We start from the raw sequence: 72089 nt of genomic DNA on the forward strand, positions 1-72089 counted from the left end.
TTACTATCCTACCACTAAACGTTATGGCTATACAAACTAACCTCTATCCGTATCGCGAGGACGATGTTCTCTCGATGTGGGAGCAGTTATATAACTATCCTACCACTAAGGCTAATGGGTATACAAAACTAAACTCTATCTGTGTCACGACGACGATATTCTCTTGATGAGGGAGCAGTTATATAACTATCCTACCACTAAGGCTAACGGCTATACAAACTATAATCTATCAGTATGACGAGGACAATGTACTCTTGATGTGGGAGCAGTTATATAACTCTCCTACCAATAAAGCAAATGCCATTACCTAGTAAACTCTATCAATATCAAGAGGACGATGATCTCTTCATGTGGGAGCAGTTATATAACCATTCCACCACTAAGGCTAATGGCTATACAAACTAAACTCTATCAGTATCACGAGGACGATGTTCTGTTGATTTGGGAGCAGTTATATAACTATCCTACCACTAAGGCCAATGGCTACAAAAAATAAAATCTATCAGTATCACGAGGAGGACGTTCTCTTGATGTGGGAGCAGTTATATAACTATCCTACCACTAAAGCTAATGGCTATACAAAATAAAATCTCTAGTATCACGAGGACGATGTTCTCTTGATGTGGGAGCAACCATCCTACCACGAAGGCTAATTGCTATACAAACTAAATTCTATCAGTATCACGAGGACGATGATCTCTTGATGTGGGAGCAGTTATATATTTATCCTACCACTGAAGCTAATGGCTATAGAAACTAAACTCTACCAGTATCACGAGGTCGAGGTTCTGTTGATGTGGGAGCATTTATATTACTATCCTACCACTAAACGTTATGGCTATACAAACTAACCTCTATCCGTATCGCGAGGACGATGTTCTCTCGATGTGGGAGCAGTTATATAACTATCCTACCACTAAGGCTAATGGGTATACAAAACTAAACTCTATCTGTGTCACGACGACGATATTCTCTTGATGAGGGAGCAGTTATATAACTATCCTACCACTAAGGCTAACGGCTATACAAACTATAATCTATCAGTATGACGAGGACAATGTACTCTTGATGTGGGAGCAGTTATATAACTCTCCTACCAATAAAGCAAATGCCATTACCTAGTAAACTCTATCAGTATCAAGAGGACGATGATCTCTTCATGTGGGAGCAGTTATATAACCATTCCACCACTAAGGCTAATGGCTATACAAACTAAACTCTATCAGTATCACGAGGACGATGTTCTGTTGATTTGGGAGCAGTTATATAACTATCCTACCACTAAGGCCAATGGCTACAAAAAATAAAATCTATCAGTATCACGAGGAGGACGTTCTCTTGATGTGGGAGCAGTTATATAACTATCCTACCACTAAAGCTAATGGCTATACAAAATAAAATCTCTAGTATCACGAGGACGATGTTCTCTTGATGTGGGAGCAACCATCCTACCACGAAGGCTAATTGCTATACAAACTAAATTCTATCAGTATCACGAGGACGATGATCTCTTGATGTGGGAGCAGTTATATATTTATCCTACCACTGAAGCTAATGGCTATAGAAACTAAACTCTACCAGTATCACGAGGTCGAGGTTCTGTTGATGTGGGAGCATTTATATTACTATCCTACCACTAAACGTTATGTCTATACAAACTAACCTCTATCCGTATCGCGAGGACGATATTCTCTTGATGAGGGAGCAGTTATATAACTATCCTACCACTAAGGCTAACGGCTATACAAACTATAATCTATCAGTATGACGAGGACAATGTACTCTTGATGTGGGAGCAGTTATATAACTCTCCTACCAATAAAGCAAATGCCATTACCAAGTAAACTCTATCAGTATCAAGAGGACGATGTTCTCTTCATGTGGGAGCAGCCATATAACTATCCTACCACTAAGGCTAATGCCTATACAAACTAAACACTACCAGTATCACGAGGACGATGTTCGCTTGATGTGGGAGCTGTTATATAACTATCCTACCACTAAAGCTATTGGCTATACAAACTAAATTCTGTCAGTATCACGAGGACGATGTTCGCTTCATGTGGGAGCAGCCATATAACCATCCTACCACGAAGGCTAATTGCTATACTAACTAAACTCTACCAGTATCACGAGGACGAAGTTCGCTTGATGTGGGAGCTGTTATATAACTATCCTACCACTAAGGCTATTGGCTGTACAAACTTAAATACATCAGTATCATGAGCACGATGTTGCCTTGATGTGGGAGTAGTTATATTACTATCCTACCACTAAAACTAATGGCCATACAAACTAAAATGTATCAGTATCACGAGGACGATGTTCTCTTGATGTGGGGGCAGTCATATAACTATCCTACCACTAAAGCTATTGGCTATACAAACTAAATTCTGTCAGTATCACAGAGGACGATGTTCTCTTGATGTGGGAGCAGTTCTATAACTATCCTACCACTAAGCCTAATGGGTATAAAAATTAAACTCTATCTGTATCACGACGACGATGTTCTCTTGATGTGGGAGCAGTTATATAACTATCCTACCACTAAGGCTAACAGCTATACAAACTAAGACCTATCAGTATCACTAGGATGATGTTCTCTTGATGTGGGAGCAGTTATGTAACTATTCTACTACTAAAGCTAATGGCTATACAAACTAAAGTGTACCAGTATCAGGAGGACGATGTACTCTTGATGTGGGAGCAGTAATATAACTATCCTACCACTAAAGCTAATGGCTGTATAAACTAAAATCTATCACTATCATGAGGACGATGTTATCTTGATGTGGGAAGCAGTTATATAACTATCCTACCAATAAAGCTAATGCCTATACAAAATAATCCCTCTCAATATCACGAGGACGATGTTGTCTTGTTGTGGGTGCAACTATCCTACCACTAAGGCTAATGGATATACAAACTAAACTCTATCACTATAACGAGAACAATGTTCTCTTGATGTGGGAGCAGTTATATAACTATCCTACCACTAAGGCTAATGGCTGTACAAACTAAACTCTATCAGTATCACGAGGACAATGTTCTCTTGATGTGGGAGCAGTTATATAACTATCCTACCACTAAGGCTAATGGCTGTACAAACTAAACTCTATCAGTGTCACGACGACGATGTTCTCTTGATGTGCGAGCAGTTATAAAACTATCATACCAATAAAGCTAATGTTTATATAAAATGAACTCTATCAGTATCACGAAGACGATGTTCTCTTGATGTGAGAGCAATTAATTAACTATCCTGCCACTAAAGCTAATGGCTATACAATCTAAAACCTATCAGTATCACGAGGACGATGTTCTCTTGATTTGGGAGCAGTTATATACCTATCCTACCACTAAGGCCAATGGCTGTACAAACTAAACCCTATCAGTATCACGAAGACGATATTCTCTTGATGTGGGAGCAGTTATATAAATATCCTATCACTAAAGCTAATGGCTATACAAACTAAACTCTATCAGTATCACGAAGACGATGTTGTCTTGATGTGGGAGCAGTTATATAACTATCCTGCCAATAAAGCTAATGCCTATACAAAATAAAATCTCAGTAGCACGAGGACGATGTTCTCTTGATGTCGGACCAACTATCCTACCACTCAGGCTAATATCTATACAAACTAAACTCTATCAGCATCACGAGGACGATGTTCTCTTGATGTGGGAGCAGTTATATAACTATCCTACCACCAAGGCTATTGACTGTACATACTAAAATATATCAGTATCATGAGCACGATGTTGTATTTATGTGGGAGTAGTTATATTACTATCCTACAACTAGAACTAATGGCCTTACAAACTAAACTCTATCGGTATCACGAGGACGATGGTCTCTTGGTGTGGGGGCAGTTATATAACTATCCTACCAATGAAGCCAATCCCTATACAAAATAAACTGTCAGTATCACGAGGACGATGTTCTCTTGATGTGGGACCAACTATCCTACCACTCAGACTAATATCTATACCAACTAAACTCTATCAGGATCACGAGGACGATGTTCTTTGGTGTGGGAGCAGTTATATAACTATCCTACCACTAACGCTAATGGCTATACAAACTAAACTCTACCAGTATCACGAAGGCGATGTTCTCTTGATGTGGGAGCAGTTAATTAACTATCCTGCCACTAAGGCTAATGGCTCTAAAAACTAAACTCTATCAGTGTCACGAGGACGATGTCCTCTTGATGTGGGAGCAGTAATATAACTATCCTACCACTAAAGCTAATGGCTATATAAACTAAAATCTATCAGTATCACGAGGACGACGTTCTCTTGACGTGGGAGCAGTTATATAACTATCCTATCAATAAAGCTAATGCCTATGCAAAATAAACTCTCTCAGTATCACGAGGACGATGTTCTCATGATGTGGGAGCAACTATCCTACCACTCAGGCTAATGGATATACAAAGTAAACTCTATCAGTATCACGAGGACGATGTTCTCTTGATGTGGGTGCATTTATGAAAATATTTTACTAATAATGCTAATGCCTATACGAACTAAACTCTATCAGTATCACGACGACGATGTTCTCTTGATGTGGGAGCAGTTATATAACTATCCTAATATTAAGGCTAATGGCTATACAAACTAAACTCTATCAGTATCATCAGGACGATGTTCTCTTGATGTGGGAGCAGCTTAATAACTATCTTACCACTAACGTTAATGGCTATACAATCTAAACTCTATCAGTATCACGAGGACGATGTTCTCTTGATGTGGGGACAGTTATATAAAGATCTACCACTAAAGCTATTGGCTACACAAACTCAAATCTATCAGTATCACGAGGACGATGTTCTCCTGATGTGGGAGCAGTTATATAACTATGCTACCACTAAAGCTAATGGCTATACAAACTAAACTCTACCAGTATCACGAGGACGATGTTCTCTTGATATGGGAGCATTTATATAACTATCCTACCACAAAACATTATGGCTATACAGGCTAATCTCTATCCGTATCACGAAGACGATGTTCTCTTAACTTGGGGGCAGTTATATAACTGTTCTACTACTAACGCTTATGGCTATCCACTCTAAAGTGTGCCAGTATCACGAGGACGATGTTCTCTTGATGTGGGAGCAGATACTTAACTATCCTACCATTAAGGCTAATGGCTCTACAAACTAAACTCTATCAGTATCACGAGGCCGATGTCCTCTTAATGTGGGAGCAGTAATATAACTATCCTACCACTAAAGCTAATGGCTATATAAACTAAAATCTATCAGTATCACGAGGACGATGTTCTCTTGATGTGGGAGCAGTTATATAACTATCCTACCACTAAACATTATGGCTATACAAACTAATCTCCATCCGTATCACGAGCACGATGTTCTCTTGATTTGGGAGCAGTTATATAACTATCCCACCACTAAGGCTAATGGGTATACAAATAAAACTCTATCTGTATCACGACGACGATGTTCTCCTGATGTGGGAGCAGATATATAACTATCCTACCACTAAGGCTAATGGCTGTACAAACTAAACTGTATCAGTGTCACGAGGACCATGTTCTCTTGATGTGGGAGCAGTTATAAATCAATCCTACCAATAAAGCTAATGTTTATATAAAATGAACTCTATCAGTACCACGAAGACGATGTTCTCTTGATGTGGGAGCACTTAATTAAATATCCTACGACTAAGGCTGATGTCCAAACAAACTAAACTATATCAGTATCACGAGGACGATGTTCTCTTGATGTGGAAGCAGTTATTAAACTATCCTATAAATAAAGCTAATGGCTATATAAACTAAACCCTATCAGTATAACGAGGACGATGTTCTCCTGATATGGGAGCAGTTCTATAACAACCCTACCACTAAAGCTAATGCCTATACAAACTAAACTTTATCAGTATCACGAGGACGATGTTCTCTTGATCTGGGAGCAGTTATATAACTATCCTACGACTAAGGCTGATGTCCATACAAACTAAACTCTATCAGTGTCACGAGGACCATGTTCGCTTGATGTGGGAGCAGGTATATAACTATCCTACCACTAAAGCTAATGGCTATACAATCTAAACCCTATCAGTATCACGAGGACGATGTTCTCTTGATGTGGGAGCAAATATATAACTATGCAACCACTATGGCTAATGATTATACAAACTAAACTCTATCTGTATCACGACGACGATGTTGTCTTGATGTCGGAGCAGTTATATAACTATTCTACCACTAAAGCAAATGCCTATACAAAGTAAATTCTATCAGTATCAAGAGGACGATGTTCTGTTCATGTGGGAGCAGTTATATAACTATCGTACCACTAAGGCCATTGGCTATACAAACTAAAACTCTCAGTATCACTAGAACGATGTTCTTTTGATGCCTGAGGAGTCATATAACTATCCTACCACCAAGGCTATTGGCTGTACAAACTAAAATATATCAGTATCATGAGCACGATGTTGTCTTGATGTGGGAGTAGTTATATAACTATCCTACCAATAAAGCTATTGCCTTTACAAAATAAACTCTCAGTATCACGAGGACGATGTTCTCTTGATGTGGGACCAACAATCCTACCACTCAGGCTAATACCTATACAAACTAAACTCTATCAGGATCAGGAGGACGATGTTCTCTTGATGTGGGAGCAGTTATATAACTATCCTACCACTAAGGCTATTGGCTGTATAAACTAAAATATATCAGTATCATGAGCACGATGTTGTCTTGATGTGGGAGTAGTTATATTCTTATCCTACCACTAGAACTAATGGCCTTACAAACTAAAATCTATCAGTATCACGAGGACGATGTTCTCTTGATGTGGGACCAACAATCCTACCACTCAGGCTAATATCTATACAAACTAAACTCTATCAGGATCAGGAGGACGATGTTCTCTTGATGTGGGAGCAGTTATATAACTATCCTACCACTAAGGCTATTGGCTGTACAAACTAAAATATATCAGTATCATGAGCACGATGCTGTCTTGATGTGGGAGTAGTTATATTCTTATCCTACCACTAGAACTAATGGCCTTACAAACTAAAATCTATCAGTATCACGAGGACGATGTTCTCTTGATGTGGGGGCAGTTATATTACTATCCTACCAAAAAAGATAATCCCTATACAAAATAAACTCTCAGTATCACGAGGATGATGTTCTCTTGATGTGGGACAAACTATCCGACCACTCAGGCTAATATCTATACAAACTAAACTCTATCAGGATCACGAGGACTATTTCTCTTGACGTGGGAGCAGTTATATAACTATCCTACCACTAAGTCTAATGGCTGTACAAAATAAACTCTATCGGTGTCACGAGGACGATGTTCTCTTGATGTGGGTGCAGTTATAAAAATATTTTACTAATAATGCTAATGCCTATACGAACTAAACTCTATCAGTATCACGAGGACAATGTTCTCTTGATGTGGGAGCAGTAATATAACTATCCTACCACTAAAGCTAATGGCTATATAAACTAAAATCTATCAGCATCACGAGGACGATGTTCTCTTGATGTGGGAGCAGTTATATAACTATCCTACCACTAAACATTATGGCTATACAAACTAATCTCCATCCGTATCACGCGGACGATGTTCTCTTGATGTGGGAACAGTTATATAACTATCCTACCACTAAGGCTACTGGCTGTACAAACTAAAATATATCAGTATCATGAGCACGATGTTTTCTTGATGTGGGAGTAGTTATATTACTATCCTACCACTAGAACTAATGGCCTTACAAACTAAACTCTATCAGTATCACGAGGACGATGTTCTCTTGATGTGGGGGCAGTTATATAACAATCCTACCACAAACCATTACGGCTATACAAGCTAATCTCTGTCCGTATCACGAGGCCGAAGTCCTCTTGATGTGGGAGCAGTAATATAACTATCCTACCACTAAAGCTAATGGCTATATAAACTAAAGTCTATCAGTATCACGAGGACGATGTTCTCTTCATGTGGGAGCAGTTATATAACTATCCTACCACTAAATCTATTACCCATACAAACTGAACTCTCTCCGTATCACGAGGACGATGTTCTCTTGATGTGGGAGCAGTTATATCAGTATCCTACCACTAACGCTATTGGCTGTACATACCAAAAGATATCAGTATCACGAGGATGATGTTGTCCTGACGTGGGAGTAGATATATTACTTTCCTACCAGTAAAGCTAATGGCCACACAAACAAAACTCCATCAGTATCACGAGGACGAAGTTCTCTTGATGTGGGGGCAGTTATATAACTATCCTACCGCCCAGGCTAATATCTATACAAACTAAACTCGATCGGGATCACGAGGACGAAGTCCTCTTGATGTGGGAGCAGTTATATAACTATCCTACCACTAAGTCTAATGGCTATACAAAATAAACTCTATCAGGATGACGAGAACGATGTTCTCTTGATGTGGGAGAAGTCATGTAACTATCCTACCACTAAGGCTAATGGCTGTACAATCTAAAATCTGTCGGTATCACGAAGACGATGTTCTCTTGATGTGGGTGCAGTTAGAAAACCATTTTACCAATAAAGCTAATGCCCATACAAACTAAACCATATCAGTATCACGAGGACGATGTTCTCTTGATGTGGTAGCAGTTATATAACTATCCTACCATTAAGGGTAATGGCTATACAATTAAACTCCATCAGTATCGTGAGGACGACGTTCCCTTGATGCGGGAGCATTTATATAACTATCCTACCACTAAGCATTATGGCTATACAAACTAATCTCTATATGTATCGCGAGGACGATGTTCTCTTGATGTGGGAGCAGTTATATAACTATCCTACCACTAAGGCCAATGGCTACGAAAAATAAAATCTATCAGCATCACGAGGACGATGTTCTCTTGGTGTGGGAGCAGTAATATAACTATCCTACCACTAAAACTAATGGCCATACAAACTAAACTCTATCAGTCTCACGAGGACGATGTTCTCTTGATGTATGAGCAGTTAAATAACTACCCTACCACTAAAGCTAATGGCTAAACAAACTAAACTCTATCAGTATCACGAGGACGATGTTCTTTTGATGTCTGAGCAGTTAGATAACTATCCTACCACCAAGGCCAATGGCTACAAAAAATAAAATATATCAGTATCACGAGGACGATGTTCTCTTGATGTGGGAGCAGTCATATAACTATCCTACCGCTAAAGCTAATGCCTATACAACCTTAACTCTATTAGTATCACGAAGACGATGTTCTCTTGATGTGGGAGCAGTTATATAAGTATCCTACCACTACGGCTAATGGCTATACGAACTAAACTTTACCAGTATCACGAGGAAGAAGTTCTCTTGATTTGGGAGCATTTTTATAACTATCCTACCACTAAACATTATGGTTATACAAACTAATCTGCATCCCTATCCCGAGGACGATGTTCTCATGATGTGGGGGCAGTTATATAACTATCCTACCACTAAGGCTATTGGCTGTATAAACTAAAATATATCAGTATCATGAGCACGATGTTGTCTTGATGTGGGAGTAGTTATATTACTATCCTACCACTAAAACTAATTGCCATACAAACTAAACTCTATAAGCATCACGAGGACGATGTTCTCTTGATGTGGGGGCAGTTATATAACTATACTACCACTAAAGCTATTGGCTATACAATCTTAACTCTATCAGTATCAAGCTTACGAAGTTCTCCTGATGTGGGAGCAGTTATATAACTATCCTACCACTAAGGCTAACGGGTATACAAATTAAACTCTATCAGCATCACGAGGACGATGTTCTCTTGATGTGGGAGCAGTTATATAACTATTCTACCACTAAAGCTAATGGCTATACAAACTAAACTGTACCAGTCACACGAGGACGATGTTCTCTTGATGTGGGAGCAGTTATATAACTATCCTACCAATAAAGCTAATGCCTATACAAAATAAACTCTATCAGCATCACGAGGACGATGTTCACTTGATCTGGGAGCAGTTATATAACTCTCCAGCACTAAGGCTATTGTCTATAGAAACTAAAATCTATCAGTATCACGAGGACGAAGTTCTCTTGATGTGGGAGCAGTTATATAACTATCCTACCACTCAGGCTAATATCTATACCAACTAAACTCTATCAGGATCACGAGGACGATGTTCTTTGGTGTGGGAGCAGTTATATAACTATCCTACCACTAACGCTAATGGCTATACAAACTAAACTCTACCAGTATCACGAAGGCGATGTTCTCTTGATGTGGGAGCAGTTAATTAACTATCCTGCCACTAAGGCTAATGGCTCTAAAAACTAAACTCTATCAGTGTCACGAGGACGATGTCCTCTTGATGTGGGAGCAGTAATATAACTATCCTACCACTAAAGCTAATGGCTATATAAACTAAAATCTATCAGTATCACGAGGACGACGTTCTCTTGACGTGGGAGCAGTTATATAACTATCCTATCAATAAAGCTAATGCCTATGCAAAATAAACTCTCTCAGTATCACGAGGACGATGTTCTCATGATGTGGGAGCAACTATCCTACCACTCAGGCTAATGGATATACAAAGTAAACTCTATCAGTATCACGAGGACGATGTTCTCTTGATGTGGGTGCATTTATGAAAATATTTTACTAATAATGCTAATGCCTATACGAACTAAACTCTATCAGTATCACGACGACGATGTTCTCTTGATGTGGGAGCAGTTATATAACTATCCTAATATTAAGGCTAATGGCTATACAAACTAAACTCTATCAGTATCATCAGGACGATGTTCTCTTGATGTGGGAGCAGCTTAATAACTATCTTACCACTAACGTTAATGGCTATACAATCTAAACTCTATCAGTATCACGAGGACGATGTTCTCTTGATGTGGGGACAGTTATATAAAGATCTACCACTAAAGCTATTGGCTACACAAACTCAAATCTATCAGTATCACGAGGACGATGTTCTCCTGATGTGGGAGCAGTTATATAACTATGCTACCACTAAAGCTAATGGCTATACAAACTAAACTCTACCAGTATCACGAGGACGATGTTCTCTTGATATGGGAGCATTTATATAACTATCCTACCACAAAACATTATGGCTATACAGGCTAATCTCTATCCGTATCACGAAGACGATGTTCTCTTAACTTGGGGGCAGTTATATAACTGTTCTACTACTAACGCTTATGGCTATCCACTCTAAAGTGTGCCAGTATCACGAGGACGATGTTCTCTTGATGTGGGAGCAGATACTTAACTATCCTACCATTAAGGCTAATGGCTCTACAAACTAAACTCTATCAGTATCACGAGGCCGATGTCCTCTTAATGTGGGAGCAGTAATATAACTATCCTACCACTAAAGCTAATGGCTATATAAACTAAAATCTATCAGTATCACGAGGACGATGTTCTCTTGATGTGGGAGCAGTTATATAACTATCCTACCACTAAACATTATGGCTATACAAACTAATCTCCATCCGTATCACGAGCACGATGTTCTCTTGATTTGGGAGCAGTTATATAACTATCCCACCACTAAGGCTAATGGGTATACAAATAAAACTCTATCTGTATCACGACGACGATGTTCTCCTGATGTGGGAGCAGATATATAACTATCCTACCACTAAGGCTAATGGCTGTACAAACTAAACTGTATCAGTGTCACGAGGACCATGTTCTCTTGATGTGGGAGCAGTTATAAATCAATCCTACCAATAAAGCTAATGTTTATATAAAATGAACTCTATCAGTACCACGAAGACGATGTTCTCTTGATGTGGGAGCACTTAATTAAATATCCTACGACTAAGGCAGATGTCCAAACAAACTAAACTATATCAGTATCACGAGGACGATGTTCTCTTGATGTGGAAGCAGTTATTAAACTATCCTATAAATAAAGCTAATGGCTATATAAACTAAACCCTATCAGTATAACGAGGACGATGTTCTCCTGATATGGGAGCAGTTCTATAACAACCCTACCACTAAAGCTAATGCCTATACAAACTAAACTTTATCAGTATCACGAGGACGATGTTCTCTTGATCTGGGAGCAGTTATATAACTATCCTACGACTAAGGCTGATGTCCATACAAACTAAACTCTATCAGTGTCACGAGGACCATGTTCGCTTGATGTGGGAGCAGGTATATAACTATCCTACCACTAAAGCTAATGGCTATACAATCTAAACCCTATCAGTATCACGAGGACGATGTTCTCTTGATGTGGGAGCAAATATATAACTATGCAACCACTATGGCTAATGATTATACAAACTAAACTCTATCTGTATCACGACGACGATGTTGTCTTGATGTCGGAGCAGTTATATAACTATTCTACCACTAAAGCAAATGCCTATACAAAGTAAATTCTATCAGTATCAAGAGGACGATGTTCTGTTCATGTGGGAGCAGTTATATAACTATCGTACCACTAAGGCCATTGGCTATACAAACTAAAACTCTCAGTATCACTAGAACGATGTTCTTTTGATGCCTGAGGAGTCATATAACTATCCTACCACCAAGGCTATTGGCTGTACAAACTAAAATATATCAGTATCATGAGCACGATGTTGTCTTGATGTGGGAGTAGTTATATAACTATCCTACCAATAAAGCTATTGCCTTTACAAAATAAACTCTCAGTATCACGAGGACGATGTTCTCTTGATGTGGGACCAACAATCCTACCACTCAGGCTAATACCTATACAAACTAAACTCTATCAGGATCAGGAGGACGATGTTCTCTTGATGTGGGAGCAGTTATATAACTATCCTACCACTAAGGCTATTGGCTGTATAAACTAAAATATATCAGTATCATGAGCACGATGTTGTCTTGATGTGGGAGTAGTTATATTCTTATCCTACCACTAGAACTAATGGCCTTACAAACTAAAATCTATCAGTATCACGAGGACGATGTTCTCTTGATGTGGGACCAACAATCCTACCACTCAGGCTAATATCTATACAAACTAAACTCTATCAGGATCAGGAGGACGATGTTCTCTTGATGTGGGAGCAGTTATATAACTATCCTACCACTAAGGCTATTGGCTGTACAAACTAAAATATATCAGTATCATGAGCACGATGCTGTCTTGATGTGGGAGTAGTTATATTCTTATCCTACCACTAGAACTAATGGCCTTACAAACTAAAATCTATCAGTATCACGAGGACGATGTTCTCTTGATGTGGGGGCAGTTATATTACTATCCTACCAAAAAAGATAATCCCTATACAAAATAAACTCTCAGTATCACGAGGATGATGTTCTCTTGATGTGGGACAAACTATCCGACCACTCAGGCTAATATCTATACAAACTAAACTCTATCAGGATCACGAGGACTATTTCTCTTGACGTGGGAGCAGTTATATAACTATCCTACCACTAAGTCTAATGGCTGTACAAAATAAACTCTATCGGTGTCACGAGGACGATGTTCTCTTGATGTGGGTGCAGTTATAAAAATATTTTACTAATAATGCTAATGCCTATACGAACTAAACTCTATCAGTATCACGAGGACAATGTTCTCTTGATGTGGGAGCAGTAATATAACTATCCTACCACTAAAGCTAATGGCTATATAAACTAAAATCTATCAGCATCACGAGGACGATGTTCTCTTGATGTGGGAGCAGTTATATAACTATCCTACCACTAAACATTATGGCTATACAAACTAATCTCCATCCGTATCACGCGGACGATGTTCTCTTGATGTGGGAACAGTTATATAACTATCCTACCACTAAGGCTACTGGCTGTACAAACTAAAATATATCAGTATCATGAGCACGATGTTTTCTTGATGTGGGAGTAGTTATATTACTATCCTACCACTAGAACTAATGGCCTTACAAACTAAACTCTATCAGTATCACGAGGACGATGTTCTCTTGATGTGGGGGCAGTTATATAACAATCCTACCACAAACCATTACGGCTATACAAGCTAATCTCTGTCCGTATCACGAGGCCGAAGTCCTCTTGATGTGGGAGCAGTAATATAACTATCCTACCACTAAAGCTAATGGCTATATAAACTAAAGTCTATCAGTATCACGAGGACGATGTTCTCTTCATGTGGGAGCAGTTATATAACTATCCTACCACTAAATCTATTACCCATACAAACTGAACTCTCTCCGTATCACGAGGACGATGTTCTCTTGATGTGGGAGCAGTTATATCAGTATCCTACCACTAACGCTATTGGCTGTACATACCAAAAGATATCAGTATCACGAGGATGATGTTGTCCTGACGTGGGAGTAGATATATTACTTTCCTACCAGTAAAGCTAATGGCCACACAAACAAAACTCCATCAGTATCACGAGGACGAAGTTCTCTTGATGTGGGGGCAGTTATATAACTATCCTACCGCCCAGGCTAATATCTATACAAACTAAACTCGATCGGGATCACGAGGACGAAGTCCTCTTGATGTGGGAGCAGTTATATAACTATCCTACCACTAAGTCTAATGGCTATACAAAATAAACTCTATCAGGATGACGAGAACGATGTTCTCTTGATGTGGGAGAAGTCATGTAACTATCCTACCACTAAGGCTAATGGCTGTACAATCTAAAATCTGTCGGTATCACGAAGACGATGTTCTCTTCATGTGGGTGCAGTTAGAAAACCATTTTACCAATAAAGCTAATGCCCATACAAACTAAACCATATCAGTATCACGAGGACGATGTTCTCTTGATGTGGTAGCAGTTATATAACTATCCTACCATTAAGGGTAATGGCTATACAATTAAACTCCATCAGTATCGTGAGGACGACGTTCCCTTGATGCGGGAGCATTTATATAACTATCCTACCACTAAGCATTATGGCTATACAAACTAATCTCTATATGTATCGCGAGGACGATGTTCTCTTGATGTGGGAGCAGTTATATAACTATCCTACCACTAAGGCCAATGGCTACGAAAAATAAAATCTATCAGCATCACGAGGACGATGTTCTCTTGGTGTGGGAGCAGTAATATAACTATCCTACCACTAAAACTAATGGCCATACAAACTAAACTCTATCAGTCTCACGAGGACGATGTTCTCTTGATGTATGAGCAGTTAAATAACTACCCTACCACTAAAGCTAATGGCTAAACAAACTAAACTCTATCAGTATCACGAGGACGATGTTCTTTTGATGTCTGAGCAGTTAGATAACTATCCTACCACCAAGGCCAATGGCTACAAAAAATAAAATATATCAGTATCACGAGGACGATGTTCTCTTGATGTGGGAGCAGTCATATAACTATCCTACCGCTAAAGCTAATGCCTATACAACCTTAACTCTATTAGTATCACGAAGACGATGTTCTCTTGATGTGGGAGCAGTTATATAAGTATCCTACCACTACGGCTAATGGCTATACGAACTAAACTTTACCAGTATCACGAGGAAGAAGTTCTCTTGATTTGGGAGCATTTTTATAACTATCCTACCACTAAACATTATGGTTATACAAACTAATCTGCATCCCTATCCCGAGGACGATGTTCTCATGATGTGGGGGCAGTTATATAACTATCCTACCACTAAGGCTATTGGCTGTATAAACTAAAATATATCAGTATCATGAGCACGATGTTGTCTTGATGTGGGAGTAGTTATATTACTATCCTACCACTAAAACTAATTGCCATACAAACTAAACTCTATAAGCATCACGAGGACGATGTTCTCTTGATGTGGGGGCAGTTATATAACTATACTACCACTAAAGCTATTGGCTATACAATCTTAACTCTATCAGTATCAAGCTTACGAAGTTCTCCTGATGTGGGAGCAGTTATATAACTATCCTACCACTAAGGCTAACGGGTATACAAATTAAACTCTATCAGCATCACGAGGACGACGTTCTCTTGATGTGGGAGCAGTTATATAACTATTCTACCACTAAAGCTAATGGCTATACAAACTAAACTGTACCAGTCACACGAGGACGATGTTCTCTTGATGTGGGAGCAGTTATATAACTATCCTACCAATAAAGCTAATGCCTATACAAAATAAACTCTATCAGCATCACGAGGACGATGTTCACTTGATCTGGGAGCAGTTATATAACTCTCCAGCACTAAGGCTATTGTCTATAGAAACTAAAATCTATCAGTATCACGAGGACGAAGTTCTCTTGATGTGGGAGCAGTTATATAAATATCCTGCCACTCAGGCTATTGGCTAAACAAACTAAAATCTCTCAGTATCACGAGGACGATATTATCTTGATGTGGGAGCAGTTATATAACTAAACTACCACTAAAGCTAATGGCTATACAAACTAAACTGTACCAGTATCACGAGGACTATGTTCTCTTGATGTGGGAGCAGTTAATTAACTATCCTACCACTAAGGCTAATGGCTCTACAAACTAAACTCTATCAGTATCACGACGACGATGTCCTCTTGATGTGGGAGCAGTAATATAACTATCCTACCACCAAGGCTAATGGGTATACAAACTAAACTCTATCTGTATCACGACGAAGATGTTCTCTTGACGTGGGAGCAGGTATATAACTATCCTACCATTAAGCCAACGGCTATACAAAATAAACTCAGTATCACGAGGACGATTTTCTCTTGATGTGGGAGCAACCATCCCATCCACGAAGGCTAATTGCTATACAAACTAAAATCTATCAGTATCACGAGGACGATGATCTCTTGATCTGGGAGCAGTTATATAACTATCCTACCACTAAGGCTAATGTCTATACAAATAAACTCTCAGTATCACGAGGACGATGTTCTCTTGATGTGGGAGCAGTTATATAACTATCCTACCACTAAGGCTAATGGCTATACAAACTAAACTCTATCTGTATCACGACGAAGATGTTCTCTTGACGTGGGAGCAGTTATATAACTATCCTACCATTAAGCCAACGGCTATACAAAATAAACTCTCAGTATCACGAGGACGATGTTCTCTTGATGTGGGAGCAACCATCCCATCCACGAAGGCTAATTGCTATACAAACCAAAATCTATCAGTATCACGAGGACGATGATCTCTTGATCTGGGAGCAGTTATATAACTATCCTATCACTAAGGCTAATGTCTATACAAATAAACTCTCAGTATCACGAGGACGATGTTCTCTTGATGTGGGAGCAGTTATATAACTATCCTACCACTAAGGCTAATGGCTATACAAACTAAACTCTATCAGTATCACGACGACGATGTTCTCCTGATGTGGGAGCAGTTATACAACTATAGTACCACTAAACCTAACGGCTATACAAACTAAAATCTATCAGTATCACGAGGACAATGCACTCTTCATGTGGGAGCAGTTATATAACTATGCTACCAATAAAGCAAATGCCATTACAAAGTAAACTCTATCAGTATCAAGAGGATGATGTTCTCTTCATGTGGGAGCAGTTATATAACTATTCTACCACGAAGGCTAATGGCTATACAAACTAAACTCTATCAATATCACGAGGACGACGTTCTCTTGATTTGGGAGCAGTTATATAACTATCCTACCACTAAGGCCAATGGCTACAAAAAATATAATCTATCAGTATCACGAGGAGGACGTTCTCTTGATGTGGGGGCAGTTATATATATATCCTACCACTAAAGCTAATGGCTATATAAACTACAATCTATCAGTATTCCGAGGATGATGTTCTCTTCATGTGGGAGCAGCCATTTAACTATCCTACCACTAAAGCTAATGCCTATACAAACTAAACTCTACCAGTATCACGAGGATGATGTTCGCTTGATGTGGGAGCAGTCATATAACTATCCTACCACTAAGGCTATTGGCTGTACAAACTAAAATATATCAGTATCATGAGCACGATGTTGTCTTGATGTGGGAGTAGTTACATTACTATCCTACCACTAAAACTAATGGCCATACAAACTAAACTCTATCAGTATCACGAGGACGATGTTCTCTTGATGTGGGGGCAGTTATATAACTATCCTACCACTAAAGCTATTGGCTATACAAAATAAACTCTGTCGGTATCACGAGGATGATGTTCTCTTGATGTGGGAGCAGTTATATAACTATCCTCCCACTAAGGCTAATGGGTATACAAATTAAACTCTACCTGTATCACGACGACGATGTTCTCTTGATGTGGGAGCAGTTATATAACTATCCTACCACTAAGGCTAACAGCTATACAAACTAAGACCTATCAGTATCACGAGGACGATGTACTCTTGATGTGGGAGCAGTTAATTAACTATCCTACGACCAAGGCTAATGGCTCTATAAACTAAACTCTATCAGTATCACGAGGCCGATGTCCCTTGATGTGGGAGCAGTAATGTAACTATCCTACCACTAAAGCTAATGGCTGTATAAACTAAAATCTATCACTATCATTAGGCCGATGTTCTCTCGATGTGGGCGCAGTTATATAACTATCCTCCCTATAAAGCTAATGCCTATACAAAATAAACTCTCTCACGAGGACGATGTTCTCTTGTTGTGGGTGCAACTATCCTACCACTAAGGCTAATGGCTCTACAAACTAAACTCTATCAGTGTCACGAGGACGATGTTCGCTTGATGTGCGAGCAACTATCCTACCACTCAGGCTAATGCCTATAAAAAGTAAACTCTATCAGTATCACGAGAACGATGTTCTCTTGATGTGGGAGGAATTATATAACTATCCTACCACTAAGGCCGATGGCTGTACAAACTAAACTCTATCAGTATCACGAGGACAATGATCTCCTGATGTGGAAGCAGTTATAAAACTATCCTATAAATAAAGCTAATGGCTATATAAACTAAACTATCAGTATAACGAGGACGATGTTCTCCTGATATGGGAGCAGTTCTATAACTATGCTTCCACTAAAGCTAATGCCTATACAAACTAAACTTTATCAGTATCACGGTGACGATGTTCTCTTGATCTGGGAGCAGTTATATATCTATCCTACCACTAAGGCTAATGTCTATACAAATAAACTCTCAGTATCACGAGGACGATGTTCTCTTGGTGTGGGAGCAGTAATATAACTATCCTACCACTAAAACTAATGGCCATACAAACTAAACTCTATCAGTCTCACGAGGACGATGTTCTCTTGATGTATGAGCAGTTAAATAACTACCTTACCACTAAAGCTAATGGCTAAACAAACTAAACTTTATCAGTATCACGAGGACGATGTTCTTTTGATGTCTGAGCAGTTAGATAACTATCCTACCACCAAGGCCGATGGCTACAGAAAATAAAATATATCAGTATCACGAGGACGATGTTCTCTTGATGTGGGAGCAGTTATATAAGTATAATACCACAACGGCTAATGGCTATACGAACTAAAATTTACCAGTATCACGAGGACGAAGTTCTCTTGATTTGGGAGCATTTATATAACTATCCTACCACTAAACATTATGGTTATACAAACTAATCTGCATCCCTATCCCGAGGACGATGTTCTCATGATGTGGGGGCAGTTATATAACTATCCTACCACTAAGGCTATTGGCTGTATAAACTAAAATATATCAGTATCATGAGCACGATGTTGTCTTGATGTGGGGGCAGTTATATAACTATCCTACCAATGAAGCCAATCAATATACAAAATAAACTGTCAGTATCACGAGGACGATGTTCTCTTGATGTGGGACCAACTATCCTACCACTCAGGCTAATATCTATACCAACTAAACTCTATCAGGATCACGAGGACGATGTTCTTTGATGTGGGAGCAGTTATATAACTATCCTACCACTAACGCTAATGGCTATACAAACTAAACTCTACCAGTATCACGAGAACGATGTTCTCTTGATGTGGTAGCAGTTATATAACTATCCTACCATTAAGGGTAATGGCTATACAAACTAAAATCGATCAGTATCGTGAGGACGACGTTCTCTTGATGTGGGAGCAGTTAAATAACTATCTTACCACTAACGTTAATGGCTATGCAAACTAGACTCTATCAGGATCACGAGGCCGATGTCCTCTTGATGTGGGAGCAGTAATATAACTATCCTACCACTAAAGTTAATGGCTATATAAACTAAAGTCTATCAGTATCACGAGGACGACGTTCTCTTGATGTGGGAGCAGTTATAAATCTATCCTACCAATAAAGCTAATGTTTATATAAACTGAACTCTATCAGTATCACGAAGGCGATGTTCTCTTGATGTGGGAGCAGTTAATTAACTATCCTGCCACTACGGCTAATGGCTCTAAAAACTAAACTCTATCAGTGTCACGAGGACGATGTCCTCTTGATGTGGGAGCAGTAATATAACTATCCTACCACTAAAGCTAATGGCTATATAAACTAAAATCTATCAGTATCACGAGGACGACGTTCTCTTGACGTGGGAGCAGTTATATAACTATCCTATCAATAAAGCTAATGCCTATGCAAAATAAACTCTCTCAGTATCACGAGGACGATGTTCTCATGATGTGGGAGCAACTATCCTACCACTCAGGCTAATGGATATACAAAGTAAACTCTATCAGTATCACGAGGACGATGTTCTCTTGATGTGGGTGCATTTATGAAAATATTTTACTAATAATGCTAATGCCTATACGAACTAAACTCTATCAGTATCACGACGACGATGTTCTCTTGATGTGGGAGCAGTTATATAACTATCCTAATATTAAGGCTAATGGCTATACAAACTAAACTCTATCAGTATCATCAGGACGATGTTATCTTGATGTGGGAGCAGCTTAATAACTGTCTTACCACTAACGTTAATGGCTATACAATCTAAACTCTATCAGTATCACGAGGACGATGTTCTCTTGATGTGGGGACAGTTATATAAAGATCTACCACTAAAGCTATTGGCTACACAAACTCAAATCTATCAGTATCACGAGGACGATGTTCTCCTGATGTGGGAGCAGTTATATAACTATGCTACCACTAAAGCTAATGGCTATACAAACTAAACTCTACCAGTATCACGAGGACGATGTTCTCTTGATATGGGAGCATTTATATAACTATCCTACCACAAAACATTATGGCTATACAGGCTAATCTCTATCCGTATCACGAAGACGATGTTCTCTTAACTTGGGGGCAGTTATATAACTGTTCTACTACTAACGCTTATGGCTATCCACTCTAAACTGTGCCAGTATCACGAGGACGATGTTCTCTTGATGTGGGAGCAGATAATTAACTATCCTACCATTAAGGCTAATGGCTCTACAAACTAAACTCTATCAGTATCACGAGGCCGATGTCCTCTTAATGTGGGAGCAGTAATATAACTATCCTACCACTAAAGCTAATGGCTATATAAACTAAAATCTATCAGTATCACGAGGACGATGTTCTCTTGATGTGGGAGCAGTTATATAACTATCCTACCACTAAACATTATGGCTATACAAACTAATCTCCATCCGTATCACGAGCACGATGTTCTCTTGATGTGGGAGCAGTTATATAACTATCCCACCACTAAGGCTAATGGGTATACAAATAAAAATTCTATCTGTATCACGACGACGATGTTCTCTTGATGTGGGAGCAGATATATAACTATCCTACCACTAAGGCTAATGGCTGTACAAACTAAACTGTATCAGTGTCACGAGGACCATGTTCTCTTGATGTGGGAGCAGTTATAAATCTATCCTACCAATAAAGCTAATGTTTATATAAAATGAACTCTATCAGTACCACGAAGACGATGTTCTCTTGATGTGGGAGCACTTAATTAAATATCCTACGACTAAGGCTGATGTCCAAACAAACTAAACTATATCAGTATCACGAGGACGATGTTCTCTTGATGTGGAAGCAGTTATTAAACTATCCTATAAATAAAGCTAATGGCTATATAAACTAAACTCTATCAGTATAACGAGGACGATGTTCTCCTGATATGGGAGCAGTTCTATAACAACCCTACCACTAAAGCTAATGCCTATACAAACTAAACTTTATCAGTATCACGAGGACGATGTTCTCTTGATCTGGGAGCAGTTATATAACTATCCTACGACTAAGGCTGATGTCCATACAAACTAAACTCTATCAGTGTCACGAGGACCATGTTCGCTTGATGTGGGAGCAGGTATATAACTATCCTACCACTAAAGCTAATGGCTATACAATCTAAACCCTATCAGTATCACGAGGACGATGTTCTCTTGATGTGGGAGCAAATATATAACTATGCAACCACTATGGCTAATGATTATACAAACTAAACTCTATCTGTATCACGACGACGATGTTGTCTTGATGTCGGAGCAGTTATATAACTATTCTACCACTAAAGCAAATGCCTATACAAAGTAAATTCTATCAGTATCAAGAGGACGATGTTCTGTTCATGTGGGAGCAGTTATATAACTATCGTACCACTAAGGCCATTGGCTATACAAACTAAAACTCTCAGTATCACTAGAACGATGTTCATTTGATGCCTGAGGAGTTATATAACTATCCTACCACCAAGGCTATTGGCTGTACAAACTAAAATATATCAGTATCATGAGCACGATGTTGTCTTGATGTGGGAGTAGTTATATTCTTATCCTACCACTAGAACTAATGGCCTTACAAACTAAAATCTATCAGTATCACGAGGACGATGTTCTCTTGATGTGGGACCAACAATCCTACCACTCAGGCTAATATCTATACAAACTAAACTCTATCAGGATCAGGAGGACGATGTTCTCTTGATGTGGGAGCAGTTATATAACTATCCTACAACTAAGGCTATTGGCTGTACAAACTAAAATATATCAGTATCATGAGCACGATGCTGTCTTGATGTGGGAGTAGTTATATTCTTATCCTACCACTAGAACTAATGGCCTTACAAACTAAAATCTATCAGTATCACGAGGACGATGTTCTCTTGATGTGGGGGCAGTTATATTACTATCCTACCAAAAAAGATAATCCCTATACAAAATAAACTCTCAGTATCACGAGGATGATGTTCTCTTGATGTGGGACAAACTATCCGACCACTCAGGCTAATATCTATACAAACTAACCTCTATCAGGATCACGAGGACTATTTCTCTTGACGTGGGAGCAGTTATATAACTATCCTACCACTAAAGCTAATGGCTATACAAACTAAAATCTACCAGTATCACGAGGACGATGTTCTCTTGATGTGGGAGCAACTATCCTACCACTAAGGCTAATGGCTATAACAAACTAAAATCTATCAGAATCACGAGAAAGATGTTCTCCTGATGTGGGAGCAGTTATATAACTATCCTACCACTAAGTCTAATGGCTGTACAAAATAAACTCTATCGGTGTCACGAGGACGAAGTTCTCTTGATGTGGGTGCAGTTATAAAAATATTTTACTAATAATGCTAATGCCTATACGAACTAAACTCTATCAGTATCACGAGGACAATGTTCTCCTGATGTGGGAGCAGTAATATAACTATCCTACCACTAAAGCTAATGGCTATATAAACTAAAATCTATCAGTATCACGAGGACGATGTTCTCTTGATGTGGGAGCAGTTATATAACTATCCTACCACTAAACATTATGGCTATACAAACTAATCTCCATCCGTATCACGCGGACGATGTTCTCTTGATGTGGGAACAGTTATATAACTATCCTACCACTAAGGCTACTGGCTGTACAAACTAAAATATATCAGTATCATGAGCACGATGTTTTCTTGATGTGGGAGTAGTTATATTACTATCCTACCACTAGAACTAATGGCCTTACAAACTAAACTCTATCAGTATCATGAGGACGATGTTCTCTTGATGTGGGGGCAGTTATATAACTATTCTACCACAAACCATTACGGCTATACAAGCTAATCTCTGTCCGTATCACGAGGCCGAAGTCCTCTTGATGTGGGAGCAGTAATATAACTATCCTACCACTAAAGCTAATGGCTATATAAACTAAAGTCTATCAGTATCACGAGGACGATGTTCTCTTCATGTGGGAGCAGTTATATAACTATCCTACCACTAAATCTATTACCCATACAAACTGAACTCTCTCCGTATCACGAGGACGATGTTCTCTTGATGTGGGAGCAGTTATATCAGTATCCTACCACTAACGCTATTGGCTGTACATACCAAAAGATATCAGTATCACGAGGATGATGTTGTCCTGACGTGGGAATAGATATATTACTTTCCTACCAGTAAAGCTAATGGCCACACAAACAAAACTCCATCAGTATCACGAGGACGAAGTTCTCTTGATGTGGGAGCAGTTATATAACTATCCTACCACTAAGGCTAATGGCTATACAAACTAAACTCTATCAGGATGACGAGAACGATGTTCTCTTGATGTGGGAGAAGTCATGTAACTATCCTACCACTAAGGCTAATGGCTGTACAATCTAAAATCTGTCGGTATCACGAGGACTATGTTCTCTTGATGTGGGTGCAGTTAGAAAACCATTTTACCAATAAAGCTAATGCCCATACAAACTAAACCCCATCAGTATCACGAGGACGATGTTCTCTTGATGTGGTAGCAGATATATAACTATCCTGCCATTAAGGGTAATGGCTATACAATTAAACTCCATCAGTATCGTGAGGACGACGTTCTCTTGATGCGGGAGCATTTATATAACTATCCTACCACTAAGCATTATGGCTATACAAACTAATCTCTATATGTATCGCGAGGACGATGTTCTCTTGATGTGGGAGCAGTTATATAACTATCCTACCACTAAGGCCAATGGCTACGAAAAATAAAATCTATCAGCATCACGAGGACGAAGTTCTCTTGGTGTGGGAGCAGTAATATAACTATCCTACCACTAAAACTAATGGCCATACAAACTAAACTCTATCAGTCTCACGAGGACGATGTTCTCTTGATGTATGAGCAGTTAAATAACTACCCTACCACTAAAGCTAATGGCTAAACAAACTAAACTCTATCAGTATCACGAGGACGATGTTCTTTTGATGTCTGAGCAGTTAGATAACTATCCTACCACCAAGGCCAATGGCTACAAAAAATAAAATATATCAGTATCACGAGGACGATGTTCTCTTGATGTGGGAGCAGTCATATAACTATCCTACCGCTAAAGCTAATGCCTATACAACCTCAACTCTATTAGTATCACGAAGACGATGTTCTCTTGATGTGGGAGCAGTTATATAAGTATCCTACCACTACGGCTAATGGCTATACGAACTAAAATTTACCAGTATCACGAGGACGAAGTTCTCTTGATTTGGGAGCATTTATATAACTATCCTACCACTAAACATTATGGTTATACAAACTAATCTGCATCCCTATCCCGAGGACGATGTTCTCATGATGTGCGGGGCAGTTATATAACTATCCTACCACTAAGGCTATTGGCTGTATAAACTAAAATATATCAGTATCATGAGCACGATGTTGTCTTGATGTGGGAGTAGTTATATTACTATCCTACCACTAAAACTAATTGCCATACAAACTAAACTCTATAAGCATCACGAGGACGATGTTCTCTTGATGTGGGGGCAGTTATATAACTATACTACCACTAAAGATATTGGCTATACAATCTTAACTCTATCAGTATCAAGCTTACGAAGTTCTCCTGATGTGGGAGCAGTTATATAACTATCCTACCACTAAGGCTAACGGGTATACAAATTAAACTCTATCAGCATCACGAGGACGATGTTCTCTTGATGTGGGAGCAGTTATATAACTATTCTACCACTAAAGCTAATGGCTATACAAACTAAACTGTACCAGTCACACGAGGACGATGTTCTCTTGATGTGGGAGCAGTTATATAACTATCCTACCAATAAAGCTAATGCCTATACAAAATAAACTCTATCAGCATCACGAGGACGATGTTCACTTGATCTGGGAGCAGTTATATAACTATCCAGCACTAAGGCTATTGTCTATAGAAACTTAAATCTATCAGTATCACGAGGACGAAGTTCTCTTGATGTGGGAGCAGTTATATAACAATCCTGCCACTCAGGCTATTGCCTAAACAAACTAAAATCTCTCAGTATCACGAGGACGATATTATCTTGATGTGGGAGCAGTTATATAACTAAACTACCACTAAAGCTAATGGCTATACAAACTAAACTGTACCAGTATCACGAGGACTATGTTCTCTTGATGTGGGAGCAGTTAATTAACTATCCTACCACTAAGGCTAATGGCTCTACAAACTAAACTCTATCAGTATCACGACGACGATGTCCTCTTGATGTGGGAGCAGTAATATAACTATCCTACCACCAAGGCTAATGGGTATACAAACTAAACTCTATCTGTATCACGACGAAGATGTTCTCTTGACGTGGGAGCAGTTATATAACTATCCTACCATTAAGCCAACGGCTATACAAAATAAACTCTCAGTATCACGAGGACGATGTTCTCTTGATGTGGGAGCAACCATCCCACCCACGAAGGCTAATTGCTATACAAACTAAAATCTATCAGTATCACGAGGACGATGATCTCTTGATCTGGGAGCAGTTATATAACTATCCTACCACTAAGGCTAATGTCTATACAAATAAACTCTCAGTATCACGAGGACGATGTTCTCTTGATGTGGGAGCAGTTATATAACTATCCTACCACTAAGGCTAATGGCTATACAAACTAAACTCTATCAGTATCACGACGACGATGTTCTCCTGATGTGGGAGCAGTTATACAACTATAGTACCACTAAACCTAACGGCTATACAAACTAAAATCTATCAGTATCACGAGGACAATGCACTCTTCATGTGGGAGCAGTTATATAACTATGGTACCAATAAAGCAAATGCCATTACAAAGTAAACTCTATCAGTATCAAGAGGACGATGTTCTCTTCATGTGGGAGCAGTTATATAACTATTCTACCACTAAGGCTAATGGCTATACAAACTAAACTCTATCAGTATCACGAGGACGAAGTTCTCTTGATTTGGGAGCAGTTATATAACTATCCTACCACTAAGGCTATTGGCTGTACAAACTAAAATATATCAGTATCATGAGCACGATGTTGTCTTGATGTGGGAGTAGTTACATTACTATCCTACCACTAAAACTAATGGCCATACAAACTAAACTCTATCAGTATCACGAGGACGATGTTCTCTTGATGTGGGGGCAGTTATATAACTATCCTACCACTAAAGCTATTGGCTATACAAAATAAACTCTGTCAGTATCACGAGGATGATGTTCTCTTGATGTGGGAGCAGTTATATAACTATCCTCCCACTAAGGCTAATGGGTATACAAATTAAACTCTACCTGTATCACGACGACGATGTTCTCTTGATGTGGGAGCAGTTATATAACTATCCTACCACTAAGGCTAACAGCTATACAAACTAAGACCTATCAGTATCACGAGGACGATGTACTCTTGATGTGGGAGCAGTTAATTAACTATCCTACGACTAAGGCTAATGGCTCTATAAACTAAACTCTATTAGTATCACGAGGCCGATGTCCCTTGATGTGGGAGCAGTAATGTAACTATCCTACCACTAAAGCTAATGGCTGTATAAACTAAAATCTATCACTATTATTAGGCCGATGTTCTCTTGATGTGGGCGCAGTTATATAACTATCCTCCCTATAAGGCTAATGCCTATACAAAATAAACTCTCTCAGTATCACGAGGACGATGTTCTCTTGTTGTGGGTGCAACTATCCTACCACTAAGGCTAATGGCTATACAAACTAAACTCTATCACTATCACGAGAACAATGTTCTCTTGATGTGGGAGCAGTTATATAACTATCCTACCACTAAGGCCAATGGCTGTACAAACTAAACTCTATCCGTATCACGAGGACGATGATCTCCTGATATGGGAGCAGTTCTGTAACTAACCTACCACTAAATCTAATGCCTATATAAACTAAACTCTGTCAGTATAACGAGGACGATGTTCTCTTGATGTGGGAGCAGTTATAAATCTATCCTACCAATAGCGCTAATGTTTATATAAAATGAACTCTATCAGTATCACGAAGACGATGTTCTCTTGATGTGGGAGCAGTTAATTAACTATCCTACCACTAAGGCTAATGGCTCTACAAACTAAACTCTGTCAGTGTCACGAGGACGATGTTCGCTTGATGTGCGAGCAACCATCCTACCACTCACGCTAATGGCTATACAAAGTAAACTCTATCAGTATCACGAGAACGATGTTCTCTTGATGTGGGAGGAATTATATAACTATCCTACCACTAAGGCCAATGGCTGTACAAACTAAACTCTCTCAGTATCACGAGGACAATGATCTCCTGATGTGGAAGCAGTTATAAAACTATCCTATAAATAAAGCTAATGGCTATATAAACTAAACTATCAGTATAACGAGGACGATGATCTCCTGATATGGGAGCAGTTCTATAACTATCCTTCCACTAAAGCTAATGCCTATACAAACTAAAATTTATCAGTATCACGGTGACGATGTTCTTTTGATCTGGGAGCAGTTATATAACTATCCTACCACTAAGGCTAATGTCTATACAAATAAACTCTCAGTATCACGAGGAGGATATTCTCTTGATGTGGGAGCAACTATCCTACCACTCAGGCTAATGTCTATACAAACTAAACTCTATCACTATCACGAGAACGATACTAAACTCTATCAGTATAACGAGGACGATGTTCTCCTGATATGGGAGCAGTTAAATAACTATCTTACCACTAACGTTAATGGCTATACAAACTAAACTCTATCAGTATCACGAGGACGATGGTCTCTTGACGTGGGGGCAGTTATATAACTATCCTACCACTAAGGCTAATGGCTATAAAAACTAAATCTACCAGTATCACGAGGACGATGTTCTCTTGATGTGGGAGCATTTATATAACTATCCTACCACTAAACATTATGGCTATACAAACTAATCTCTATCCGTATCACGAGGACGATGTTCTCCTGATATGGGAGCAGTTCTGTAACTAACCTACCACTAAATCTAATGCCTATATAAACTAAAGTCTATCAGTATCACGAGGACAATGTTCTTTTGATCTGGGAGCAGTTATATAACTATCCTACCACTAAGGCTCTTGGCTGTACAAACTAAAATATATCTGCATCACGAGGATGATGTTGTCCTGATGTGGGAGTATTTATATTACTATATTACCACTAAAGCTAACGCCCTTACAAACTAAAATCTCTCAGTACCACGAGAACGAAATTCTCTTGATTTGAGGGCAGTTATATATCTATCCTTCCACTAAAGCTAATGGCTATACAAACTAAACTCTATCAGTATTAAGATTACAATGTTCTCTTCATGTGGGAGCAGTTATATAACTATCCTACCACTAAACCTGATACCTATACATACTAAAAACTCTCCGTATCACAAGGACGATGATCTCTTGATGTGGGAGCAGTTATATATTTCTCCTACCACTGAAGCTAATGGCTATAGAAACTAAACTCTACCAGTATCACGAGGTCGAGGTTCTGTTGATGTGGGAGCATTTATATTACTATCCTACCACTAAACGTTATGCCTATACAAACTAACCACTATCCGTATCGCGAGGACGATGTTCCCTTGATGTGGGAGCATTTATATAACTATCCTACCACTAAGGCTAGTGGGTACACAAACTAAACTCTCTCCGTGTCACGACGACGATATTCTCTTGATGAGGGAGCAGTTATATAACTATCCTACCACTAAGGCTAACGGCTATACAAACTATAATCTATCAGTATGACGAGGACAATGTACTTTTGATGTGGGAGCAGTTATATAACTCTCCTACCAATAAAGCAAATGCCATTACCAAGTAAACTCTATCAGTATCAAGAGGACGATGTTCTCTTCATGTGGGAGCAGCCATATAACTATCCTACCACTAAGGCTAATGCCTATACAAACTAAACTCTACCAGTATCACGAGGACGATGTTCGCTTGATGTGGGAGCTGTTATATAACTATCCTACCACTAAAGCTATTGGCTATACAAACTAAATTATGTCAGTATCACGAGGACGATGTTCGCTTCATGTGGGAGCAGCCATATAACCATCCTACCACGAAGGCTAATTGCTATACAAACTAAACTCTACCAGTATCACGAGGACGAAGTTCGCTTGATGTGGGAGTAGTTATATTACTATCCTACCACTAAAACTAATGGCCATACAAACTAAAATGTATCACTATCACGAGGACGATGTTCTCTTGATGTGGGGGCAGTCATATAACTATCCTACCACTAAAGCTATTGGCTATACAAACTAAATTCTCTCAGTATCACAGAGGACGATGTTCTCTTGATGTGGGAGCAATTCTATAACTATCCTACCACTAAGCCTAATGGGTATAAAAATTAAACTCTATCTGTATCACGACGACGATGTTCTCTTGATGTGGGAACAGTTATATAACTATCCTACCACTAAGGCTAACAGCTATACAAACTAAGACCTATCAGTATCACTAGGATGATGTTCTCTTGATGTGGGAGCAGTTATGTAACTATTCTACTACTAAAGCTAATGGCTATACACACTAAAGTGTACCAGTATCACGAGGACGATGTACTCTTGATGTGGGAGCAGTAATATAACTATCCTACCACTAAAGCTAATGGCTGTATAAACAAAAATCTATCACTATCATGAGGACGATGTTATCTTGATGTGGGAATCAGTTATATAACTATCCTACCAATAAAGCTAATGCCTATACAAAATAATCCCTCTCAATATCACGAGGACGATGTTGTCTTGTTGTGGGTGCAACTATCCTACCACTAAGGCTAATGGATATACAAACTAAACTCTATCACTATAACGAGAACAATGTTCTCTTGATGTGGGAGCAGTTATATAACTATCCTACCACTAAGGCTAATGGCTGTACAAACTATACTCTATCAGTATCACGAGGACGATGTTCTCTTGATGTGGGAGCAGTTATAAACCTATCCTACCAATAAAGCTAATGTTTATATAAACTGAACTCTATCAGTATCAGGAAGACGATGTTCTCTTGATGTGGGAGCAGTTAATTAACTATCCTAACACTAAGACTAATGGCTCTACAAACTAAACTCTATCAGTATCACGAGGACGATGTCCTCTTGATGTGGGAGCAGTAATATAACTATCCTACCACTAAAGCTAATGGCTATATAAACTAAAATCTATCAGTACCACGAGGACGCAGTTCTCTTGATGTGGGAGCAGTTATATAACTATCCTGCCAATAAAGCTAATGCCTATGCAAAATAAACTCTCTCAGTATCACGAGGACGATGTTCTCATGATGTGGGAGCAACTATCCTACCACTCAGGCTAATGGCTATACAAAGTAAACTCTATCAGTGTCACGAGAACGATGTTCTCTTGATGTGGGAGGAGTTATTTAACTATCCTACCACTATGGCCAATGGCTGTACAAACTAAACTCTATCAGTATTACGCGGACGATGATCTCTTGATGTGGAAGCATTTATATTACTATCCTACCACTAAACGTTATGGCTATACAAACTAACCTCTATCCGTATCGCGAGGACGATGTTCTCTTGATGTGGGAGCAGTTATATAACTATCCTACAGCTAAGGCTAATGGGTATACAAACTAAACTCTATCTGTGTCACGACGACGATATTCTCTTGATGTGGGAGCAGTTATTTAACTATCCTACCACTATGGCCAATGGCTGTACAAATTAAACTCTATCAGTATCACGAGGACGATGTTCTCTTGATGTGGGGGCAGTTCTATAACTATCCTACCACTAAGCCTAATGGGTATAAAAATTAAACTCTATCTGTATCAAGAGGATGACGTTCCCTTGATGTGGGAGCAGCCATATAACTATCCTACCACTAAGGCTAATGCCTATCAAACTAAACTCTACCAGTATCACGAAGACGATGTTCGCTTGATGTGGGAGCTGTTATATAACCATCCTACCACTAAAGCTATTGGCTATACAAACTAAATTCTGTCAGTATCACGAGGACGATGTTCGCTTCATGTGGGAGCAGGCATATAACCATCCTACCACGAAGACTAATTGCTATACAAACTAAACTCTACCAGTATCACGAGGACGATGTTCGCTTGATGTGGGAGCTGTTATATAACTACCCTACCACTAAGGCTCTTGGCTGTACAAACTAAAATATATCAGTATCACGAGGACGATGTTCTCTTGATGTGGGGGCAGTCATATAACTATTCTACCACTAAAGCTATTGGCTATACAAACTAAATTCTGTCAGTATCACAGAGGACGATGTTCTCTTGATGTGGGAGCAGTTATAAATCTATCCTACCTATAAAGCTAATGTTTATATAAACTGAACTCTATCAGTATCACGAAGACGATGTTCTCTTGATGTGGGAGCAGTTAATTAACTATCCTAACACTAAGGCTAATGGCTCTACAAACTAAACTCTATCAGTATCACGAGGACGATGTCCTCTTGATGTGGGAGCAGTAATATAACTATCCTACCACTAAAGCTAATGGCTATATAAACTAAAATCTATCAGTACCACGAGGACGAGGTTCTCCTGATGTGGGAGCAGTTATATAACTATCCTACCAATAAAGCTAATGCCTATGCAAAATACACTCTCTCAGTATCACGAGGACGATGTTCTCTTGATTTGGGAGCAGTACTACAACTATCCTACCACTAAGGCTATTGGCTGTACAAACTAAAATATATCACTATCATGAGCACGATGTTGTCTTGATGTGGGTGTAGTTATATAACTATCCTACCAATAAGGCTAATGGATATACAAATTCAACGCTATCCGTATCACGACGACGATGTTCTCTTGATGTGGGAGCAGTTATATAACTATCCTACCACTCAGGCTAATGGCTATACAAACTAAACTCCATCAGTATCACGAGGACGATGTTCTCTTGATGTGGGAGCAGTTATATAACTATCCTACCACTAAGGCTAATGGCTGTACAAACTAAACTCTATCAGTGTCACGACGACGATGTTCTCTTGATGTGTGAGCAGTTATAAAACTATCCTACCAATAAAGCTAATGTTTATGTGCCGTACCCCCGGCAGGATGACCCAAAGGAGAGCGGGTCGGGGATCTGGATACAAATGTAAGGTCCAACCCAGAGGATAATGTCAAGTCCCAATTCAAACAGCTTGACAACAACTTTATTCATAGACAATGTAAAACAAACCAATTCGGAAGCGCACGAAAACCAACATAACATAACTAAAGAAGGGTTTTAACCCGTTTCCATTTCTCATCCTTGTAAACTATAAGAGGAATTCCACTCCTCTAATAAAAGGTTTAACATAACGTAAGCTGCGTACCTTGGTACCAAATAAATGTCTTACTAATCACTACAGCGCTACAACGTATATACAGCTCGCCAGTTACAAGGTAAGGAAAACTCATCTATCAGTGAACTCACAATGACACGCATACTTCCCGACTACACGTCCAGAACATTCTGGAATCTCTCTTTCATGTTACAAGAAACGTACAACACTCTAAGTTACCTTACGTTACTTTCACAAAATATCTCGGCACCAAGCCGTTCCTTATCAATTACAACCAGATACATGGCGTTACATATCTGTACAAGTTCCTAGTTCCTCCCATCATCCTACCAACACATAGCAAGCCAGTAGATCTTACCTCCCATGCCCCTCTCACGGTGCTTGGTTCGACCCAAGAGTAGTGCTCTCCACAAAGAGCAGCAGGTAAGTGAGACGGACCACCGCCCGGCGAGGCACACTGGCTCGCCGGGAGGGGTAGGTCCCGATACCAACGTCATCACGCCCCTCTCTCGGAGAAGCCGGGAGGGGGTAAGTACACGCGAGGGAGCATGGCAGACGATCGACATACGAAAGAAATGCAAATACGGAGGGACGCCCCAGGATGGAATGAATTCCTTGTCCATGGAGCCATAAATGAGGAACAGGGAGAGACACATTTATTACACAAACAATGCCTAGGGCATTCAGAAATACGCACAATGATGGTAGTAAATTTTCAATGAGCTCGCTTGGAGCACTGTACAGGTACCAAGTCCTTTACGGCGGAAGGAGACCAAACACACGGTTCAGACCTCCCCCCCAAAACACCAACCCAGGGTTGACCAAAGTGTTTTCCTTCCATAAAGATCAGCCGCATAAAGTTCATTATCTTGAATACTTGCTGGATATACACTAGTGTTCTTGCTTTACAATAAATAACTATATACAAAGTAACATCTTGCTGCACATAAAAATGAAGAAACAAGTCTTTGCCCAGATAATATATAAAATTAATACTCTTGCTGGTCACCAAAATGACGTAGTGAGTCCAAGATTATCTCTGAATTTACATTCTTGCTGTACATTAAATGAAATAGCGAGTTCTTGCCAAGATTAGCACTGAAATTACTTTCTTACTATACACCATAATGAAGTAGCGAGTCTTTGACAAGTATATCCCGGACCTTACATTCTTGCTGTATCAGAAAATTAGTTTCTTACTGTACACCACAATGAAGTAGCGAGTCTTTGACAAGTATATCCCGGGATATGGCAACATTCAGTTCAATGAAGATGTCCCCAGCAATCGCCAGGGGAAAGGTGGGCCATCAGGGCCGGCAACCATCATAGCTGGGATACAACCCAACCAAACATTGAGCGGCATGCATGCAGGACAACGGCCACAGTAGCGGACCGTCTCGGAGCCTCCTTAGGCAACTCAGACGCTGGAAATCCCAATCCTTCTGAACTCGGTAGCCGTAAGACACGGCGGCTGGAGTCAATGATCGCCAGGAAACGCAGCCACGAGGGGCCCTTCTCATGGAGCAGTGGGCGTAGGTGGATACTCCAGTCCACTGTAAAATAAAGCAGAAGGCCAGCAAAGATGTCGAAAGATATCCATCCACCGGTACAGGGTACAGGGGGCCAATGCAGTGTAGGGGACCGGACCGGGGGGCATGGGAGCAGTACGGGTGCGATAGGACTCCGGGAGGACTCACATTAAATCATTCATAATAAATAAATAATACATCCAGATTTGTTTTTCTTAAAAAGGGAAGAACAAACTTAAACTAACTAAGGGAAGAGCATATCTCCGACAAGAATGGAAATGAGTCAAAACTCTCCGGATAACCAAGTTAAAGCTTCATACCACATGAAACCAAGGTACCCGTAGCTGAAACGCTAAGCAGGCTTTACTTGCGAAAGATGAACTCGGAAGACTCTCTCCGTCTCCGGATCCTTTACCAACAAGGTGACCGGCGTTAAGAAATCAATAATTTCATACGGTCCTCGGAATCTAGGAGCGAGCTTCCCGGAAGGCACGAAATTCTTAACAAAAACATTATCTCCTACAGCGAGATCGGTCGGTCGGCGCCCCTCATTGTAACGTTCTCTCTTCTTCTCATAGGACACCTTGAGGTTTTCCTTAGCCTTTTTCCAAATTGCCCTGATGTTAAGGGGGTCAATCCTCTCTGGTAACAGTTCATCAATGTTCCAGAGATTACTGAGTGGAGAGTTGGGAACGAAGGAGAACATAAGAGATACAGGAGAAAACTGATGCGCTTCATGTACAGCAGAATTAAATGCGAAAGCCAGCCATGGCAACGAAGTGTCCCATCTCAAAACATCGTCATGATGGAAGGCGATGAGAGCGGCCCGCAAATTGCGGTTGACTCTCTCTGCATAAGAGGGTTGGGGGTGGTACGGGGACGTTGTCACATGCGTAATGGACAGGCTAAAGCAAAACTTTCTGAACAAATTCGACGTGAACGCCCTCGCATTATCGGACACCAAGTACTGGCTCGGACCAAAAGAAGAAAATATGGTTTTTAAACACCTTATGGTGGACTCTGCCGTGGCTAACCTCGTCGGAAAAAACCAAGAAAAACGAGTGAAGCCGTCGACACAAACAAATATAAATCTATTGCCATCCGTCCTTGACTTGGGGAGGGGTCCCACATAATCTATAAATAGACGTTGCATGGGTCGCGTAGCCTGGGTAGAAGACAACAGGCCGACCCGAGTATTAAGGGCAGGCTTGCTCATCCTACAAATCTTACACGCTTTGACCATCTCACGGACTTCAGCATCCAGCCCCTTCCAAATAAAGGTTTCGCGAATTTTCTCCCTGGTCTTAAACACTCCCAGATGACCAGCCAAAGGAGTTTCATGGAAATATTTAAATATCATAGGTACTAATACCGATGGAACAACAACTTTCATCTTGTGATCAGAGCGGGAGGGACAGCAAAGGACACCATTTCTTAACACATATGGGTTAACAATCTTGCCTTCTTTCAACTGCTGGACAATAGGCCCTAAGATAGGATCTTCCACTTGGAATTTTGCAAGATCATGGTATAACAACGGGGCATCAGTCAAGATCGCTCCAGCCAGGGGTAAAGAAGTTAGGACCTCAGGGTCAGAAGAGTCATCATCCTGAATAGGCTGACCAGTGAACATGCGGCTAAGCGAATCGGCCACAACATTGTCCGAGCCTCGAATGTGCCGTACATCGAACTGAAACGCCGATATTCTTATGGCCCACCGAGCTAGACGGCCCGTTTTCCTAGGTTTACCCAGGACCCAGCTCAACGCTTGGTTATCGGTTTCAAGCTCGAATTTTACATGTTCTAAATACATTCGAAACCTCTCTAGGGCAAACAACACAGCCAAACCCTCTAACTCATAGACTGAATATTTACTTTCAAGAGGAGTCAAGGTCCTGGAAGCGTAAGCAACAGGTCGTCGGCCCAGGTCGGATTCCTGCATTAAGACAGCTGCAACCGCCGAGGCTGAAGCATCGGTCTGAACAATGAAGGTTTTGGAAAAATCGGGCATCGCAAGTATGGGAGCATTAGTTATAGCCAACTTCAGATCCTCGAAGGCTGCTTGTTGTGAAGTACCCCATTCAAACTTCACCCCTTTACGCCGGAGGGCGTTAAGAGGCCCAGCACGCTTAGCAAGGTTAGGGATAAACTTACGGAAGAAGTTTACCATCCCGATGAAGCGGGCGACGCCTTTAACGTCCTGTGGGGGTCTGAACTCATCAATGGCCCGGGTGCGAGACTGGTCGACTGAAACTCCATTAGATGACACTATATGGCCTAAAAAGGACATCTGCGGCTTTGCAAAGGAAACCTTCGACAATTTAACCGTCAGGCCAGCGTTACGCAGTCTAGACAACACTTCGCGCAGGTGGTCAAGGTGCTCCTCAAAGGTTTCCGAATAGATGACGACATCGTCGAGGTAATGATAAAGATAACTGAATTTAATATCCGAAAACAACTGATCTAGAAGCCTACTAAGCACCGCAGCGCCAGTGGAAATGCCAAAGGGCAATCGACAAAATTCGTAGAGGTTCCAGTCGGTTGCGAAGGCTGTCAAATGACGGGACTCCTCTGCCAAAGGGATTTGATAATATGCCTGGTTTAAATCCAGGACGGTAAAATACCTAGCCTTTCTGAACCACGAAAAACAGGAATGCAAGTCTGGGAGCGGAACAGATTGCAATATCACCTTCTTATTCAATGACCTATAATCCAAAACTGGACGGTAACCTCCCTGAGGCTTAGGCACGAGAAATATGGGTGAGGAGTAAGCGGACGTGGAAGGCCGAATTATTCCCTCCTGCAACATGTTATCGATGATCTCCTTCAATGCTCGCATTTTTGGGGGAGAAAGACGATAGGGCGGACTCCTAACAGGAATAGAATCTGAGACCTCTATCTTGTACTCCAACAAGTTAGTCATCCCCAATTTTTCCGTCAGAACCTCGGGAAAGGCATCACACAACTCCCTAATGCTCTTGGCCTGATCCTCGGGCAAATGGCTAAGATCGGAGCCCTTTTCGTCCTCAGAGGGCACCACGGCAAAAGAAGAACTCGAGTTAGACCGCAATACAGGAATCCGAACATCACGACAAAATTTGAACCAGCAGGACCCTTCCTGTATATCCAAAACCAAGCCTGAGTAAGCGAAAAAATCAGATCCAAAGATTACAGGACACGGTAAATCTTTGGCCACATACAACGGAAACTTCCACGAAAAATTAGCAACACGAATCTTACACTTCACAACTCCCAAGACTTCAACTCTAGAAGAATTAGCAGCCACACAGGAAAAGGAAACCGGGTGGACGACGGGAAATTTACACACAGATTTATGCAGACCAAACCACTTCTCGCTTACAAAGGAAACAACACTTCCAGTATCTAAGAGTGCCGTCACTGGCTCATTATTAATCTCGGCCTTGACAAATGGAGCTACCCCCTTATTCTCGGTCGTTATCTGCAAACATTCGGCAGGACAGGATGACAAACGTTCACCTGGAGTCGTACGATGATTTTGACTAGGCGACGGCGAATTAATGAGCCTGTCCCTGGCCTTTTTCCGGTCTAGTCAGATACCTTTCGGCCCTTTCGTGCAATCCCTCGCTACATGACCCGGGGTCCCACAGCGAAAACATACAACCTTCGAAACCCTAGGCGGCACCTCGGTACTCGAACCACGGCTAGGCCCTTGTGCCTGAAGAGATCGAGAAGGGCACTTATTACGGAGATGATCAGACGCGCCGCAGCCAAAACATATTTTCAACGGGGTGGGTTTACGAGTAACAGCACGCTCAGAAACACCCCGGCCAGAAGAAAGATCAGAATCGCGGAGCGAATCGGCATGTCGAATGCCCTCCGCCGAGACGACCATAGCTTCCAACTCGGCAAAGTTTCGAGGCTGAGACACAAAACACAAGCAAGAACGATACGACGGAGTAATTCCTTCCACGATAGTCGAAACCACCTGCTCCTCCGTATAATCAAGTGCGAATACCCTGGCATAAAATTTAATGTCAGAAATAAATTCTGATAAGGTCTCATTTAAACGTTGCACTCGAAAGTAGAATTGTTGCACCAAAGAATTAAGAGCCCTAGCGGGGATAAAGTGAGTTAGTATATGGGCATGAAACTGATGCAACGATAATTGTTCCGATATAGCATTAACAATCTTATCAGAAAGAACTCCGACAGTATGCGGATAGATCACCTGTAAAATTTGTGCATGCGTCAACCCAAATACTTGAGCGTGATCCAAGAATTCGACAAGAAAACGAAGAAATGCAACCACATCACTCGCCGAATTCACTGAGTAGCGCGGGCTGTCCTTCAGCATGTTATTCAATGGGTGAGGAATACTCGAAAATGGTGAAACCTGCGGCGACAAAGGTGGCTGTTGCCTCGTAGTCTGTTTTGAAGAACGCTCTAAAGATGAGAAATGCGGCTCGAGGGAAGTTCGCTGCCCGTCAGGCCCAAGGTCAGGAGTGGGTTGGTTTAACTCGCCTACCACCGCCGCAGTGGAAGGTAACACTGGCTTAGTCTTGATGGACGGGTCAGCTAGCCAAGTCTCAACTTTCTCTAAAAGCGTAGAAGATTTGACCTGTAAATCCTGAACCTGATTTAACACCTCCTCCTTTAAGTCTAATGACAGCAAATCACCTACACGATGAACATAATGCATCAAACGACCTTGCACTCTCTTAAGTTGATGGGGCGAAGCGACGTCGCTCTCCAGAAAATCCATCACTGAGGCGATGTCAGAGAGGTTAGTCTCAATAAGGGATACCGAACTCGTGACCTCGCTTTCGGTATAACAGGGCGCTGAGACATTCCGATGTAAATTGTTCCTCAACAAGAGTTCATCGGCCTTAACTGTCCCTTTCGATTCCAAATTACGTATTGCTAACTCATACAGCAATTCCTCCTTCCGCAAAGCTCCCGGATAAATAATGTCGCGAGCAGACATCATGTAAATGATACAACACACAAGGCAAAATTACAAGCACCGAGACGAGAGAGCTCTGGGAGCTCAAATTTCGCAAGTAAATGAAAAAAAAGGAAGTCCAGATCGAACCACGCTCCGGGCTGCCACCACTGTGCCGTACCCCCGGCAGGATGACCCAAAGGAGAGCGGGTCGGGGATCTGGATACAAATGTAAGGTCCAACCCAGAGGATAATGTCAAGTCCCAATTCAAACAGCTTGACAACAACTTTATTCATAGACAATGTAGAACAAACCAATTCGGAAGCGCACGAAAACCAACATAACATAACTAAAGAAGGGTTTTAACCCGTTTCCATTTCTCATCCTTGTAAACTATAAGAGGAATTCCACTCCTCTAATAAAAGGTTTAACATAACGTAAGCTGCGTACCTTGGTACCAAATAAATGTCTTACTAATCACTACAGCGCTACAACGTATATACAGCTCGCCAGTTACAAGGTAAGGAAAACTCATCTATCAGTGAACTCACAATGACACGCATACTTCCCGACTACACGTCCAGAACATTCTGGAATCTCTCTTTCATGTTACAAGAAACGTACAACACTCTAAGTTACCTTACGTTACTTTCACAAAATATCTCGGCACCAAGCCGTTCCTTATCAATTACAACCAGATACATGGCGTTACATATCTGTACAAGTTCCTAGTTCCTCCCATCATCCTACCAACACATAGCAAGCCAGTAGATCTTACCTCCCATGCCCCTCTCACGGTGCTTGGTTCGACCCAAGAGTAGTGCTCTCCACAAAGAGCAGCAGGTAAGTGAGACGGACCACCGCCCGGCGAGGCACACTGGCTCGCCGGGAGGGGTAGGTCCCGATACCAACGTCATCACGCCCCTCTCTCGGAGAAGCCGGGAGGGGGTAAGTACACGCGAGGGAGCATGGCAGACGATCGACATACGAAAGAAATGCAAATACGGAGGGACGCCCCAGGATGGAATGAATTCCTTGTCCATGGAGCCATAAATGAGGAACAGGGAGAGACACATTTATTACACAAACAATGCCTAGGGCATTCAGAAATACGCACAATGATGGTAGTAAATTTTCAATGAGCTCGCTTGGAGCACTGTACAGGTACCAAGTCCTTTACGGCGGAAGGAGACCAAACACACGGTTCAGTTTATATAAAATGAACTCTATCAGTATCACGAAGACGATGTTCCCTTGATGTGAGAGCAATTAATTAACTATCCTACCACTAAAGCTAATGGCTATACAATCTAAACCCTATCAGTATCACGAGGACGATGTTCTCTTGATTTGGGAGCAGTTATATACCTATCCTACCACTAAGGCCAATGGCTGTACAAACAAAACTCTATCAGTATCACGAAGACGATACTCTCTTGCTGTGGGAGCAATTCATTAACTATCTAACCACTGAAGCTAATGGCTATACAAACTAAACTCTATCAGTGTCACGACGACGATGTTCTCTTGATGTGTGAGCAGTTATAAAACTATCCTACCAATAAAGCTAATGTTTATATAAAATGAACTCTATCTGTATCACGATGACGATGTTGTCTTGATGTTGGAGCAATTATATAACTATCCAACCACCAAGGCTAATGGCTACAAAAAATAAAATCTATCAGTATTACGAGGACGATGCTCTCTTGATGTGGGAGCAGTTATCTAGCTATCCAATCACTAAAGCTAATGGCTATATAAACTAATATCTATCAGTATCCCGAGGATGATGTTCTCTTTATGTGGGAGCAGTCATATAACCATCCTACCACTAAAGCTAATGCCTATACAAACTAAACTCTATCAGTATCACGAGGACGATGTTCTCTTGATGTAGGAGGAGTTATATAACTATCCTACCACTAAGGCTAATGGCTATACAAACTAAACTCTATCAGTATCACGAAGACGATGTTCTCTGGATGTGGGAGCAGTTATATAACTATCCTACCAATAAAGCTAATGCCTATACAAAATAAAATCTCAGTAGCACGAGGACGATGTTCTCTTGATGTCGGACCAACTATCCTACCACTCAGGCTAATATCTATACAAACTAAACTCTATCAGCATCACGAGGACGATGTTCTCTTGATGTGGGAGCAGTTATATAACTATCCTACCACCAAGGCTATTGACTGTACAAACTAAAATATATCAGTATCATGAGCACGATGTTGTCTTGATGTGGGAGTAGATATATTGCTATCCTACAACTAGAACTAATGGCCTTACGAACTAAACTCTATCGGTATCACGAGGACGATGGTCTCTTGATGTGGGGGCAGTTATATAACTATCCTACTAATGAAGCCACTCCCTATACAAAATAAACTGTCAGTATCTTGAGGACGATGTTCTCTTGATGTGGGACCAACTATCCTACCAATCAGCCTAATATCTATACCAACTAAACTCTATCAGGATCACGAGGACGATGTTATCTTGATGTGGGAGCAATTAATTAACTATCTTACCACTGAAGCTAATGGCTGTACAAAATAAACTCTATCAGTGTCACGACGACGTTGTTCTCTTGATGTGGGAGCAGTTATATAACTATCCTACCACTAAGGCTAATGGATATACAAATTAAACGCTATCTGTATCACGACGACGATGTTCTCTTGATGTGGGAGCAGTTATATAACTATCCTGCCACTAAGGCTAATGGCTATACAAACTAAACTATATCAGTATCACGAGGACAATGTTCTCATGATGTGGGAGCAGTTATATAACTATCGTACCACTAAGGCTAATGGCTGTACAAACTAAACTCTATCAGTGTCACGACGACGTTGTTCTCTTCATTTGGGAGCAGTTATATAACTATCCTACCACTAAGGCTAATGGATATACAAATTAAACGCTATCTGTATCACGACGACGATGTTCTCTTGATGTGGGAGCAGTTATATAACTATCCTACCACTAAGGCTAATGGCTATACAAACTAAACTATATCAGTATCACGAGGACGATGTTCTCATGATGTGGGTGCAGTTATAAAAATATTTTACTAATAATGCTAATGCCTATACGAACTAAACTCTATCAGTATCACGAGGACGATGTTCTCTTGATGTGGGAGCAGTTATATAACTATCCTAAAATTAAGGCTAATGGCTATACAAACTAAAATCTATCAGTATCATGAGGACGATGTTCTCTTGATGTGGGAGCAGTTTAATAACTATCTTACCACTAACGTTAATGGCTATACAATCTATACTCTATCAGTATCACGGGGACGATGTTCTCTTGATGTGGGGGCAGTTATATAACTATCTACCACTAAAGCTATTGGCTACACAAACTTAAATCTATCCGTATCACGAGGACGACGTTCTCCTGATGTGGGAGCAGTTATATAACTATCCTACCACTAAGGCTAATGGCTATACAAACTAAACTCTACCAGTATCACGAAGACGATGTTCTCTTGATGTGGGAGCATTTATATAACTATCCTACCACAAAATATTATGGCTACACAGGCTAATCTCTATCCGTATCACGAGGACGATGTTCTCTTAACTTGGGGGCAGTTATATAACTGTTCTACTACTAAAGCTTATGGCTACCCACTCTAAACTGTGCCAGGTTCACGAGGCCCAAGTTCTCTTGATGTGGGAGCAGTTAATTAACTACCCTACCACTAAGGCTAATGAATCTACAAACTAAACTCTATCAGTATCACGAGGCCGATGTCCTCCTGGTGTGGGAGCAGTAATATAACTATCCTACCACTAAAGCTAATGGCTATATAAACTAAAATCTATCAGTATCACGAGAACGATGTTCTCTTGATGTGGGAGCAGTTATATAACTATCCAACCACAAAACATTATAGCTATACAAACTAATCTCCATCCGTATCACGAGGACGATGTTCTCTTGATGTGGGAGCAGTAATATAACTATGCTACCACTAAGGCTATTGGCTGTACAAACTAAAATATATGAGTATCATGAGCACGATGTTGTCTTGATGTGGGAGTAGTTATATTACTATCCTACCACTAGAACTAATGGCCTTACAAAATAAACTCTATCACTATCACGAGGACGATGTTCTCTTGATGTGGGGGCAATTATATAACTATCCTACCAATAAAGCTAATGCCTATAGAAAATAAACTCTCAGTATCACGAGAACGATGTTCTCTTGATGGGGGAGCAACTATCCTACCACTAAGGCTAATTGCTATACAAACTAAACTCTATCAGGATCACGAGAGCGATGTTCTCTTGATGTGGGAGCAGTTATATAACTACCCTAATAATAAAGCTAAGGCCTATGCAAAATAAACTCTCTCAGTATCACGAGGACGACGTTCTCTTGATGTGGTACCAGTTATATAACTATCCTACCATTAGGGGTAATGGCTATACAAACTAAAATCGATCAGTATCGTGATGACGACGTTCTCTTGATTTGGGAGCAGTTAAATAACTATCCTGCCAATAAAGCTAATGCCTATACAAAATAAAATCTCTCAGTATCACGAGGACGATGTTCTCTTGATGTGGGAGCAACTATCCTACCACTCAGGCTAATATCTATACAAACTAAACTCTATCAGTATCACGAGGACGATGTTCTCTTGATGTGGGAGCAGTTATATAACTATCCTGCCAATAAAGCTAATGCCTATACAAAATAAAATCTCTCAGTATCACGAGAACGATGTTCTCTTGATGTGGGAGCAACTATCCTACCACTCAGGCTAATATCTATACAAACTAAACTCTATCAGTATCGTGAGGACGACGTTCTCTTGATGTGGGAGCAGTTATATAACTATCCTGCCAATAAAGCTAATGCCTATACAAAATAAAATCTCTCAGTATCACGAGGACGATGTTCTCTTGTTGTGGGTGCAACTATCCTACCACTAAGGCTAATTGCTGTACAAACTAAACTCTATCACTATCACATGAACGACGTTCTCTTGATGTGGGACCAGTTATATAACTATCCTACCACTAAGGCTAATTGCTGTACAAACTAAACTCTATCAGTATCACGAGGACGATATTCTCTTGATGTGGGAGAAGATGTAAATCTATCCTACCAATAAAGCTAATGTTTATATAAACTGAACTCTATCTGTATCACGAAGACGATGTTCTCTTGATGTGGAAGCAGTTAATTAACTATCCTACCACTAAGGCTAATGGCTCTAAAAACTAAACTCTATCAGTATCACGAGGACGATGTTCTCTTGATGTGGGAGCAGTTAATTAACTATCCTACCACTAAGGCTAACGGCTCTACAAACTAAACTCTATCAGTATCACGAGGACGATGCCCTCTTGATGTGGGAGCAGTAATATAACTATCATACCACTAAAGCTAATGGCTATATAAACTAAAATCTATCAGTATCACGAGGACGATGTTCTCTTTATGTGGGAGTAGTTACATAACTATCCTACCAATAAAGCTAATGCCTATGCAAAATAAACTCTCTCAGTATCACGAGGCCGATGTTCTCTTGATGAGGGAGCAACTATCCTACCACTCAGGCTAATGGGTATACAAAGTAAACTCTATCAGTATCACGAGAACGATGTTCTCTTGATGTGGGAGCAGTTATATAACTCTTCTACCACTAAAGCTAATGGCTATACAAACTAAAGTGTACCGGTATCACGAGGACGATGTTCTCTTGATGTGGGAGCAGTTAATTAACTATCCTACCAATAAGGCTAATGGCTCTACAAACTAAACTCTATCAGTATCACGAGGCCGATGTCCTCTTGATGTGGGAGCAGTAATATAACTATCCGACCACTAAGGCTAATGGCTGTACAAACTAAACTCTATCAGTATCACGAGGCCGATGTCCTCTTGATGTGGGAGCAGTTAATTAACTATCCTACCACTAAGGCTAACGGCTCTACAAACTAAACTCTATCAGTATCACGAGGACGATGCCCTCTTGATGTGGGAGCAGTAATATAACTATCATACCACTAAAGCTAATGGCTATATAAACTAAAATCTATCAGTATCACGAGGACGATGTTCTCTTGATGTGGGAGTAGTTACATAACTATCCTACCAATAAAGCTGATGCCTATATAAAATCAACTCTCTCAGTATCACGAGGACGATGTTCTCTTGTTGTGGGTGCAACTATCCTACCACTAAGGCTAATGGCTATACAAACTAAACTCTATCACTATCACGAGAACGATGTTCTCTTGATGTGGGACCAGTTATATAACTATCCTACCACTAAGGCTAATGGCTGTACAAACTAAACTCTATCAGTATCACGAAGACGATGTTCTCTTGATGTGGGAGAAGTTATAAATCTATCCTATCAATAAAGCTAATATTTATATAAAGTTAACTCTATCAGTATCACGAAGACGACGTTCTCTTGACGTGGGAGCAGTTGACTAACTATCCTACAACTAAGGCTAATTGCTCTACAAACTAAAATCTATCAGCTGTGAGCTTGCATCCGGGAGATAGTAGGTTCGAATCCCACTATCGGCAGCCCTGAAGATGGTTTTCCGTGGTTTCCCATTTTCACACCATGCAATTGCTCGGGCTGTACCTTAATTAAGGCCACGGCCGCTTCCTTCCAACTCCTAGGCTTTTCCTATACCGTCGTCGCCATATGACCTATCTGTGTCGGTGCGACGTAAAGCCCCTAGCAAAAACAAAAATCTATCAGTATCACGAGGACGATGTTCACTTGATGTGGGAGCAGTTATATAACTATCCTACCAATAAAGCGAATGCCTATGCAAAATAAATTCTCTCAGTATCACGAGGACGATGTTCTCTTGATGTGGGAGCAACTATCCTACCACTCAGGCTAATGGCTATACAAAGTAAACTCTATCATTATCACGAAGACGATGGTCTCTTGATGTGGGAGCAGTTATATAACTATCCTACGAATAAAGCTAATGTCTATACAAAATAAAATCTCAGTAGCACGAGGACGATATTCTCTTGATGTCGGACCAACTATGCTACCACTCAGGCTAATATCTATACAAACTAAACTCTATCAGCATCACGAGGACGATGTTCTCTTGATGTGGGAGCAGTTATATAACTATCCTACCACCAAGGCTATTGACTGTACAAACTAAACTCTATCAGTCTCACAAAGACGATGTTCTCTTAATGTGGGAGCAGTTAAATAACTATCTTACCACTAAAGTTCATGGCTATACAAACTAAACTCTATCAGTATCACGAGGACGATGTTGGTTTGATGTCTGAGCAGTTATATAACTATCCTACCACCAAGGCTAATGGCTCTACAAACTAAACTCTATCAGTATCACAAGGCCGATGTCCTCTTGATGTGGGAGCAGTAATATAACTATCCGACCACTAAAGTTAATGGCTATATAAACTAAAATCTATCAGTATCACGAGGACGATGTTCTCTTGATGTGGGAGCAGTTATATAACTATCCTACCACTAAGGCCAATGGCTACAAAAAATAAACTCTCTCAGTATCACGAGGACGATGTTCTCTTGTTGTGGGTGCAACAATCCTACCACTAAGGCTAATGGCTATACAAACTAAACTCTATCACTATCACGAGGACGATGCTCTCTTGATGTGGGGGCAGTTATATAACTATCCTACCATTAAAGCTATTGGCTATACAAACTTAACTCTATCAGTATCACGAGGACGATATTCTCTTGATGTGGGAGCAGTTATATAACTATCCTACCACTAAGGCTAATGTGTATACAAATTAAACTCAGTCAGTATCACGACGACGATGGTCTCTTGATGTGGGAGCAGTTAATTAACTAAGGGTGACGGCTATACAAACTAAAGTCTATCAGTATCACAAGGACAATGTACTCTTGATGTGGGAGCAGTTATATAACTATCCTACCAATAAAGCAAATGCCATTACAAAGTAAACTCTATCAGTATCACAAGGACGATGTCCTCTTGATGTGGGAGCGGTAATATAACTATCCTACCACTAAAGCTAATGGCTATATAAACTAAAATCTATCAGTATCACGAGGACGATGTTCTCTTGATGTGGGAGCAGTTATATAACTATCCTACCAATAAAGCTAATGCCTATGCAAAATAAACTCTCTCAGTATCACGCGGGCGACCTTCGCTTGATGTGGGAGCAGTTATGTAACTATCCTACCACTAAGGCTATTGGCTGTACAAACTAAAATATATCAGTATCATGAGCTCGATGTTGTCTTGATGTGGGAGTAGATATATTACTCTCCTACCACTAAAACTAATGGCCATACAAACCAATACTCTATCACTATCACTCGGACGATGGTCTCTTGATGTGGGGGCAGTTATATAACTATCCTACCACTAAAGCTATTGGCTATACAAACTAAAATCTATCAGAATCACAAGGACGACCTTCCCTTGATGTGGAAGCAGTTATAAAACTATCCTACCGCTAAGGCTAATGGCTGTACAAACTAAAATCTATCAGTATCACGAGGACGATGTTCTCTTGATGTGGGAGCAGTTAATTAACTATCCTACCACTAAGGTTAGCGACTCTACAAACTAAACTCTATCAGTATCACAAGGGCGATGTTCTCTTGATGTTGGAGCAGTTATATAACTATCCTACCAATAAAGCTAATGCCTATGCAAAATAAACTCTCTCAGTATCACGACGACGATGTTCTCTTGATGTGGGTGCAACTATCCTACCACTCAGGCTAATGGCTATACAAAGTAAACTCCATCAGTATCACGAGAACGATGTTCTCTTGATGTGGGAGCAGTTATATAACTATCCTACCACTAAGGCCAATGGCTGAACAAACTAAACTCTATCAGTATCACGAGGACGATGTTCTCTTGATGTGGAAGCAGTTATAAAACTATCCTACCAATAAAGCTAATGGCTATATAAACTAAACTCTATCAGTGTAACGAGGACGATGTTCTCCTGATATGGGAGCAGTCCTATAACTATCCTACCAAAAAAGCTAATGCCTACACAAACTAAACTCTATCAGTATCACGAGGACGATGTTCGCTTGATGTGGGAGCAGTTATATAACTATCCTACCACTGAAGCTAATGGCTACACAATCTATACCCTGTCAGTATCACGAGGACAATGTACTCTTGATGTGGTAGCACTTATATAACTATCCTACCACTAAGGCCAATGGCTGAACAAACTAAACTCTATCAGTATCACGAGGACGATGTTCTCTTGATGTGGAAGCAGTTATAAAACTATCCTACCAATAAAGCTAATGGCTATATAAACTAAACTCTATCAGTGTAACGAGGACGATGTTCTCCTGATATGGGAGCAGTCCTATAACTATCCTACCAAAAAAGCTAATGCCTACACAAACTAAACTCTATCAGTATCACGAGGACGATGTTCTCATGATCTGGGAGCAGTTATATGACTATCCTACCACTAAGGCTAATGTCTATACAAATTAAACTCTATCAGTATCACGAGGACGATGTTCGCTTGATGTGGGAGCAGTTATATAACTATCCTACCACTAAGGCTAATGGCTCTACAAACTAAACTCTATAAGTATCACGAGAACGATGTTCTCTTTATGTGGGAGCAGTTATATAACTATCCTACCACTAAGGCCAATGGCTGAACAAACTAAACTCTATCAGTATCACGAGGACGATGTTCTCTTGATGTGGAAGCAGTTATAAAACTATCCTACCAATAAAGCTAATGGCTATATAAACTAAACTCTATCAGTGTAACGAGGACGATGTTCTCCTGATATGGGAGCAGTCCTATAACTATCCTACCAAAAAAGCTAATGCCTACACAAACTAAACTCTATCAGTATCACGAGGACGATGTTCTCATGATCTGGGAGCAGTTATATGACTATCCTACCACTAAGGCTAATGTCTATACAAACTAAACTCTATCAGTATCACGAGGACGATGGTCTCTTGATGTGGGAGCAGTTATATAAGTATCATACCACAAAAGCTAATGGCCATACAAACTCAACTCTATCAGTCTCACGAGGACGATGTTCTTTTGATGTCTGAGCAGTTATATAACTATCCTACCACCAAGGCCAATGGCTACAAAAAATAAAAATCTATCAGTATCACGAGGACGATGTTCTCTTCATGTGGGAGCAGTTATATAACTATCCTACCACTAAGGCCAATGGCTGCAGAAAATAAAATCTATCAGTATCATGAGGAGGATGTTCTCTTGATGTGGGAGCAGTTATATAACTTTCCTACCACTAAGGCTAACGGCTATACAAACTAAAATCTATCAGTATCACGTGGACGATGTTCTCTTGATGTGGGAGCAGTTAATTAACTATCCTACCACTAAGGCTGATGGTTCTACAAACTAAACTCTATCAGTATCACGAGGACGATGTTCTCTTGATGTGGGAGAATTTATAAATCTATCCTACCACTAAAGCTAATAGCTATACAATCTAATCCCTATCAGTATCACGAGGACGATGTACCCGTGATGTGGGAGCAGATATATAACTATCCTACCACTAAGGCTAATAGGTATACAAACTAAACTCTATCTGTATCACGACGACATTGTTCTCTTGATGTTGGAGCAGTTATATAACTATTATACCACTGAGGCTAATGGCTATATAAACTAAAATCTATCAGTATCTCGAGGACGATGTTCTTTTGATGTCTGAGCAGTTATATAACTATCCTACCACCAAGGCTAATGGCTACAAAAAAAATCTACCAGTATCACCAGGACGACGTTCTCTTCATGTGGGAGCAGTTATATAACGATCCTACCACTAAAGCTAATGGCTATATAAACTAAAATCTATCAGTATCCCGAGGATGATGTTCCCTTTATGTGGGAGCAGTTATATAACTATCCGACCACTAAAGCTAATGGCTATACAATCTAAACCCTATCAGTATCACGAGGACGATGTTCTCTTGATGTGGGAGCAAATATATAACTATCGTACCACTAAGGCTAATGCCTATACAAACTAAACTCTATCAGTATCACGAGGACGATGTTCGTCTGATGTGGGAGCAGTTATATAACTATCCTACCACTAAGGCTATTGGCTGTACAAACTGAAATATATCAGTATCACGAGGACGATGTTCTTTTGATGTCTCAGCAGTTATATAACTACCCTACCACTAAAGCTAATGGCTATATAAACTAAAAGCTATCAGTATCACCAGGACGACGTTCGGTTGATGTGGGTGCAGTTATATAATTATCTTACCACTAAGGCTATTCGCTGTACAAACTAAAATATATCAGTATCATGAGCACAATATTGTCTTGATGTGGGAGCAGTTATATAACTATCCTACCACTAAAGCTATTGGCTATACAAACTAAAATCTACCAGTATCACCAGGACGACGTTCGGTTGATGTGGGTGCAGTTATATAAGTATCTTACCACTAAGGCTATTCGCTGTACAAACTAAAATATATCAGTATTATGAGCACAATATTGTCTATATGTGGGAGCAGTTATATAACTATCATACCACTAAAGCTAATGCCTATACAAACTAAAATCTACCAGCATCACCAGGACGACGTTCGGTTGATGTGGGTGCAGTTATATAACTACCTTACCACTAAGGCTATTCGCTGTACAAACTAAAATATATCAGTATCATGAGCACAATATTGTCTTGATGTGGGAGCAGTTATATAACTATCCTACAACTAAAGCTATTGGCTATACAAACTAAATTCTACCAGTATCACGACGACGATGTTCTCTTGATGTGGGAGCAGTTATATAACTATCCTACCACCAAGGCGAATGGTTATACAAACTAAACTCTATCAGTATCACGACGACGATGTTCTCTTGATGTGGGAGCAGTTATATAACTATCCTACCACTAAGGCGAATGGTTATACAAACTAAACTCTATCAGTATCACGAGGACGATGATCTTTTGATGTGGGAGCAGTTATATAAGTATCATACCACAAAAGCAAACGGCCATACAAACTAAAATCTATCCGTCACACGAGGACGATGTTCTCTTGAAGCGGGAGCAGTTAAATAACTATCTTACCACTAAAGTTAATGGCTATACAAACTAAAATCTATCAGCATCACGAGAACGATGCTCTCTTGATGTGGGAGCAGTTATATAACTATCCTACCACCAAGGCCAATGGCTACAAAAAATAAAATCTATCAGTATCACGAGGACGATGTTCTCTTGATGTGGGACAAATATATAACAATCCTACCACTAAGGCTCAATGGCTAAATAAACTAAAACCTATCAGTATCACGAGGACGATGTTCTGTTGATGTGGGAGCAACCATCCTACAACTAACGCTAATGGCTATACAAACTAAACTCTATCTGTATCACGACGACGATGTCATCTTGATGTGGGAGCAGTTATATAACTATCCTACCACTAAGGCCAATGGCTACAAAAAACAAAATCTGTCAGTATCACGAGAAGGATGTTCTCCTGACGTGGGAGCAGTATTATTACTATCCTACCACTAAAGCTAATGGCTATATAAACTAAAATTTATCAGTATCACGAGGTCGGTGTTCTCTTGATGTGGGAGCAGTTATATAACTATCCTACCGCTAAGGCTAATGGCTGTACAAACTAAACTCTATCAGTATCACGAGGACGAAGTTCTCTTGATGTGTGAGCAGTTAATTAACTATCCTACCACTAAGGCTAATGGCTCCACAAACTAAAGTCTATCAGTATCACGAGGACGATGTCCTCTTGGTGTGCGAGCAGTAATATAACTATCCTACCACTAAAGGCAATGGCTATATAAACTAAAATCTATCAGTATCACGATGACGATATTCTCTTGATGTGGGAGCAGTTATATAATTATCCTACCAATAAAGCTAATGCCTATGCAAAATAAAATCTCTCAGTATCACGAGGACGATGTTCTCTTGATGTGGGAGCAACTATCCCACCACTCAGGCTAATGGCTATACAAAGTAAGCTCTATCAGTATCACGAGAACGATGTTGTCTTGATGTGGGAGCAGTTATATAACTATCCTACCACTAAGGCCAATGGCTGTAGAAACTAAACTCTATCAGTATCACGAGGACGATGTTCTCTTGATGTGGAAGCAGTTATAAAACTATCCTACCAATAAAGCTAATGGCTATATAAACTAAACTCTATCAGTATAACGAGGACAATGTTCTCCTGATATGGGAGCAGTTCTATAACTATCCAACCACTAAAGCTAATGGCTAAACAAACTAAACTCTATCAGTATCACGAGGACGATGGTCTCTTGATGTGGGAGATGTTATATAAGTATCATACCACACAAGCTAATGGCCATACAAATTAATCACTATCAGTCTAACGAGAACGATGTTCTCTTCATGTGGGAGCAGTTAAGTAACTATCTTACCTCTAAAGTTAATGGCTATACAAACTAAACCCTAACAGTAACACGAGGACGATGTTCTTTTGATGTCTCAGCAGTTATATAACTATCCTACCACCAAGGCCAATGGCTACAAAAAATACAAATCTATCAGTATCACGAGGACGATGTTCTCTTCATGTGGGAGCAGATATATAACTATCCTACCAGTAAGGCCAATGGCTACAGAAAATAAAATCTATCAGTATAATGAGGAGGATGTTCTCTTGATGTGGGAGCAGTTATATAACTATCCTACCACTAAAGCTAATGCCTATATAAACTAAAAGCTATCGGTATCCCGAGGATGATGTTCTCTTCATGTGGAAGCAGTCATATAACTATCCTACCACTAAAGCTAATGCCTATACAAACTAAACTCTCTCAGTATCACGAGGACGACGTTCGCTTGATGTTGGAGCAGTTATATAACTATCCTACCACTAAGGCTATTGGCTGTACAAACTAAAATATATCAGTATCATGAGCACGATATTGCCTTGATGTGGGAGTAGTTATATTACTATCCTACCACTAAAGTTAATGGCCATACAAAATAAACTCTGTCAGCATCACGAGGACGATGTTCTCTTGATGTGGGGGCAGTTATATAACTATCCTACCACTAAAGCAATTGGCTATACAAACTAAACTCTATCAGTATCACGAGGACGATATTCTCTTGATGTGGGAGCAGTTATATAACTATCCTACCACTAAGGCTAATGGGTATACAAATTAAACCCTATCCGTATCACGACGACGATGTTCTCTTGATTTGGGAGCAGTTATATAACTATCCTACCACTAAGGCTAATGGGTATGCAAATTAAACTCAATCAGTATCACGACGACGATGTCCTCTTGATGTGGGAGCAGTAATATAATTATCCTACAACTAAGGCTAATGGGTATACTACTAAATTCTATCTGTGTCACTACGACGATGTTCTCTTGATGTGGAAGCAGTTATATAACTATGCTACCACTAAGGCTAACGGTTATACAAAATAAACTCTCTCAGTATCACGAGGACGATGTTCTCTTGATGTGGGAGCAACCATCCTACCACTAAGGCTAATGGCTATACAAATAAACTCTATCAGTATGACGAGGACGATGATCTCTTGATGTGGGAGCAGTTATATATTTATCCTACCACTGAAGCTAATGGCTATACAAACTAAACTCTACCAGTATCACGAGGTCAATGTTCTCTTGATGTGGGAGCATTTATATAACTATCCTACCAATAAACGTTATGGCTATACAAACTAACCTCCACCCGTATCACGAAGACGATGTTCTCTTGATATGGGAGCAGTTATATAACTATCCTACCACTAAGGCTAATGGGTATACAAACTAAGCTCTATCTGTATAACGTAGACGATGTTATCTTGATGTGGGAGCAGTTATATAACTATCCTACCACTAAGGCTGACGGCTATACAAACTAAAATCTATCAGTATCACGAGGACAATGTACTCTTGATGTGGGAGCAGTTATATAACTATCCTACCACTAAGGGTAATGTGTATACAAATTAAACTATCTGTATCACGACGACGATGTTCTCTTGATGTGGGAGCAGTTATATAACATTCCTACCACTAAGGCTAATGCCTATACAAACTAAACTCTATCAGTATCACGAGGACGATGTTCGTCTGATGTGGGAGCAGTTATATAACTATCCTACCACTAAGGCTATTGGCTGTACAAACTGAAATATATCAGTATCATGTGCACGATGTTGTCTTGATGTGGGAGTAGATATATTACTATCCTACCACTAAAACTAATGGCCATACAAACTAAAATCTCTCAGTATCACGACGACATTGTTCTCTTGATGTTGGAGCAGTAATATAACTGTCCTACAACTAAGGCTAATTGCTCTACAAACTAAAATCTATCAGTATCACGAGGACGATGTCCTCTTAATGTGGGAGCAGTAATGTAGCTATCCTACCACTAGAACTAATGGCTATATAAACTAAAATCTATCAGTATCACGAGGACGATGTCCTCTTGATGTGGGAGCAGTAATATAACTATCCTACCACTAAATCTAATGGCTATACAATCTAAACCTTATCAGTATCACGAGGACGATGTTCTCTTGATGTGGGAGCAAATATATAACTATCGTACCACTAAGGCTAGTGCCTATACAAACTAAACTCTATCAGTATCACGAGGACGATGTTCGTCTGATGTGGGAGCAGTTATATAACTATCCTACCACTAAGGCTATTGGCTGTACAAACTGAAATATATCAGTATCATGTGCACGATGTTGTCTTGATGTGGGAGCAGTAATATAACTATCCTACCACTAAGGCCAAAGGCTACAAAAAATAAAATCTGTCAGTATCACGAGGAGGATGTTCTCCTGATGTGGGAGCAGTTATATAACTACCCTACCACTAAAGCTAATGGCTATATAAGTTAAAATCTATGAGTATCCCGAGGATGATGTTCTCTTCATGTGGGAACAGTCATATAACTATCCTACCACTAAAGCTAATGCCTATACAAACTAAACTCTATCAGTATAACGAGGACGATGTTCGTCTGATGTGGGAGCAGTTATATAACTATCCTACCACTAAGGCTATTGGCTGTACAAACTGAAATATATCAGTATCATGTGCACGATGTTGTCTTGATGTGGGAGTAGATATATTACTATCCTACCACTAAAACTAATGGCCATACAATCTAAACCTCATCAGTATCACGAGGACGATGTTCTCTTGATGTGGGAGCAAATATATAACTATCGTACCACTAAGGCTATTGGCTGTACAAATTAAAATATATCAGTATCACGAGGATGATGTTGTCCTGATGCGGGAGTAGTTATATTACTATCCTAATACTAAAGCTAATGGCCATACAAAATAAACTCTCTCAGTATCACGAGGACGATGTTCTCTTGATGTGGGAGCAGTTATATAACTACCCTACCACTAAAGCTAATGGGTATATAAGTTAAAATCTATCAGTATCCCGAGGATGATGTTCTCTTCATGTGGGAACAGTCATATAACTATCCTACAACTAAGGCTAATTGCTCTACAAACTAAAATCTATCAGTATCACGAGGACGATGTCCTCTTAATGTGGGAGCAGTAATGTAGCTATCCTACCACTAGAACTAATGGCTATATAAACTAAAATCTATCACTATCACGAGGACGATGTCCTCTTGATGTGGGAGCAGTAATATAACTATCCTACCACTAAAGCTAATGGCTATACAATCTAAACCTTATCAGTATCACGAGGACGATGTTCTCTTGATGTGGGAGCAAATATATAACTATCGTACCACTAAGGCTATTGGCTGTACAAATTAAAATATATCAGTATCACGAGGATGATGTTGTCCTGATGCGGGAGTAGTTATATTACTATCCTAATACTAAAGCTAATGGCCATACAAACTAAACTCTAACAGTATCACGAGGACGAAGTTGTCTTGATGTGGGGGCAGTAATATAACTATCCTACCACTAAAGCTAATGGCCATACAAACTAAACCCTATCAGTCTCACGAGGACGGTGTTCTCTTTATGTGGGAGCAGTTATATAACTATCCTACCAATAAAACTAATGCCTATACAAAATAAACTCTCTTGGTATCACGAGGACTATGCTCTCTTGTTGTGGGTGAAACTGTCCTACCACTAAGGCTAATGGCTATACAAACTGAACCCTATCACTATCACGAGAACGATGTTCTCTTGATGTGGGAGCAGTTATATAACTATCCTACCACTAAGGCTATTGGCTGTACAAACTAAAGTATATCAGTATCACGAGGATGATGTTGTCCTGATGCGGGAGTAGTTATATTACTATCCTAATACTATAGCTAGTGGCCATACAAACTAAACTCTAACAGTGTCACGAGGACGATGTTCTCTTGATGTGGGAGCAGTAAAATAAATATCTTACCACTAAAGTTAATGGCTATACAAACTAAACTCTATCAGTATCTCGAGGACGATGTTCTTTTGATGTCTGAGCAGTTATATAACTATCCTACCACCAAGGCTAATGGCTAAAAAAAATCTACCAGTAACACGAGGACGAAGTTTTCTTCATGTGGGAGAGTTATATAACTATCCTACCACTAAAGCTAATGGCTATAAAAACTAAAATCTATCCGTATCCCGAGGATGATGTTCCCTTTATGTGGGAGCATTTATATAACTATCCTACCACTAAAGCTAATGGCTATGCAATCTAAACCCTATCAGTATCACGAGGACGATGTTCTCTTGATGTGGGAGCAAATATATAACTATCCTACCACCAAGGCTAATGGCTATACAAACGAAACTCTATCTGTATCACGACGACGATGTTCTCTTGATGTTGGAGCAGTTATATAACTATCCTACCACTAAGGCTAACAGCTATACAAACTACACTCTATCAGTCTGACAAGGACGATGTTCTCTTGATGTGGGAGCATTTAAATAACTATCTTACCACTAACGTTAATGGCTATTCAAACTAAACTCTATCAGTATCACGAGGACGATGTTCTTTTGATGTCTGCGCAGTTATATAACTACCCTACCACTAAAGCAAATGGCTATATAAACTACAAGCTATCAGTATCACCAGGACGACGTTCGGTTGATGTGGGTGCAGTTATATAACTATCTTACCACTAAGGCTATTCGCTGTACAAACTAAAATATATACTAGTATCATGAGCACAATATTGTCTTGATGTGGGAGCAGTTATATAACTATCCTACCACTAAAGCTATTGGCTATACAAACTAAAATCTACCAGTATCACCAGGACGACGTTCGGTTGATGTGGGTGCTGTTATATAACTATCTTACCACTAAGGCTATTCGCTGTACAAACTAAAATATATCAGTATCATGAGCACAATATTCTCTTGATGTGGGAGCAGTTATATAACTATCCTACCACTAAAGCTATTGGCTATACAAACTAAATTCTACCAGTATCACGACGACGATGTTCTCTTGATGTGGGAGCAGTTATATAACTATCCCACCACTAAGGCTAACGGCTATACCAAATAAACCCTCTCAGTATCACGAGGACGATGTTCAGTTGATGTGGGAGCAACCATCCTACAACTAACGCTAATGGCTATACAAACTAAACTCTATCTGTATCACGACGACGATGTTATCTTGATGTGGGAGCAGTTATATAACTATCCTACCACTACGGCCAATGGCTACAAAAAATAAAATCTATCAGTATCACGAGAAGGATGTTCTCCTGATGTGGGAGCAGTAATATTACTATCCTACCACTAAAGCTAATGGCTATATAAACTAAAATTTATCAGTATCACGAGGTCGTTGTTCTCTTGATGTGGGAGCAGTTATATAACTATCTTACCGCTAAGGCTAATGGCTGTACAAACTAAACTCTATCAGTATCACGAGGACGATTTCTCTTGATGTGTGAGCAGTTAATTAACTATCCTACCACTAAGGCTAATGGCTCTACAAATTAAAGTCTATCAGTATCACGAGGACGATGTCCTCTTGATGTGCGAGCAGTAATATAACTATCCTACCACTAAAGGCAATGGCTATATAAACTAAAATCTATCAGTATCACGATGACGATATTCTCTTCATGTGGGAGCAGATATATAACTATCCTACCACTAAGGCCAATGGCTACAGAAAATAAAATCTCTCAGTATCATGAGGAGGATGTTCTCTTGATGTGGGAGTAGTTATATTACTATCCTACTACTAAAGTTAATGGCCATACAAACTAAACTCTGTCAGCATCACGAGGAGGATGTTCTCTTGATGTGGGGGCAGTTATATAACTATCCTACCACTAAAGCAATTGGCTATACAAAGTAAACTCTATCAGTATCACGAGGACGATATTCTCTTGATGTGGGAGCAGTTATATAACTATCCTACCACTAAGGCTAATGGGTATACAAATTAAACTCTATCCGTATCACGACGACGATATTCTCTTGATTTGGGAGCAGTTATATAACTATCCTACCACTAATGCCAATGGCTAACAAACTAAACTCTATCAGTATCACGAGGACGATGTTCTCTTGATGTGGGAGCAGTTATATAAGTATCATACCACAAAAGCAAGTGGCCATGCAAACTAAAATCTATCAGTCACACGAGGACGATGTTCTCTTGCTTCGGGAGCAGTTAAATAAATATCTTACCACTAAAGTTAATGGCTATACGAACTAAACTCTATCAGTATCACGAGGACAATCTTCTTTTGATGTCTGAGCAGTTATATTACTATCCTAGCACTAAAACTACTGGCCATACAAACTGAATTCTATCCGTATCACGGCGACGATGTTCTCTTGATGTGGGAGCAGTTATATAACTATCCCACCACTAAGGCGAATGGCTATACAAACTAAACTCTATCAGTATCACGACGACGATGTTCTCTTGATGTGGGAGCAGTTATATAACTATCCTACCACTAAGGCGAATGGTTATACAAACTAAACTCTATCAGTATCACGAGGACGATGATCTTTTGATGTGGGAGCAGTTATATAAGTATCATACCACAAAAGCAAACGGCCATACAAACTAAAATCTATCCGTCACACGAGGACGATGTTCTCTTGAAGCGGGAGCAGTTAAATAACTATCTTACCACTAAAGTTAATGGCTATACAAACTAAAATCTATCAGCATCACGAGAACGATGCTCTCTTGATGTGGGAGCAGTTATATAACTATCCTACCACCAAGGCCAATGGCTACAAAAAATAAAATCTATCAGTATCACGAGGACGATGTTCTCTTGATGTGGGACAAATATATAACAATCCTACCACTAAGGCTCAATGGCTAAATAAACTAAAACCTATCAGTATCACGAGGACGATGTTCTCTTGATGTGGGTGCAACTATCCTACCACTAAGGCTAATGGCTATACAAACTAAACTCTATCACTATCCCGAGTACGATGTTCTCTTGATGTGGGAGCTGTTATATAACTATCCTACCATTAGGGCTATTGGATATACAAACTCAACTATATCAGTATCACGAGAACGATGCTCTCTTGATGTGGGACAAATATATAACAATCCTACCACTAAGGCTCAATGGCTATATAAACTAAAACTCCATCAGTATCACGAGGACGATATTCTCTTGATGTGGGTGCAACTATCCTACCACTAAGGCTAATGGCTATACAAACTAAACTCTATCACTCTCCCGAGTACGATGTTCTCTTGATGTGGGAACTGTTATATAACTATCCTACCATTAGGGCTAATGGATATACAAACTAAACTCTATCGCCATCACGAGAACGATGTTCTCTTGATGTGGGAGCAGTTATATAACTATCCTACCACTAAGGCTAATGGCTGTACAAACTAAAATCTCTCAGTATCACGATTACGATGTTCTCTTGATGTGGGAGAAGATATATATCACTATCCTACCACTAAGGCTAATGGCGCCACAAACTAAACTCTATCAGTATCACGAGGCCGATGATCTCTTGATGTGGGAGCAGTAATATAACTATCCTACCACTAAAGCTAATGACTATATTAACTAAAATCTATCAGTATCACGAGGACGATGTTCTCTTGATGTGGTTGCAACTATCCTACCACTAAGGCTAATGGCTATACAAACTAATCGCTATAACCATCACGAGAACGATGTTCTCTTGATGTGAGAGTAGTTATATAACTATCCTACCACTAAGTCTAATGGCTGTACAAACTAAACTCTATCAGTATCACGAGGACGATGTTCTCTTGATGTGGGAGAAGTTATAAATCTATCCTACCAATAACGTTAATGTTTATACAAACTAAACTCTATCAGTATCACGACGACGATGTTCTCTTGATCTGGGAGCAGTTATATAACTATCCTACCACTAAGGCCAATGGCTGTAGAAACTAAACTCTATCAGTATCACGAGGACGATGGTCTCTTGATGTGGGAGAAGTTATATAAGTATCATACTACAAAAGCTAATGGCCATACAAACTAATCACTATCAGTCTCACGAGAACGATGTTCTCTTCATGTGGGAGCAGTTAAATAACTATCTTACCACTAAAGTTAATGGCTATACAAACTAAACTCTAACAGTAACACGAGGACGATGTTCTTTTGATGTCTGAGCAGTTATATAAATATCCTACCACCAAGGCCAATGGCTACAAAATATACAAATCTATCAGTATCACGAGGACGATGTTCTCTTCATGTGGGAGCAGATATATAACTATCCTACCACTAAGGCCAATGGCTACAGAAAATAGAATCTATCAGTATCATGAGGAGGATGTTCTCTTGATGCTGGAGCAGTTATATAACTAACCTACCACTAAGGCTATTGGCTGTACAAACTAAAATATATCAGTATCATGAGCACGATATTGCCTTGATGTGGGAGTAGGTATATTACTATCCTACCACTAAAGTTAATGGCCATACAAACTAAACTCTGTCAGCATCACGAGGACGATGTTCTCTTGATGTGGGGGCAGTTATATAACTATCCTACCACTAAAGCAATTGGCTATACAAACTAAACACTATCAGTATCACGAGGACGTTATTCTCTTGATGTGGGAGCAGTTATATAACTATCCTACCACTAAGGCTAATGGGTATCCAAATTAAACTCTATCCGTATCACGACGACGATGTTCTCTTGATTTGGGAGCAGTTATATAACTATCCTACCACTAAGGCGAATGGCTATACAAACTAAACTCTATCAGTATCACGAGGACGATGTTCTCTTGATGTGGGAGCAGTTATATAAGTATCATACCACAAAAGCAAATGGCCATACAAACTAAAATCTATCAGTCACACGAGGACGATGTTCTCTTGCTTCGGGAGCAGTTAAATAACTATCTTACCACTAAAGTTAATGGCTATACGAACTAAACTCTATCAGTATCACGAGGACAATGTTCTTTTGATGTCTGAGCAGTTATATAACTATCCTACCACTAAAGCAATTGGCTATAACAACTAAACTCTATCAGTATCACGAGGACGATATTCTCTTGATGTGGGAGCAGTTATATAACTATCCTACGACTAAGGCTAATGGGTATACAAATTAAACTCTATCCGTATCACGACGACGATGTTCTCTTGATGTGGGAGCAGTTATATAACTATCCCACCACTAAGGCGAATGGCTATACAAACTAAACTCTATCAGTATCACGACGACGATGTTCTCTTGATGTGGGAGCAGTCATATAACCATCCTACCACTAAGGCGAATGGTTATACAAACTACAATCTATCAGTATCACGAGGACGATGATCTCTTGATGCGGGAGAAGTTATATAAGTATCATACCACAAAAGCAAACGGCCATACAAACTAAAATCTATCCGTCACACGAGGACGATGTTCTCTTGAAGCTGGAGCAGTTAAATAACTATCTTACCACTAAAGTTAATGGCTATACAAACTAAAATCTATCAGCATCACGAGGACGATGTTCTCTTGATGTGGGAGCAGTTATTTAACTATCCTACCGCTAAGGCTAATGGCTGTACAAACTAAACTCTATCGGTATCACGAGGACGACGTTCTCTTGATATGGGAGCAGTTAATTAACTATCCTACCACCAAGGCCAATGGCTACAAAAAATAAAATCTATCAGTATCACGAGGACGATGTTCTCTTGATGTGGAGGGAGTTATGAAACTATCCCACCAATAAAGCTATGGCTATATAAACTAAACTCTATCACTATAACAAGGACGATGTTCTCCTGATATGGGAGCAGTTCTATAACAATCCTACCACGAAAGCTAATGCCTATACAAACTAAATACTATCAGTATCTCGAGGACGATGTTCTCATGATCTGGGAGCAGTTATGTAACTATCGTACCACTAAAGCTAATGGCTATACAATCTAAACCCTATCAGTATCACGAGGACGATGTTCTCTTGATGTTGGAGCAATTATATAACTATCCTACCACTAAGGCTATTGGCTATACAAACTAAACTCTATAAGCATCACGAGGACGATGTTCTCTTGATGTGGGAGCAGTTATATAACTATCCTCCCACTAAGGCTAATGGGTATACAAACTAATATCTCTCAGTATCACGAGGACAATGTACTCTTCATGGTGGAGCAGTTATATAACTATCCTACCACTAAGGCTAACGGCTATACAAACTAAATTCTATCAGTATCACGAGGACAATGTACTCATCATGTGGGAGCAGTTATATAACTATCCTACCAATAAAGCAAATGCCATTACAAAGTATACTCTATCAGTATCAAGCGGACGATGTTCTCTTCATGTGGGAGCAGTTATATAACTATTCTACCACTAAGGCTATTGGCTATACAAACTAAACTCTATCAGTATCACGAGGACGATGTTCTCTTGATTTGGGAGCAGTTATATAACTATCCTACCACTAAGGCCAATGGCTACAAAAAATAAAATCTGTCAGCATAACGAGGAGGACGTTCTCTTGATGTGGGGGCAGTTATATAACTATCCTACCACTAAGGCTATTGGCTGTACAAACTAAAATATATCAGTATCATGAGCACGATGTTGTCCTGATGTGGGAGTAGTTATATTACTATCCTACCACTAAAACTAATGGCTATACAAACTAAAATCTGTCAGTATCACGAGGACGATGTTCTCTTGATGTGGGAGCAGTTATCTAACTCTCCTACCACTATGGCTAATGGGTAAACAAATTAAAATCTATCTGTATCACGACGACGATGTTCTCTTGATGTGGGAGCAGTTATACAACTATCCTACCACTAAGGCTAACAGCTATACAAACTAAGACCTATCAGTATCACGAGGACGATGTTCTCTTGTTGTGCGTGCAGCTATCCTACCACTAAGGCTAATGGCTATACAAACTAAACTCTATCAATATCACGAGAACAATGTTCTCTTGATGTGGGAGCAGTTATATAACTATCCTACCACTAAGGCAAATGGCTGTACAAACTAATCTCTATCGGTATCACGAGGACGATGTTCTCTTGTTGTGGGAGCAGTTATAAATCTATCCTACCAATAAAGCTAATGTTTATATAAACTGAACTCTATCAGTATCACGAAGACGATGTTCTCTTGATGTGGGAGCAGTAAATTAACTATCCTAACACTAAGGCTAATGGCTCTACAAACTAAACTCTATCAGTATCACGCGGACGATGTCCTCTTGATGTGGGAGCTGTAATATAACTATCCTACCACTAAAGCTAATGGCTATATAAACTAAAATCTATCAGTATCACGAGGACGATGTTCTCTTGATGTGGGAGCAGTTATATAACTATCCTACCAATAAAGCTAATGCCTATGCAAAATAAACTCTCTCAGTGTCACGAGGACGATGTTCTCATGATGTGGGAGCAACTATCCTACCACTCAGGCTAATGGCTATACAAAGTAAACTCTAACAGTATCACGAGAATGATGTTCTCTTGATGCGGGAGCAGTTATTTAACTATCCTACCACTATGGCCAGTGGCTGTACAAACTAAACTCTATCAGTATTACGTGGACGATGTTCTCCTGATGTGGAAGCAGTTATAAAACTATCCTACCAATAAAGCTACTGGCTATATCAACTAAACTCTATCAGTATAACGAGGACGATGTTCTCCTGATATGGGAGCAGTTCTATAACTATCCTACTACTAAAGCTAATGCAAATACAAACTAAACTCTATCAGTATCACGAGGACGATGTTCTCTTGATCTGGGAGCAGTTATATAAATATCCTACCACTAAGGCTAATGTCTATACAAACGAAACTCTATCAGTATCAACAGGACGACTTTCTCTTCATGTGGGAGCAGTTATCTAACTATCCTACCATAAAGGCTAATGGCTATACTAACTAAACTCTATCAGTATTATGAGGACGATGTTCTCTTGATGTGGGAGCAGTTATAAAACTATCCTACCAATAAAGTTAATGGCCATACAAACTAAACTCTGTCAGCATCACGAGGACGATGTTGGCTTGTTGTGGGAGCAGTTATATAACTATCCCATCATTAAAGCTAATGGCTATACAATCTAAACCCTATTATCAGTATCACGAGGACGATGTTCTCTTGATGTGGGAGCAAATATATAACTATCCTACCACAAACGCTAATTTGTATACAAACTAAACTCCATCTGTACCACGACGACGTGGTTCTGTTGATGTTGGAGCAGTTATGTAACTATCCTACCACTAGGGCTAACGGCTATACAAACTAAAATCTATCTGTATCACGAGGACAATGCTCTCTTGATGTGGGAGTAGTTATATAACTATCCTACCACTAAAGCAAATGCCTATACAAAGTAAGCTCTATCAGTATCAACAGCACGACTTTCTCTTCATGTGGGAGCAGTTATCTAACTATCCTACCATAAAGGCTAATGGCTATACTAACTAAACTCTATCAGTATCATGAGGACGATGTTCTCTTGATTTGTGAGAAGATATATATCACTATCCTACCACTAAGGCTAATGGCTATATAAACTAAAATCTATATCACGAGGACGATGTTCTCCTGATGTGGGAGTAGTTATATTACTATCCTACCACTAAAGCTAATGGCCGTACAAATTAATCTCTATCAGTATCACGAGGACGAAGTTCTCTTGATGTGGGGGCAGTTATATAACTACCCTACCACTAAAGCTAATGGCTATACAAACTAAACTGTATCCGTATTACGAGGACGATGTTCTCTTGATGTGGGAGCAGTAAATTAACCATCCTACCACTAAGGCTAATGGCTCTAAAAATTAAAATCTATCAGTATCACGAGGACGACGTCCTCTTGATGCGGGAGCAGTAACATAACTATCCTACCACTAAAGCCAATGGCTATATAAACTAAAATCTATATCACGAGGACGATGTTCTCCTGATGTGGGAGTAGTTATATTACTATCCTACCACTAAAGCTAATGGCCGTACAAATTAATCTCTATCAGTATCACGAGGACGAAGTTCTCTTGATGTGGGGGCAGTTATATAACTACCCTACCACTAAAGCTAATGGCTATACAAACTAAACTGTATCCGTATTACGAGGACGATGTTCTCTTGATGTGGGAGCAGTTATATAACTATCCTACCACTAAGGCAAATCGGTATACAAACTAAACTCTATCTGTATCACGAGGACGAAGTTCTCTTGATGTGGGAGCAGTTATATAACTATCCTACCACTAAGGCCAATGGCTACAAAATATAAAATCTATCTGTATCACGAGGACGATGTTCTCTTGGTGTGGAAGCAGTAATATGACTATCCTACCTCTAACGCTTATGGCTATAGAAACTAAATACTATCAGTATCACGAGGACGATGTTCTCTTGATGAGGGAGCATTTATATAACTATCCTACCACTAAACATTATGGCTATACAAACTAATTTCTATCCGTATCCTGAGGACGATGTTCTCTTGATGTGGGAGCAGTTAATTAAATATCCTACCACTAAGGCTAATGGCTCTACGAACGAAATTCTATCAGTATCACGAGGCCGATGTCCTCTTGATGTGGGAGCAGTAATATAACTATCCTAACACTAAAGCTAATGGCTATACAAAATAAAATCTATCCCTATCCCGAGAACGATGTTCTCTTGATGTGGGACAAATATATAACAATCCTACCACTAAGGCTCAATGGCTAAATAAACTAAAACCTATCAGTATCACGAGGACGATGTTCTCTTGATGTGGGTGCAACTATCCTACCACTAAGGCTAATGGCTATACAAACTAAACTCTATCACTATCCCGAGTACGATGTTCTCTTGATGTGGGAGCTGTTATATAACTATCCTACCATTAGGGCTATTGGATATACAAACTCAACTATATCAGTATCACGAGAACGATGCTCTCTTGATGTGGGACAAATATATAACAATCCTACCACTAAGGCTCAATGGCTATATAAACTAAAACTCTATCAGTATCACGAGGACGATATTCTCTTGATGTGGGTGCAACTATCCTACCACTAAGGCTAATGGCTATACTAACTAAACTCTATCACTATCCCGAGTACGATGTTCTCTTGATGTGGGAGCTGTTATATAACTATCCTACCATTAGGGCTAATGGATATACAAACTCAACTATATCAGTATCACGAGAACGATGCTCTCTTGATGTGGGACAAATCTATAACAATCCTACCACTAAGGCTCAATGACTATATAAACTAAAACCTATCAGTATCACGAGGACGATGTTCTCTTGATGTGCGAGCAGTTATATAACTATCCTACCAGTAAACCTAATGGCTATACAAAATAATCTCTATCAGTATCACGAGGACGATGTTCTCTTGATGTGGGAGCAGTTATATAAATATACTACCACTAAGGCTAATGGGTATACAAACGAAAATCTATCTGTATCACGACGACGATGACCTCTTGATGTGGGAGCAGTTATATAACTATCCTACCACTAAAGCTAACGGCTGTACAAAATAAACTCTCTCAGTATCACGAGGACGATGTTCTCTTGATGTGGGAGCAACCATCCTACCACGAAGGCTAATGGCTATACAAACTAAACTCTATCAGTATCACGAGGCCGATGTTCTCTTGATGTGGGAGCAGTTATATAACTATCCTACCAATAAAGCTAATGCCTATACAAAATAAAACCTCTCAGTAACACGAGGACGATGATCTCTTGATGTGGTGCAACCATCCTACCACAAAGGCTAATGGCTATACAAACTAAACTCTATCATCATCACGAGAACGATGTGCTCTTGATGTGGGAGCAGTTATATAACTATCCTACCACTAAGGCTAATGGCTGTACAAACTAAACTCTATCAGTATCACGAGGACGTTGTTCTCTTGATTTGTGAGAAGATATATATCACTATCCTACCACTAAGGCTAATGGCTCTACAAACTAAACTCTATCAGTATCACGAGGCCGACGTTCTCTTGATGTGGGAGCAGTAATATAACTATCCTACCACTAAAGCTAATGACTATATAAACTAAAATCTATCAGTATCACGAGGACGATGTTCTCTTGATGTGGGAGCAGTTATATAACTATCCTACCAATAAAGCTAATGCCTATACAAAATAAAATCTCTCAGTATCACGAGGACGATGTTCTCTTGATGAGGGTGCAACTATCCTACCACTACGGCTAATGGCTATACAAATTAAACGCTATCACCATCACGAGAACGATGTTCTCTTGATGTAAGAGCAGTTATATAACTATCCTACCACTAAGGCTAATGGCTGTACAAACTAAACTCTATCATTATCACGAGGACGATGTTCTCTTGATACGGGTGCAATTATAAAACTATTTTACTAATAAAGCTAATGCCTATACAAACTAAACTCTATCAGTATCACGAGGACGATGTTCTCTTGATGTGGGAGCAGTTATAGAACTATCCTACCACTAAGGCTAATAGGTATACAAATTAAACTCTATCTGTATCACGACGACGATGTTCTCTTGATGTGGGAGCAGTTATATAACTATCCTACCAATAAAGCCAATGCCTATACAAAATAAAATCTCTCAGTAACACGAGGACGATGTTCTCTTGATGTGGGTGCAACTATCCTACCACAAAGGCTAATGGCTATACAAACTAAATTCTATCGCCATCACGAGAACGATGTTCTCTTGATGTGGGAGCAGTTATATAACTATCCTACCACTAAGGCTAATGGCTGTACAAACTAAAATCTCTCAGTATCACGATTACGATGTTCTCTTGATGTGGGAGAAGATATATATCACTATCCTACCACTAAGGCTAATGGCTCTACAAACTAAACTCTATCAGTATCACGAGGCCGATGATCTCTTGATGTGGGAGCAGTAATATAACTATCCTACCACTAAAGCTAATGACTATATTAACTAAAATCTATCAGTATCACGAGGACGATGTTCTCTTGATGTGGTTGCAACTATCCTACCACTAAGGCTAATGGCTATACAAACTAAACGCTATAACCATCACGAGAACGATGTTCTCTTGATGTGGTACCAGTTATATAACTATCCTACAACTAAGGCTATTGGCTGTACAAACTAAAATATATCAGTATCACGAGGACGATGTTGTCCTGTTGTGGGAGTAGTAATATTACTATATTACCACTACAGCTAATGGTCTTACAAACTAAACTCTCTCAGTATCACGAGGACGAAATTCTCTTGATTTGGGGGCAGTTATATATCTATCCTACCACTAAAGCTAATGTTTATACAAACTAAACTCTATCAGTATTAAGAGGACGATATTCTCTTGATGTGGGAGCAGATAATTAACTATCCTACCATAAAGGCTAATGGCTATACTAACTAAACTCTATCAGTATCATGAGGACGATGTTCTCTTGATGTGGGAGCTGTTATAAAAGTATCCTACCAATAAAGTTAATGGCCATACAAACTAAACTCTGTCAGCATCACGAGGACGATGTTCGCTTGTTGTGGGAGCAGTTATATAACTATCCTATCACTAAAGCTAATGGCTATACAATCTAAACCCTATCAGTATCACGAGGACGATATTCTCTTGATGTGGGAGCAAATATATAACTATCCTACCACAAACGCTAATGGGTATACAAACTAAACTCCATCTGTACCACGACGACGTGGTTCTGTTGATGTTGGAGCAGTTATGTAACTCTCCTACCACTAGGGCTAACGGCTATAAAAACTAAAATCTATCTGTATAACGAGGACAATGCTCTCTTGATGTGGGAGTAGTTATATAACTATCCTACCACTAAAGCAAATGCCTATACAAAGTAAGCTCTATCAGTATCAACAGGACGACTTTCTCTTCATGTGGGAGCAGTTATCTAACTATTCTACCAGAAAGGCTAATGGCTATACTAACTAAACTCTATCAGTATCACGAGGACGATGTTCTCTTGATGTGGGAGCAGTTAATTAAATATCCTACCACTAAGGCTAATGGCTCTACGAACGAAACTCTATCAGTATCACGAGGCCGATGTCCTCTTGATGTGGGAGCAGTAATATAACTATCCTAACACTAAAGCTAATGGCTATACAAAATAAAATCTATCCCTATCCCGAGAACGATGTTCTCTTGATGTGGGACAAATATATAACAATCCTACCACTAAGGCTCAATGGCTATATAAACTAAAACCTATCAGTATCACGAGGACGATGTTCTCTTGATGTGGGACAAATATATAACAATCCTACCACTAAGGCTCAATGGCTAAATAAACTAAAACCTATCAGTATCACGAGGACGATGTTCTCTTGATGTGGGTGCAACTATCCTACCACTAAGGCTAATGGCTATACAAACTAAACTCTATCACTATCCCGAGTACGATGTTCTCTTGATGTGGGAGCTGTTATATAACTATCCTTCCATTAGGGCTATTGGATATACAAACTCAACTATATCAGTATCACGAGAACGATGCTCTCTTGATGTGGGACAAATATATAACAATCCTACCACTAAGGCTCAATGGCTATATAAACTAAAACTCTATCAGTATCACGAGGACGATATTCTCTTGATGTGGGTGCAACTATCCTACCACTAAGGCTAATGGCTATACAAACTAAACTCTATCACTCTCCCGAGTACGATGTTCTCTTGATGTGGGAACTGTTATATAACTATCCTACCATTAGGGCTAATGGATATACAAACTAAACTCTATCGCCATCACGAGAACGATGTTCTCTTGATACGGGTGCAATTATAAAACTATTTTACTAATAAAGCTAATGCCTATACAAACTAAACTCTATCAGTATCACGAGGACGATGTTCTCTTGATGTGGGAGCAGTTATAGAACTATCCTACCACTAAGGCTAATAGGTATACAAATTAAACTCTATCTGTATCACGACGACGATGTTCTCTTGATGTGGGAGCAGTTATATAACTATCCTACCAATAAAGCCAATGCCTATACAAAATAAAATCTCTCAGTAACACGAGGACGATGTTCTCTTGATGTGGGTGCAACTATCCTACCACAAAGGCTAATGGCTATACAAACTAAATTCTATCGCCATCACGAGAACGATGTTCTCTTGATGTGGGAGCAGTTATATAACTATCCTACCACTAAGGCTAATGGCTGTACAAACTAAAATCTCTCAGTATCACGATTACGATGTTCTCTTGATGTGGGAGAAGATATATATCACTATCCTACCACTAAGGCTAATGGCTCTACAAACTAAACTCTATCAGTATCACGAGGCCGATGATCTCTTGATGTGGGAGCAGTAATATAACTATCCTACCACTAAAGCTAATGACTATATTAACTAAAATCTATCAGTATCACGAGGACGATGTTCTCTTGATGTGGTTGCAACTATCCTACCACTAAGGCTAATGGCTATACAAACTAAACGCTATAACCATCACGAGAACGATGTTCTCTTGATGTGAGAGCAGTTATATAACTATCCCACCACTAAGTCTAATGGCTGTACAAACTAAACTCTATCAGTATCACGAGGACGATGTTCCCTTGATGTGGGAGAAGTTATAAATCTATCCTACCAATAACGTTAATGTTTATACAAACTAAACTCTATCAGTATCACGA

The sequence above is a fragment of the Anabrus simplex genome, chromosome 6 (genome assembly GCF_040414725.1).
Source record: "Anabrus simplex isolate iqAnaSimp1 chromosome 6, ASM4041472v1, whole genome shotgun sequence".
Taxonomy (NCBI): Eukaryota; Metazoa; Arthropoda; class Insecta; order Orthoptera; family Tettigoniidae; genus Anabrus; species Anabrus simplex.